At 42.6% G+C, this 72,089-nt stretch overlaps 1 protein-coding gene across 5 annotated transcripts; it reads right to left on the reverse strand.

Annotated features, from left to right (window-relative positions):
• Positions 1-9,146: 9,146 nt before the first annotated feature.
• On the reverse strand, positions 9,147-53,956 carry LOC139987005 (netrin receptor UNC5C). 5 transcript variants are annotated; one of them, XM_072002829.1, is made up of 12 exons: positions 53,444-53,956; positions 38,022-38,222; positions 22,841-23,251; positions 21,500-21,781; positions 20,859-21,026; positions 19,979-20,011; positions 19,321-19,485; positions 18,733-18,774; positions 13,804-13,941; positions 12,721-13,218; positions 11,287-12,244; positions 9,147-10,334 (listed from the first exon to the last, which is right to left on the reverse strand). In XM_072002829.1, exons 2-12 carry the CDS (start codon positions 38,101-38,103, stop codon positions 10,163-10,165), a joined length of 2,949 nt encoding a protein of 982 aa, XP_071858930.1. In that variant the 5' UTR covers positions 38,104-38,222; positions 53,444-53,956; the 3' UTR covers positions 9,147-10,162. The 5 variants fall into 5 exon arrangements, with proteins under 5 accessions (XP_071858930.1, XP_071858927.1, XP_071858928.1 ...); XM_072002826.1 differs by having other exon boundaries at positions 22,841-23,254; XM_072002827.1 differs by lacking the exon at positions 53,444-53,956 and adding an exon at positions 50,145-50,167 and having other exon boundaries at positions 22,841-23,254.
• Between the last annotated feature and the right edge of the window lie 18,133 nt (positions 53,957-72,089).

Below are 72,089 nucleotides of genomic sequence, written 5' to 3' on the forward strand. Positions count from 1 at the left end.
GTTGGAATGGTTGCTGGGGACTCGCGTAGGTGGTGGATGGTATGAAGTTTGGTTCCTTGGATCGTGTTTAAAGCGAACGGTGTTGGAATTAATGGCGTGTAAGTGGAGCAGATAGTGGATCTTGTATGTTATCCGGATCGAGATTTTCAAATGATTTAGATTCGTTCAGTGTTGCATTACGTTAACATATGATGATCGATGACGCGATACTAACGTCATATAAATGCTAACTATTAGTATAGAATACAAATATTTATCTATATATTTCTTTAATGATTTATTACGTCGGATTTTAATCTCTACAAATTGAGAGACTGTTTTGCAGTGTGTACAAGAACGTTAGTGAATATTTTGGAAATTTATTGACGCGAAATTTACTTTCGTAACTAGCCGATCGTAACGTTAACGTTAACGTGCTTATATAACAGGGAATCTGAAAAGATTTGTCAATGTACGCCGGGTCGTATTCACGTAGATATCGAGCTGCGTTTCCCAAGATGGTCTCGTTAATCATGGACGATCACGCTTCCCCACGGGAGAATTCTGGCCGACGATTAGGAGATTCTTGCCGGGCAGCGGCCGTTTGTCAAGAAAATGAACGGAACTAGAAAGCTTGACGTTCTGTTTACCCGGCTGTACGCTCTGTTGCGGCTACCAGTGGCCTGTCTCCGTCGTAATATACGAACGAACGGGAGAAGAAAATTGAAGAAACGCCGCGGGCTCTTGCACGAGTACCGCGTACGAGCAACGGATTGAACAAGAACGAAACGACGACGACGGAGTGGGTCGACAGCCCGTCTTTTGTTGGACGGTAGCGTACAGTCGTCGTGAAATCGATTTCATATACAATGGCTGTTCCATTCGTGATGTAATAAGACGCCGCGTGTACCCTCGTTCGATATCGTGCTCTTTCGATCCTCGACGATTGTAAATAGCGTTGTAGCGTGCCGGTGGATTCGAGGAAGAGCACGCACATGACGCTCGAAAGTATTACTCGGCAGCTCGTCAAGACGTTGGGTGTCTCTCCGGCTACTGGGAGTGGTAATCTCCTGTTCCTCGTATTTACACGTATCCTCCTGCCAGTCGGGGATTTACCGAATGCGACGCTTTCCGTGTACAGCTAAGCCGAAGATCGCGTCAAGCGTTTCTCATTCGGTTGGAGAGTGGTCGAGGGACTCGTTCGAACAGGGACCAGTCCCTGTAATACCGTGAAACGGTTCATGAAGCTGAGATTATGTTTCGTGAATAAGGTGTATGCAGTTGATTGGATGTCTGTATTGTTGCTGTTGATAGCGAAGATTTATTAAATTTGTCGATGTGTATCTTTATTGCGTCGTTCGAAGTACTTACGTGGTAGAATAAAGATGACGTGAGAGATCATTGTTAAGAACTTCGTACGATTCAAGCTGTTCAAATCCAATTTTAAGAACTACACGATTTAACGTACTTCTATGGCTTTAAATATAAACACCTTTTTTATCATACGAGAAATTAGAGTTAAACGTCTTTATCGCGTCCATATTTGGAGTACTAACCAGATAAACGTAGTATACGATAATGTTACTTTATATTTGATTCGTCCTTTTAATTTAACGACGAATGAGAAAGTAGCTATTCAAGAATTTTCTGAAATATAGCTCAAGACTAGATCAGCAACGAAAGAACATTCCAAGGAGCAATATATGTATGTACTATAGCAGAATCGAAGTCGAAGAATCGTTACTCGATCGAGACTGGTTCGAGTAGTTCACCCATAGATATCAAGTGGCAATCCGGAAGACCGGCGCCGAATAGGTTACGGTGCAGGAACTTACGATTTCAACCTGTAGTAACACCATGCCATCCAGCAGAAACGATGCAACTTAGAAATTGTACCAAGTGTCTCAAGTTCTATAAGACAGTTCTCTATACATACGAAATATACCTCCGGAAGGTTGGCGCCGCGTCGCACGGGTTACGGTACATTCGCTCGTAATGCCAACTTGTCGCATTTGCCGACCATCCAGCAGTCTTAACGGAATTCGTACGTTAATATTTCACACGATCAATTTTTCTTTTTAATCGAGCAAAGCTGACTCCGATGATAAAGGAGTTCTGCTTTTTAATCCTCTTATATTCCTCGGAACGATTAATCCGTCTGAGATATTTGAGATCAGACGTGCTATTTCTTGTTTTAAGCTGTTAATCAAAAACAGCTGCTGTATACATTTTTGTTATTATTACCCCCCCCTCTACTATCTGATTGTGGCTTTTTATGGCACATTTTCTACATTTTCAGGTCAACTTGTATTAAATAACTATAAAAATTAAAATTTTAAAATATAAGTATTTTTGGTAAGAATACTGAATCGTTTTTCTTTTTTCTTTTTTTTATTGACATAGATACTTGAAAATTTAAAAAAGTTTCTCTTTTTTTTATCAGGAAACTTTTTCCAATAGCAATAAAAATTTGAAAGCAAAGCTAGTCGACAACTCACTTTTAGGTTGGAGGGATGGAAACAAATTTTCCGCGAATAAAAGAACGATTCAGAAAAAACATAGCAATCGAACATCTCGTTCGGCGTTTACGCGTTGAAATCGCATTTGCCTGGTCACCTGGCGTTCGATCCCGATTTTCATCGGTGAAACGGAACAAAATCGGTCGAGACGGCGACGCGTTGCGAATCGCTGGAAAATAACGCTGCACGCTCACGCTTCGTTTTAGCTCACGGGTTTTCCGTTCTCTCTCTTCCTCTTTCTCTCTGTTTTCCTCTTTGTCGGAGGACGTTAACGGGCCACGAAGATTATAGGTTATCGGCATTGTTTGTCATGCGTTACGACAGCGGGCGGGCGGAATAGCCGCGGAGAACGACGCCGTTGGAATGTTGGCTCACTTTCATCGTCTCGGTGCGATTTTACACCTCCTTGAGCGGCTCGTGGTCTCGTCGTGTCTTGCCGCAAGCTGTGTTCGCGCACGCGGCGCCTTGAGAACGCGTGTAAACGCCGTCGACGAAGAAAGAAAGAGAAAAGAGACCAGCGCCTTGTTACCGCCGAGGGATCAATTAGAATGTGTTCAGCCGAACCCGATGCCTGCGCCCCACCAACAAATGCTTTCGCGGGTAATTCGACTCCCACGTTGTATTACCTAGAAGGATTCTTGCGTTTCTTGTTCTTGTTTCGAGATATACGAGACTCTCAATAGCCGAAACGATCGAACCCTATTTTTTACAACTTTTGCAATTTCATTACTTAAGTGTATGATTAACGTTGAATTTTCGAAAATCGAACGATTTGTTTCCATAAGTTGCTTCATCGTAAAACAATGGTATAAACAATAGATAATAAATTGTATGATAAATTACAAAATAGGAGGAAACGGATATCGTTTTCTTTAAAGTTGCAATTGAAATTTCGTTAGAGTTAAACAAGCTTAAAATTCTGCAGTTATTTCCAAGTTGATCTATCGTTCAATCTCACCAGAATAGCAAATGCAAAAAGGCCACGCGTTTGGAATACTAACATCCACGCTAATTGCATAACCAAACGCAGAGTACTAATTATCCTCTCGATCGATAGCTCTTCCGACCAATTATACCTATCGACGCATATCGTCGACTCCAACTTTGATATTTCCATTTGCCGGAACGATTTATCTGCCGATCGAAAGGAACGAAATAGGTCAAACGATAAAAGTCGAAGAGATACCTAAAGAAGTTTCGTAGAAAATTCCTGCGGTGTACCGAGGAAAACGTGGTTCGAGATTGGACAGACAGGATTGCAATCGTCCGTCATCCCGTATCGCCAGGGCTTTCTCGCGTTACCATGTCACGCGTGTCTACTCCAACGCCCAGAGACAAGAAAACCCGTGACAAGAACACGGAACGTGACCGCGCAACAAAAATTCACGACACCTTGTCGGCGAAAGAAATGAACTGGACCGGACGCGGCCCTTAATGACGATTCGACATGCCAATAAGCGGATGACGCGAAACAGCAAACGGAGACTCGCGAAAGCGTAACCTTCACGCCACGTTATTATAATTTACACCCGTGTCGTGTCCATGGGCAACGAGCGTTGCATCGGCAATTGCCAGCGAACGATGGAGAGATCGGGTCTTTAGATTGTTACGTGGAGACTGATTCGCGTGGTTCTTGGATCTAAACGGAATAAAAGTAGTGGAATTAACACGTTACGTATGCTTTATTGGCTGTGTTATTTTGTTAGGTAAGACTGAACGTGTAGTAACAAGACGAGGAATGCATTTAAAAGAGGATAAAAAAGATTTGATCTTAGAGGTAAATAAGATTTTATTTTAATTGGATCGTTTAATAGGATTTTAATTGGAATTGGCAAATATTGAGGTAAGAAAATGTGAATTTGGATAATATTTATTACTTTCGCTAGAAGTATAAAAAACGGAGGTAATTAATGAAATATAACGGGCTACCGTGTAATTTCCTAGTGCGCGTATAAATATGTTGTGAAACCTTTTAACATAAGACAGTTATTTATTGTATAACACACATATATGTACATATAACACGGTAATTAAAATTTACGGTAATAAAGTTTAATCTTGTTGAAAAATAGAGTTTATTATATACTTCTCACCAGGAAGCTAGTAAAAATTTTACGAGCTCTGCTTGTTAATTAAAACTTGAAATTACTTTCTTTCCAAACTCGACCAGTTTCCATTTACTTCTTGTCATGGACAATAAAATCGAATCGAAAGGAACGAATCATTGGATCCGTGATAAAGATTGAACGCGTGGCGGTCGATCCAGATATCGTGGCGAATTGTCGAGCCGTGTCTCAAGTAGTCACATAAAATTCGCTCTCGGAACGACTCTACTTTTCGTCGATTCGAAACCAGTCTGTGCAGCTGGTTGATCAACCATTCGGTGAACATTTAGTTTGAACCAGGTGAGCTCTCTTGACTGCCTCGGAGCGAAACGAACCTATTTTCGTACGATGATCGTTGGAAGATCCGCGTGATCCGCCTTGGCATGTAATGACGGGTATTTAGAAAATCTGACCGTCTAATGGCTGCACATTCTTGGTCAGCGGTTGCCAATGTTAAAATATGGTAGAAAAGAATCTATACAAGGTACAAGTTAGAAGATTTTCTAATTACAATTTTGAGAAAAGTTCTTTTCTTTGAAATTTATTATTAAAGTTTGTTTCTATTCGAGCCTAATCTTTTCGCTGTACTAAGCTTTCAAAAAATTTGACGATAGAATATTTCAATCAGCCTTTACCACATTATACGATTGTTCGTTAAGACAAATGTTTAAACTTCTTTCAGTAACGATGAAAATTGGAAGAAAAGAAATTAAAGAGTGAAATTTCGCTTAAATTCCATACGCAACTTTGATATATTCTTAACAAATATCGTACTACCTAAATGCATATGGAAAGAAATCCTTGAAAGGATGAAATCCTCTATTCCTAACTCAAACTCTTCCCTCTTCTATCAAACGTTCGTAACAAGGAGAAAAGCGAAGAAGAACGAAATTTACCAGAAGATAAAAACTACAGGATCGACAGCAAGGAGCAAGATCTGTTATCTAACGAGGAAGCATTGGGAACCTCTGATGGAAGGGCGTAATCGAGACACGTCTACCGGCAGACGCATATCAATGAGTGTTCGACATACCGAAGTGTCCAGTACGTTGCGATCGCGCGAATAGTAAAAGCGGCATTGGCGGTTCATCTCTCGGCGACGCGACGGTTCGCAAAAGAGTAGAGGGAGAAGTAACCGTTCCTCTGTCGAGCTATTTTTATGACACTTAGACTTTCCTCCGTGCGGCAACATGCTGGAGCACTTGAAGAACACTTGTGCGCATTCCGTTACGTTTACGCAACGTGTTCGGACAGCGCGCCGCTATGAGTAGAAGAGGATCGAGTCTCTACGTTCCGCGAACGGAGATCAAGTGGAGGGCTTTTTAATTTTCTAGTAGGCGCGGCTTTCCACTCCAGGGCCCGAGTCGGATCCCTTTTTTCGAAGGCCCTCCGTAATAGTTCTCCTCCAGAGATCCTTCAGACGAGGCCGACCGCCACGCCGTGAGAAACTCGCTTACGTTTTCGTGCCTCTTCTTCTTTTTTCCCCATCCTTCCCACTTCCTTTTACTTCCTTTCTCCGTCGCTCTTTTTTCCATGTTTTCTGTATGAAGCTACCTATGAGGCATGACCGGTGAGTCACACAGATGGACGCTCTTTTCCTCGCTGGAATTTAAATTAAATATCGCGCCACTCACTCGGAGGATTCCTACGATGGTCCAGGCATTTCGACGCTCTTTATAACGATACGCGTTTCGTACTAGGAAATGAGAGACCACTCCCTTTGACGTTTTCATTTTTAACCAATGTAAAGTTTTTATGCCAATATAAAGTTTGTACACCAATATAAAGCTTCCATCCTTTTGACAGATGAATATATTTTTGTATGATTCTTTTTTTGTTTTTTTTTTTTTTTTTTTTTTTTTGTTAAGTCGAGGATACTTCGCGGATCTTTCTGATACGTTCTGTGAGATGATACGAGCGGTTCGTCTAGCGGAACGTCGAGCTTCGATCGAGCTGTCATCGACAGATAGCTTTCACAGACGATTGTCTTATCTCTAGATGCTGGGTTATCGTACAGAGTTGTGCTTGGAAATCTACTGATTGTCTACAAATGACAGGTTCATCTTGTTGTCTGAGTAGAGTCGTTCATAAAAACGATAGTTTGTGGCCTATCGAAATTTGTTTCATTCATAGGAAGTGCTTTATTCTCTTGCTAGATAGATAAGGTTATCGGCGTTGACTCCGGCAATACAAGATTTCATAAACAACAGTCGTAAAACATCTCTGGTTATCAAGGAAAATAGTAAGCATTAGGAACATATTTTTTGCCCCTGCAATGTATGTAAAATGTCGTTAAAATTATATAATAGAATTTTAAGCTGTCAATATTTGCGATTAAAGCATTAACAAAAATTCAAAGGAAATTAATTATTACTTAGAAAGGAAGTCCTCTTTCTACAGAGTCATTGATGATTTTGACTCGCAATTAAATTAAATCTCGATTTTTCTATATCAGAAAATTGCAATGCTTTTTGAAAAATAACGAAACCAAAACAAATAAAATGTACAGTAACTTGATACAATATCCCAAAATGAATAGAAAGGATCGATTGAAAATTGTATCAGAACGTTTAAAAAAAAATTCCATGTGGCTAAACAACGACGTACCGATATTTATGAAGAAAAAAGTGCGTGTCCCATCGAGAAGACGAGGAAATGGCAGATTATAGGATGGAAAGGTAGGAGACAGCGCTCGTAGCTAGGCTGGCAAAAGCCGTGGAAAAGCTGTACGCGTGACTGGTATCGACATTTCAAAATTGCTACGTTCGACGTCCATTGTCGCGAGTTCTCTTTCCACGGCGTACGTACCAACACAGACAGAGAAATGATTGGATGGTGTGAAAAGTCGAGGAATATTCTTTGGTAGCGAGCGATTCTCGGGGCTCGTTCGACTAAGAACGTACAGCTCGAGGAGGACAAAACGTTTCGTCTTCGTCGAATCATAGGCTCGGAGACGAGGAAACACGGAATTGAAGTGAAGCGTCTGTGTCGTCGTTGTTGGAAGCAGTGGCTGGTCGGAGAATGGAAGAAAGAGAGAAAAAGAGTGTGAGAAAAAAAAAAGAGTGTTTCGCTGGAAATTATCGACGATACGTCGATAAAATGCATTTGCGGCAGCCATTGTGTCTTTCGTGAAAGACCGTGACAGACGGTGTTCCGTGTCCGATAGATCGCCTAGCTGAATCGCGTCTCGACGTCGTCTAGTTTGATTGAGCCGCGTTGCGTGCTCCTCTAACGGACATGAAACTGTATTTACTTAGATTTATGTGGCACGCGGCCGTGCAACAAATCGTGTTCCGTGAAACGATTACCGAAAGAAATGCAATTTTCTTTCAGCGTGCTTCGTTGAAATATGGAGTTCGCGCCTACGAATATTCTTTAGAAACGTCGATTCTCGAACGTGTTCATTGAAAGACTCGGTTATACATCTATTCGAAAGTCTACATTTATAAATATATATTTTCAGGGTAGGTTGATATTCTTTCATGAAAAATTTCATAAAATTGAAATATTATTTCACGTCAGAATTTAACGAGATATTTATTTACCTTGTTTTCGATAAATTTCATTAAATCGTGCAAAGTAATTCGTGGGATTTATTTTAGATTCGTCGAATCAGTGGAGTAGAAAATGGTAATTTTCAAGCGAATGGCAAAGTAGTGCACGAATGTTCCTTGGTTGGCCAGTTTGTTGCTTCATTTTCGAGGCGCTTTACGCGAGCACGTTCGTAATTCTGGGAACGATGGCATCGAGGTAAAAGGTTTGAAACTAATTCGCGGTCGTATTAAGTGCACGCATGGCGCGCTGGAAACGGTTATTCGATATCACGGAATCGAAACTTGGTAATGGAGGAACGTGATGGTCGCCGTTGAAACTTTGCAACGATTACTCGTCAGAAATGTGGGAGTCCGCGCGATCGATGCTGACTCACTGGACCAGTGAAAGCAGCATTCTTTCGGCGTCTCTTTGGGTATTAGATGTGTTCGTATCGTGTTACTCGTTTCACCTCGACAGGGTTTCTTATTTAGGAAAGTTTTTCGCGTGAATATTAACGGAACCTTCCCCTCGTAATTATGATCCTGTTACGCAGAAATTTAATACTAATTTGTTAGAGATACGTCAAGTCTATAGGGCTTCTATTTATGAGAGACGTTTATTAAATTAGGGACTTGAATATTTTACAAATCCCTCCACACGAGAATATTTCTATTTGTTCAGCTTTCAATTACTTACCTCAGGATGTAGCTATACCGAATTCATTTCTCGCGTTTGTAGACCTAATCCAGTCCAGCCTCTGTTTATTCTAACATACGGCACACCTAATCCACACTTACGTAGAGTCGAAATTAAATTTCTTTCTCCTTTAATCTTGGATTCGTGTTTTGACAATATCGAAAATTTCATTTATCTTAATTATTTCAACTTTCGTGAAAGTGACGAAAAATTGGAAACATTTGCTAGGAAACACGCTGAAATACTTTAAAACGATATTTTTTCACGAAGGTAGGAGGAGCGAAAGAGGGATGAAAAATGAATGAACAACCACTCGAGGTATACAAGAATATTTTATTCGTCGAAAGTAACAAATATACAATTCTTCCAAATAAACTTGCATCGATTTAAAAATTATCCGATTTTTACCGCGAATAGAGGTCGTTTTCTACGCGATCGAATTTCCGCCCCGTTCAGGTGTGCACGCGCGAGCGTGCATTATCCCTCGACGTGTTGTTCGAGGGTTGAACGGGCCACGGGGCAATGGTATTGTCGATGTGCACGAAAGAAACCACAGACGCATACTTTTTAACAAACATCTGAATACAAACTTCAACGGAAACGGGTTCGTGGGTTTCGAAACCGAGAGTGAGAATTTTGGCACGATCATCCTTCCAGGAAACCGGTGGCCACTCGCGTGTGTGCTCGTGCATCCGTATATAACAAATCGATAAAAACATCTTCCATTTTTCCCTCCTTACCTTATCTCGTTCGTTTCTTTTTTTTTCGTTTTACTTCTTTCACCGCGTTGGAACGATTTTTCTTTTCTTCGTTTTCGTAGTTCGTTCCATGCTCGATGTTTCTCTATCTATCTAACTATATATATTTTTTATATATATTTATTTATATATATATATAAACATCCGTCTAAATGGATATATCCATTTGCATTTGCTCGCCAGTCCTTAGCGCGATATGTACACATATATAACCATCTAAACGTACAGTCTAGTTTTTACTTCGTTTCACGATTATTACAATACGATCATCGTATAGATCCGACAATGTCGCCTCGAACAACGTTCATCTTACAAAAGAAACAAAATAGAAAATAAGGGAAAAGAAAGAGACGAAAATTTCTATGTACAAAAGGTGTAAGCGGGAGAGAGACAGTTTTGACCCGCGCAAAATTAAGGCAGTGTTTCGATGAGTCCGTCCCGGAGAACCGGCTTCTCCATTCCAAAACAATGTTCGGTTCACCACTTTTCGTTTCTTTTTTCGTTCACTCGGCTCGTTCATGGACTTTCACTCACCACAGGGAACGTCACGTGGCGTCGAGGTTCCGTTCGTTCAGAGCCACGGACCCAGTTGGGCCTCCAGGATCGTGGCCGCGTCGGTTCTGCCCATCACTCGAAGATGGTTCAGGAGGTCGGTCACCGCGGTTGGCTCGTGGTGTTTCGCTTCCCACAGGTCCAGGATATGCTCCGTGGGACTGGACTTGGTGGCGAAATAGTTGATGTACCTGCAAGTCAAGGGAATCCACACGTCTTTCGTTATCGAAGAAGAGCTATCGGTGATAGATGGAAAAGTAGCTGTTATTAGATGATTTGTACTGATCTTTCACGTGATCTCTGATTCACAGTCCTGTTTTCCTATGGTCAACAAATTAGTTTTTTTTTTTTCAGAAACAGAATCAGTCTTTGTGTTTGTCAAACGGAAATTGAAATGTAAAAATTCGTAGAGTAATATGATTAAGATAAATGTTGCACGATTTATCGATCAAGAAAATTCGATAAAAATCAGAAATTAGATAGATACTATTCTACACTTGATATGGATATTACAGTACTACTTCTCTCTTTGATCTTGAAATTCCATCATAAACTCTTTAAATATAGTAGACCTAATTATGAACAAGTCGATCCTAAGTTTCAAGTACACGCATAAGCTATAAAGCTGAGTTATTATTATCCAAAGTACGATTGAGGAAAACTCCAATTACATAAATATATCTTCTTATGATAAATCAAGTATAAAATTACTTGTTTACGTGCATAATAAATTACGTATGTAGCGTACAAGTTGAACATTCGACTTCGATTTTCTGAACGTTAGCTCTTACTATCAAAACTGATAAGAACGAGTGAAGAGGTTAACAAATAAACCTCGATAATCGAAACTATCAGTCTGCCGATATATCCAGATAAACATAATTCTACCGTAGTCTAAACCATTTGCAAATCCCTCGTATTGATTTCTACATCGAAAATGGCCATACGATCCTTACAAATCACCGGCTGTCAAGAACAATCAACTCCTGTGGGACGCGGAGCCTCGAAAGAGATACCCAGTAACGGTAGCATATAAAGAAACTATCAGTGTCCCCGGAGGATATATCCCGTCAGTCGATCGAATTACCAAAGTAACAGACAAGCATCTATCGAAGCAAATATGGAAATCTCAAGATTACCGACCTGTCGACTTGAAGCCTCTGCGCCAGCATCCTCCAGTCGTTGCCAAGAGCGTTCGGCGGGTCCAGGCATTGGCATAGCTGTTTCCTTAGGGACCTGGTAAACCGAAACGGTCTGAGGGTGGTGGAGTCGGTGGTCGCGTTATTAGCATGCCCGCTGCTGACCACAGTCACCTCTCTGAGCGGTCTGGTCACGCTTCCGGATGAGATCAATTGCTTCGCGCCGTCGTACACGATCCTGAACACCTGCCTGGTGTCAGAGTTCCCTTGCGAAACTTGGAGCTTGTAGCTTCTGCTGCTAGTAGGTCCGAACGCGGTGTCCAACCCGAAAGTTACGTGTTTCGTGTTCTCCTGGCAGTTCCACATGTCTCTGAACGAAATCTCCTGCCGTTCCGTGGGCGACTTGCTCTGCCACTCGTTGCCAACTTCTTCGAGGCTGACGCAGAGCGATTCACCGTTGTCTTGGAACAGCAGGGTTCTTGGCTTATCCAGCAAGTAACCTCTAATTTGAGATTCTCTATCGACGATCGCCTTCATGGCAGCCTTCGTGTCTTCCACGGCATACACTCGGACGCAACATTGTCCTGCTTGGCTGGCGAACAACGCTAGCCGCAGTCTCTTCGTGGCGATCACGTTTTCGCAACTTTGGCCAGCTAGAACGTAGCCTCTCAGTTGTTCCGTCACGATGAAGGCTTCCGCGTGGTCCAGCTGCGTGAACAGCGGTGTGTTGATCGTCTCATTGCCTAACGTTAACACTCTTGTCCACGTGATCGATTGATGATCCTTGGAAGAGGCGATCGCTGTACCGTCCTCGACGCTTAGACCATCGCTAGCCCAGACGCTCAACTCCCACGTTGCTGGGTGAAGCATCGCGCAGTGCTCGAACTGGAGGATTACTGGCTTGTTGAAAGTTGCCGACGAAGGGCCGCAGGTCACCACCGCGGATAGTTGCGTGATACCGTCTGGAGGAAACACAAAAATCTCTAGCTATTGTTTTCATGCGTGTCATAAGGGATAGAGGAGCAGAGAAGAGCAGAGTTATGAAAGTTTGAAAACGCGGAAATCTAAATATTCTCTTCGAGACAATCTTCTTTTTTTGATCGCGATCAAATTTTTAGTCAAACAATCGAACTTCTAGTCAGTCGCACCGAATATAGAATTGTCTGTTTGCGAATATCTGCAAGAAACCGAATCTAATCTCTTGAGAAACGCTCTCACGTCTTTCCACGAGGATACACATCTATTACACGCGCCACAATCTGCAATTAGACGGAGCAACATCAGAGCTGGAAGCGTTCTCGCCTCAAAGACACCCAGACCATTCCATCGAGACCGTCCGCGTCAATTGAATCGCAATCGAGTCGGATCGATGAGGTGTTCGTTCCGGCGAAACCGTCACGGACAGCGCTTGGCAATTAATAATGCACGCACCACTTACCGGGTAATCGAGGCCTAAAGCGATCCTCGTTCAGCACCGCCAAGTAGAGTTCCTCTCTGAGTGGCTTCGGCACGGCTCCCTCGGGCACCGACATCGATATACCCGCGTCCGGAAGCACCAAAAGCGCGCCACGCGTGTTTACCGCCGCTCCAGCAACGTTTCCGGTCTCAAGCTTCGGTAAACGAACGCTCTCCGAGGCGACGTTGTACGTCGAGTCGGATGATGGGTACGAGCTAGTGACGCTGTTCTCGCAATCGGAATGGATCTGTTTGTCGCTGCACGATTCCTGCGTCGACGTGCTTGGCGTTGGTGACATTGGCGACGGTTGTGGGGCGATCGATAGGTGGGGCACGTCGTAATGGTGCTCGGAGAGGGATCTCGACATCGACAGCTTCGGGTCGAAAGGATACTCGTAACAGGCCGGAACGCTCGTCGCTGTTACGTCCGGCTGTAGGCTCAGCTTCTTGTCCTGGTCCGGGAAGAACTCCGGCTGGAATTCTGAAACGCACACCGCCGAGCCACGGCTCGTGGGTATCTCTGCGCGCTGCGGACAGACGCCGCTGTGATACTATTCCGATTCCAGGGGCTAACCACGTCCGCCACTTTCATCAGATTTTTAGAATATTTGATGTTTACCTTGCGATGTGTTCTGGCTAGGCGAGTCGAGTGTGTACACAGGAATCTGAGAAGTTTTCTTAGTTTCACTGATAAATTTTTCTTACGATGCGTGACGTTTATTCTTCATCGCTGGATATCAAATCATCGAACAACGATGAAACATTCCATCCAAGAACTATGATTCTTTTATATTTAACTCACATAGTCAGAGCTATCGCCTCAAATTTTCTTGATACGTAGATGAAAGTAGCGAACACGTGGCGTCGATCACATTTCGAAATAGTATCATTTCGATCGAGCGTAGCGTGACGAAGGAACGAGAACGAGTTCAGCTTTCTTGAAAGACGACACAAACGCGAGATATAATTACATACAGCCGCGGAACGTCATGTTTCGCTCCTTCGTTCGCGAAGAGCCAACGCGGCTGGCTTTCTTTCTTTTTTCTTCCATTTGTGAAATGCTTACCGTTACGGGCCATGGAGTAAAGAGAATGGTCCCGACCTTTGCGCCTCAGAAGCTTCGCTAAGAAAAATGCCAGGCCGCCGATTACTGCACACGCGACAGTCAGGCCGCCGTACAGAGCCACGTCCATCTGCCGGTTCGCTGTGAACATCAAACGACGTGTCTTTCTTATTCCTGTCTCACGAACCGGTCACAGACACGTACGACATGGTAGTACAGGAATTGTAGAATGTTAATTACTTTATCATCGAAACTGATTTTTATTGTATTTTCTTCGCAACCTCTTGAGGGATACTAGCACATATGTGTACGTTTATATGTTGTATGTTCCTCTATAATTAAAATCTAGTTTTAGAAGGTGATTAATTGACAATATTATTGCAAATAAATATTCCTGAGTGCATGGAATATTTTCATGAATAACTTAACTATCCAATCTACGAAACTCACAGGTATCAAATCGTTCGTCTTCGTAATTATTAAAAAAATGTAGACACTTTCGACGAAGTTATCATTTGCGCGTAGTGTGTTAATGAATTCGCCCCTCAAGAGATTAAACACTGAAAATTTCCCACGTCGAAGACCCCATTATAGCATACTAGATTTTCTCTTTTTAAGCTAGTGAACATCCATCGGCACAACTAATTAGTGCCCAATTAAGTTCCACCACTTAACACTCGCGAATCGACTAGATCTCCAAGATAACGTATCTCTCGAGACTTTCTTTGAAACATGAGTCAACGCGAAATCATGCACGCGGCCGACTACTCACTGTCCAAACTCTGGCAGGTTTGTTTCCGGGGAACACGCTACAGAAGCGAGAAAGCATAGCCGCTAATTCGAGACTTTGTTACGGCATGGCGTTAAGCCGCGCGTCGAAAGATTATCGCCCGGTCGGAGATTACAGTAACCAGCGGGCGTTAATTCCTCGTTTTAAGGGGCCACTCCGCGATACGATCTCTTCGCCGCCGTTTAAGACGTAGCGTGCAAATGGCGCCGGTAATTCTCGCGTATCCGCGAAGTGTGCTCATCGTGGACGAGCAGAGCCGACCACCATTCATGAATAATTTACGCGGCAACTTTTATACGCTCTTCTTCTTTCTCCTCCTTCTTTCCCTCTTCTTTTTCCTTTTTTACGACGAAACGTGTTCGCGTGGACCAATGGTACGCACAGAGTTGACGACGAGAAGGAGACAGACAGACAGAAGAAGACGAAGACGAGTTTTTAAACGTTTCCCGCGTACCGCTAAATATTACGAGCATCGTCTAAGGAAAGTTTCAAGCTCGGTTCCTCTCCATTTACGCCATGGGGACACAACCTTCGCTCGTCTCCCTTCGTGTCTCCTGTTTTATCGTTTTACATCGTGGCACGTTTATTCCGCGCTTTCGACGATAAACATTCGGATCATTATTATCGTGGCCGTTAAACGGTCTGTAATAAAAACCACCACGGCAGGCGTGCAGAGAACTCGAACGGAATAATAATTTTAAGTGGTGTCGTGTCGCTCGACGGTCAGTGAACACAGGATGGCAACAAAGACGACGTGGGACGCGATTAAAACCGCGAAAAACGTAGTAGGAGGAGGTAAAGAGGACAGGAAAGAGAGATTACGTCATCGTACACTACGATATTCTTATCGTCCGTGTAAAATCGGGATTGAATTACGCTGTATGCAAAGTTTCACCGAGATTCGAATGGCGTTTTATGAATTATGTAACGCGGGAATTCATCGGTGCTTCTTGTCCCGGTGAGCCGCGAATGGATCGCTTGTGAACGCTTCATTCGACAGACGTCGTGCCGTCGTAAATCGCAAAAGTTCGCGGATATCAATTTACGAAACGAGAGGAGAGTAAAGCAATTACTCGTGCAACTTTTCTCCTAGCGAATGTTGTTGCTCAAAAGTCTCGAGACGGTTGTTATATTTGATTAAAAAATGAAGAAGCTTGACGTGATATTTTATGTAACAATTTTATGGACATATAAAGTACTGACATATTAATCGATTTACTGAAGACGAACGTGCAATCCGAAGTTCGTAATATAGCATAAATCATTGAAGTTTCGTTGGACATAAAGAAAGTACTGAAAAGTTAAAACGATATTTTCCCTCTGAAATAGATTATTATTTGTACTATAGAGATTCCTCGTAAAAATTTCTAACATGAAACCAAGTTCGGCCTTTAAATTCACAGAGTTCCGTATTACCATCGTTGAAAACAAGAGTAATCTTATTGCTTCATTACAAAAGTTCTTTATCAAAAATCTTGCAATATGAAACTTCGCTGAGAACTAGAACTAGCTTTAAGCGGTTGGCTCACAGTCTTTGGAAACTTTGAAATAAATTCTACAAACTATCATCTAATCGCCTATCAGCGAAGTTACTCGTTCTAAAACGTAAAAAAGAAAAAGGAGAAATAATTCTTTCCACGGTGTCTACCCTTCATCGTCTCATTGCCACGTTCAAGGTATCCGTGTCTGATTCAGGAGATTTTCGACAAATACCACCAGGTCTCCGGCGCGGCGAGAAAGCGGCGGCTGACGTTCCTAAGCTTCTTCCAATTTTAGAATGTCAAAGCCATTCCCGGTTGTAACCCCGGTACGTGACTCTCGGAGGAGAGCCGGCTTCTCGTTCGCAGGATCATGTGCGTCTGCTTGGCGCACGCTGGTCCCGGGACACGTGCTTCGAACATCAATATACGCCGCGACGAAAACGCATACGAAGATCCAGAAAATAAGAGGGAGAAAGGAGAAAGAGGATCTATTCCCTGAAACGCAATAGTTCCACGTCGTTAGTCGGGTTACGCAGGCTCTCTCCTCCATTCGCCTGGATCGTTCGCATGTTTCACCCTCCGCAAACTGAAAAGTGGAGCGAGTGCAGGGGGTCGCAGAGATTTATTTTCTTAACGGCAATTGATAACGCTTCATAACCTCGACCTAACGTATCTGAAGCCTATAATTCATTCGGAACCCCTTGAAAGAATTCTGGCTCTGATTGCCTTTTTCTTTTGTTATCTCACTTTCGTGAATCTTTCCTCGAAAGAGACGTAACTACTTTGAAACACCTTAATAAAATACTGTAGGAATTTTTATAAAATACACGTGTATTTTTATGAAAAAGAATTGGAAAAGATTCGCGAAAGAGAAAGAGAGAAAGAAAATTCGTATGTAGACTCAAAGTATAAGTGTATTCCACTTTATTTTAACTCTGGTACAACTATAGGATATTCTATATTCCTTTCACTAACATTTTATTTTCGGCTCCTCTTTTCTCGAGCATTCTATATTGTCGAAGTCTATGGAAAACTTCCAAATATCGAACCTGAAAATATACCTACACGCTGGTTGAATAACTTCAGAACCTTGGTTTTCTACCTAAGAGTTAACCATTTCAGCGAAAACTATCCTAAAACCTCTCACCAACCGCCAGGGTGTAATTCGCAACAGTTTTCGCGTCTTATCGTGGCTTTCGACGAAAATCGAAGTTCCAAAGGGTGGTGGTTGCTACCCTCCCTCTTCCCTCTGTTCGACCATCCATATACTCACGTTCAGAGCTTCGCCACGGGATAATGGCACTTTATTTGCATGCACGATCAATTTCCCCTGTTGGAAGGGGCGCGGGAGGCGTAACGGCTACCGATTACATAATTTTCTTCGATATTAAAGCGAACCCACCCCCGTCGACGCGAGGCGGAATGGGGAGAGAATACAGCCTACGTCGAACGGTATCGCGTGCAACTTTGATGTGGTTCGGTCGATAGAATCGTCCAGCTAACGGGGGTTGTGTCTGGATCTATACGGACCAGTGGGCCACCCTTGACTAGCAGCAGCCGCCACCTCATTGTTGCGACTGTTTGGACCGCGAATCGGCCCTTCGACGATCGTCCTGCGGAGCGTCAATAATTAACCGGTCGCGTAATTAAAAGTAAATACGCGGAGGGGCCGTGGACCTTCGTCATTGGCGTGGAAAACTTGCTGGGTAAATAGCGGAGGGATGACGAGGGAATGAGGAGGCATTTTTCCTCGGGTTGGAAAACGATTATTAAACCGATGGCAAGCGACTGAAGTTGTACAAGAGGTGGATGGTAAATTGGGTAAGAAGGAGAGAAGGTATTTGAGCGTGAGTTGCGAGAATCGAGGATCGCGATCCTCTTCTATAATAATTTATCGATTGTTATTCGTGAATTGACAGGTTGTAGATTACAGAATTGCGTTGTACAAAATAGCTTTTAGAATTTTATAATTTTAAACGAAGTAAAATTTGTTTTGTAAAATTTCACTAGTAATTTTAGTTTATTCGTTTGAGAATTAAATTCTTTGACCATTTTTTCCTCTTAGTATCAATCGTTTATTGGTTATTCTTCTTCATCGTTTCTGCATAAATATGGGTGTACTCATTCGCTATTGGAATTATTTTCCTCTACATCAATTGTTCGACGACGCGCAACCGTTTAAAGGCTCGTGACGCCTTCGACATTCGCATTAATATACCTGAATCGATGAATATCGTTCTTAGAGCGGCGCTCAGCGCACGATCGCTCTGTTCTATTTTCCCAACATGGGACGAACGATTTGAATGGTATCTGATCGCGAACCGAGCTCTACGGCGGATATAAACGGCGCTCACAAACCGTGAAGAATCCATCTAAGAATGTCGCGCGACGAGTTAGGCGCGTTTTCTTCGCGGCTGGTCATGCCTTACGCCTACTCGCCATATTTTATTTCGATTTTCGCACGTCGCCACCGCGGAACGGATCGGGGGTGGGTCTCGAACGCTTTGCGAATCGCTATTGTCCAATCGTGACGTCGAATTCTTTGTGCCACAGACATGGCACGTACAAACATAAAATTATAACATTTTCTCAAGATTATACCAGGTTTTATTAAGAGAATTAAGTATCAAGGAAAAAGTAAATTTTTAAGTTTGAACTTACCCTCCTCGGTTAAGTGTGCGCCGCCCATCTTCGTGTTACCATCTGGAAAAGAAACGGGAGACTGGTAGAATGGCACGATTATCAAAGCGTTTGCGGCGAATGGTGAGTAAAGATTAATTTATGATAAGTATATTCTCTATGCGAGGCAAGAAGCAGTAGTCATAAAGATAATTATAGTGTATAATTATTCAGGAATGATCGACTTCATAAAACAGAAAACATAAAACTACTTGAATATTCATTTTACTCGGTCGTTAATCAACTCTAATTACACACTGATCACCTTCAACTCACACTATAGAAAAATCCAGAACTCTGAATCCCCAAACAGACTTTCCAAACACCACAAAGTTTCACTTTACCGATATAATGGAGTCCAGTTAAACTCGAATCATCGAACATTTATTATTCCTTATCCGATCTACGTAAAAAGCTTCTACTATCTTTTGAGTCATTCAGCCTACCCTCGATCCACCTTAAGGGTGATTAGCCTGTGTATTCTCGCGAACAAGGTATCTTTTTCACGTGGATGAGCCGATGCGGCGCCGAAGAGAGTCGTGACAAGTGGGAAAGGATCTCGTGACTTACTGTTGCACATGCCGCCGGTGCAATTCGCCACGCTGATGTCCCTCCCTTGACAAGGTCGTCCACCGTGGCTGGGTGGTGGCTCGTCACAGGATCTTCTTCTTGTATGCGTACAGTCGGTGCCGCACACCGACCATGCCGACCATCTGGACCATCCTCCGTCCACCACTGTGTGTCCCCGGGAAAAGAAAAAAGAGACGAACGGTTCGAAGGATCGTCTTTCTTTCGTGAGGTCGTTAAGGGGAACTCGGATCGCCGTTAAAGCGATGGGTAAAAAGCTACGTGGAAACGGGACAGCGAGACTCGTAACTCGTCCGTATCCCCACGAGCCTTTTTCGAAAGCCATACTCGTCAATTCGGTCGCGAGGACTTCGCTTCCTTTCCGTTTAATTGACTCGTACCGGCCCCGTGGAAAAAAGCGGTCTCCGTTCCGTATGCGTTCGATCTTTGGCCATGATTCGAGTAGTTCCGACGCGATACTTACAAATGATTCTTTTCCTCGAGGGAAATCTTTTTCCCTTTTCTAGCGTTTGCTTTTGAATAGGAATATTATGTGGATATTATACGTGGACGTTTTCTGTCCTTCTTCCTTTTTTTCTTTTTTTTTTTTTTTTTAATTTAATGGTTTGCTTTTGAAGCGGATTTACGAGTATACACTTACCTAGAGCGTTGGTAAACTCCTCCAGAGTGCCGGCTATTCCGAAGCGAGCGTTAGACAGAAAGACGTATAGGTGCATTATCGAAAGCAGGACAGACAGTTAGTGAGAAACACGTGCGCACACATAAGCGACAGTCAATAGTATCAATAGACTTTCTAATTAACTCCCTGTCTCGCCATTCTCGCCTTTACCAAACAGAAAATACATATATGCATATCCATCTTCATTTTCCAATTACCTGCCATTTACATTCAAGAGATCGACTCTTGGTCGAGGATAACACTCAAAACGAGTAACCATATCAAAATTCTGCCAGTGCAGCGTGTCAGCGCAAACTACGAGACAAGGGGTTAATATTTCACTCGTCGATCCTCCGCGATTCCCCGCCACGTTTCCCGTGGACGTTGCCCCCGACGATTTTCAATAGCACTCGGCGCATGGCCGATCGTGCGTGCAGGTTTCTCCTTCGGGATGTCGCGAAGCGTTTTCGAAAGGTGAATACAATTTAAGAGAGCTGAGAACCGCCTCCTGTTGAGACATCGGCGACATTCGAAGAGGGAAAGAGGGAAGCTCGTAAATCAAACGAGAGAGCCTCTCCTCTCCCTTGGCATCGGTAATATCGGTTTGTCGTGGTAGAACCTGCTTGCCCGACCGTCGCGTCGTTCCCGCGCAACACGACTCACAATCGAACGAAGAGAAGACGATGATCTCTTGCTCGCTCGTTCGCCACCGGATAGAAATAGACGCGTGGTAGGGACAACGTCGGCAAGAAATCTCTGTTCAGTCGCGGAACCGAACGGCGTATCGACGTTAACGAACCGTGATGCTTCCTTGAAAATTTCATTCTGTCCCGGCTGGATAATGAATTCACGGGACACTTACCGGGACAGGCGATGTTGCAGTCCATCTTCTGTTGAGACGGACCCATGCAAGGCTGACCCCCGTTCATGGGGGCGGGGTTCGTGCACGTTCGAGTTCGTTTCTGGCCACCTTTCGCGCATCTCGAGTGACATTCGGACCATGCGGACCACGAGGACCATCCACCCTTCACTGTAACCAAATTTTTATGGATATTTTAATTTTGATTTCGTTTAGTATCTTGGAAAGAGTAGAAAAAGCATAGAGTTGAATTATAGCATTCTTGATCCATTGGGTTGAAACTGCGATTTTTGTATCTATTATATATTATAGTATTATAGTAAAAATAGCTATTCTACTTTGTTACTTCAGCAGACGAACAAGATCGTCGACAATCTGTGTTTCATCGTCAAATTTCTTCGAAAAGAATTTTTATTTCTACAAAGAAATTATTATAAAAATAAATATTCAGGAAACATTTTTCAAAAATCAAGAATACTAAAATGTTTTATCCACTGAAAATTGAAAAATATATTTCGCCTATGGAGAGTTAATGAAGTTCAAAGTCATTTACGTCTAATTACATCACGTATTCCTTTGAAATGGAATATGGAAACAAATCACGAGAAGTAACGTGCAATTATATGCCATCAAAGCAAACTTACCATAAACTGTCAGGCTGACAGGCTCGCTAAGCCTCTTGGCCGCGATATTCTCCGCGACACAAGTATAATTCGCCTGATGGCTTAGCTTCGCTTGGCCAACCAGAAGGTGTCCCTCGCTAGACACTAAAAGCGTGTCCGACTCCGTGTCGACGGGGACGTTATTTCTTAGCCAGTACACCCTCGGTGGTGGCACTCCCACAGGAGGAAGACACCTGAGTTCGGTGCTCTGGCCTGCTTCCACCGATACCGAGTACGGCGGAGATTCGAATTGCTTCTTCAGGTCTGAGAAAATGGGATTTATGGCTGTTAGTAACACGATACAAACGGAGGTTCTTTGAGAAAAAGTAATAGTAGATATTGGTGGATTCGACACATGGAAATAGAAAGAAAAATTATTACATTAAAGGCGATAAAGTACATGACGATAAAGAGATCTTGGGAATTAAAGAAAATATATATACAATTTGTTGAAGAAAAAGCTATGAAATTCGATGCTATGAAATTTGAAAGTGACTAGAAGTGGAAAGAAAAGTTACCATAAAGATTATAATGATAAAAAAATGTTGTAGGTCAAAGGAAACTTTTGTGCAATTCGTTGAATGTTCCGACGAATTCGAAAGATAAAAATAGCAAAGAAGATTAAATTAACGATAAAGAAATAATGCGAATTTAAAGAAAATTTCCGTACAACGTTTTATCTACAAGACACGAGTATTGATAAATGTGTGCAATTGTCCTTAATCACGTTGATAACAAGACTAGTGGGTCGAAGAGGAGTTCTAGTAATTTATCTACGGCATTTTCGCGGAGCAAAAGTTTTTGTCCGAACGACAGTTACGTAAGCGCAAAGTACCGAACAAACGGTCCTTTCCTAAATTGATTCTCTTAGAAACTTCATGGTTGCCGGTCATTGTGTTGCCTCGCATTAAGGGTCGGAATTAAATAATGACCTCGCTTAGGAGAATCAAGATAATTACGAGGGGCCAGAAGTAAGACGAAAGTCGTGGCTGTCCCGACAGCGGAGCAAACAACTGTCCACAGCCGAATATTTATCGGTGAAGTTCTTGGAAGAATTGAGATGTCTCGCGTTACATTAAACCTTCTGTACAACTCAGACTAACTAGTCCACGCTCGACTAATTTTATAATTCATCGGTATATTAAATAACCAGAATGCCAGAAATTGTTTTAAATTGCCGAGAAAGCTGTCTTTCCTTTCGTAACTTACAGAAAATTGGTTCTCAATCTTACGAGACATTTAAAAAATTAATATTATTCCAATTAATATTAAACTAATATTCATTTTGACAATACAATCGGACAATATTATTTTCGCACTTACAAGCAACATCGACAGTAGCAGGCTGACTTTTAATCTGTCCGGAACCAGACCATGCGATACATTCGCATTTGAACTTGTCTCTGCCAAAATATTCCTCGATGTGGTCTCTGGTTACGTTCAATTCACAGTCGACTATCCTAGTGCCGGTGTGAGGGTCTACGAAATCCTGTTGCTGCGAATCTTCCGCCCTCGCGTCGTTGCACCGGAAGTAGATCTGCAACGCGTGTGCGGCCTTACAATGTAACGTGGCCGGTTTGTTCTTCACCACAAACGAATCGACTGGTTCGGTGAGAAAGACGGGCAAATGGCCCCCTGCCTCGGAGATTAGTTCCGTGTCGGTGGCTATTGTCGCTGAAGGTACGTCGTCCTCTTCCAGGAGATAGGAATCTTCGTCTTCCGCGGCGTCCTCGCCTTCTGGAACAAAATCAAACTTGTATTAAATAATCTTTGCATTTTTTGTTTGGCAAATATTACATTAGACAAAGTTTTATGATATATGTATGTGACAAAAATAATTTTCGACTATTGCTTATAATTTTACGTATATTTAATGTTTCTGTATTGTACTTTATAATACGAATTTCATCGAAGTCATCTTTCTTTCGAAAGAAGAAATTATCGAACAATCGATGAACCTTAACATCGTTTCGGCATATGACTCTGAAAATCAAACTTCCTCTTCGTAATACCGCTTTTGCTCATATTACTGAAGCAATAAGCGTCTATCGCAATGCGATAATAAATATAATATGCACATATATAGTGCAATCTTCACATGATTTCACATCAAATTAAAACCAGCCGGACGATAATCTCGAATCTGGTGGACAAATCAAAACGAACGTCGCTGGTTATTATCAGTTCCTGATAAATTCATAGAATTGGATTATCGTCATTAACATGTGGCAGAAATCGAAGCGCGGATGGGGGTACCGGCAATCAGGCAGGATCAGGCTGGGAGCGCAGTCAGTCATTTGAATTCTAAATACACGAACCCATCCCTTCTCTACCCTCCGTAATCGTAATTTACGATCGAGTTATTAATTCGCGCGGACGTTATTCACCGCCCCCGGGGATTGTTCCATCGGAATCGTGAAAATTCTATATTTGCTTGTCAACAATAGCCAACGCTGGTTACCATCCCCTTGTAAATCCTGACGCCGGCCCATTACTGCCAGGCGTCTCGCTCGCCGGAACGTCCTGCTCGCGAACAATCGGCCCGTTTTGCACGCTCGCTCGCTCGCGAGAGGCTGCAGTAATGAATTTTCGGATTTACGCGGCGCACCGGTGCACAAGTCCGATGCATTTCCCGCCAACCAGCGGTCAGACCTTTATCCCCGTGCGACATTTGGCCGAGGGCCACAATTTTCATCGCGATAATCGTCCTCGTTCTCGTATATCGACTTCTCCGTCTCGCACCGCTTCCCAAAAGAAGGGGAAACGGAAAAATGAAATTGCCACTCGTGCAGTGGGATTATGATGGAAAGCGATATTGCGAAAACTTGTGTGCCTTTCTTCGGAGAAGAGCTTTATATCTGGCGTATTTTGTTTTATTAAGGAAATGTTCTGAAAGTGTAAAAGTGCGTCGAATACGCTTAGGACACACAGTTAATAAAATATTCAAGAGTAGCTGTACTACTTATTATGATTTTTATTAGGTGAAAGGAACTTTCATTTTCCATTTCTTGAGTTGATAAAAATATAAATTTGCATAAACATTCACTATTTAGAAAAGTAGATCTTGAAATGTCCAGGAAGTTCTCACGAGTCATAAAAATGTTATTACTCAGATGTACAATATAATTTTCTTTGGGCTATATATTTTCAAAGAATAAAATATTTTCATATCTCTAAAAATGACGGTGGTAATCAAAGCGGTCAGAGTTATCAACTCACTTTCTTTTATCTTATTTACGCTGTCCATAACGATTCGTATTATCTTCCCGTGAATTCTACAAGTATATCCCCGCCAATCATGCGAAACTTGAATATCAGCGACAAGATCCGCGTGCACATCGGATGGACATCGTGATCGACAGACGTTACAATCGGACGTCGCAGCTTTTTATCGTTGTCCTTGCTCGTTATTTTTCACGCGTTTTATGGAAAGCAGCCGGTCATCCGAATGAATCGGAAAAATACGAGGAAACAAAAATTCGCTTCTCACGCCGAAAAAAATTGTCAGAATTTATATTCGATGGCGAGCAGATACCTTCGATATCCGGCCCGCGGAGATGGGAATCGCGCAACGGGCAAATGAGAAGCGTCGGCGGACGAATGAACGAACGAACTAAAAGAAGAAAAAAGACACGCTGACGCGTATATGTATATATCGGCGAGAGAACGAGAAAGTGTGGAGGAGGGGCAAGCAAAAATTTTCGGCGACGTGACGTACCGTGGCGAATCGAAGCGCAACCAAAAGAGAATTTTCATCGGTTTTCGATAATGGATCTCGATCGATTGGCCGATAGGATAGAATCGTAGTACGGCCAGTTTTCCCCGAATCAGTTCGTACAAGAGTCGTCGTTAGCCACTTTGGACCACCGCGACCGTGCCATATCGACACCACGTTGGCAACGTCGATTTTCTGTTGGTTTAGGTCGATTAAAACGAATATCCTGCACCATGGGATTCGTCCATCCACGATGTTTTCTTTTCACGCCTGTGCTTCCTTTTCTATTGTCCCCTTTTTCGTCTTTTACCAGGTTGTCGAACGTGGACATTGTGTCCATAAAAGTACGGATCGAGAATTTCCTAATCACAAAGTATCACGGATCATCATGAGAAAATTGAACATCTATGATTTTTTTATATCATTTGTGATTGTTCGTACTATAATAGAAAATCACGTTCAGATAAATAGATTCATTCGGTATTTAATCAGACACTAATTGAGGCTTCGTTCGAATAAGTGGACTTCATTTAAATGGAATTTTTTATTCGAATTATGAAAGACGTAAAAGTTTACTTCGTCTACCTGAATTGTTATAATTCATATGTGTTTTCGTGTAATGCTATTTCCTATAACGCTAGACGTATTATACGAGCATCCATTGTATTGCATTCGCTAAAAAATGCGCTTCACTTCGTTCTCTTCCTTTCATTATTACAGTACTCTGATGAAGCGGCCATTTCCACGGAGTCGATTAAAACAAACGACCATCTACACGACTATCCATCAATCCGCGGTGTTTTCTTTTCGCGCCTTCGGCTTCCTCTCTCTTTTCAGTTAGCTCAGTCAAAGCCCCGTTCTCTTTGTGTGCACACGTTCGCAAACACGCGATCCGTGGAATCGAGTGTAGTACGAACGAGAAAAAGAGAAAGAAAGAGGAACACGGAGGGAAAAGAAGACCCAGAGGACTCAATCGAGCGAGGCCAAGAGGAGACACGAACAGTCGGCGAAAGAGGATTTCCATCGATTTCCGATAATTCCGCTGATCGGTTGGCCGATAAAGTTCCGCGGAATCGTTTCCCCGTCTAATTCCTCGGGACGAGTTCGTATAAATTCCGACTGGCCATTTTCGCGCACAACCAGATCTCTTTTCCCTCTTCAATGTGTCTTTGATTGCTCGTACACGCTCACCCAGTACCACGCTAATTCACGCGCGCCACCCCTCCCCTCTTTTCGCTGCAACCCCCGCGGCTGATTTTTTTTCTCCTCGACATCGCGAGAGGCTACGAGAGAGGAAAAAATAGAGTAACCGGATGAACGCTTAATCGAGCGATATAACGCGCGCACGAGCTCGAGAAAAAGAGAAACTGGGCTCGATCGAGGGACCGAACGGGGTGAAACAGAGCTGTTTTGCGCGTTTTGCTTCGTTTGCGTGGATTATTCCTACGGTTCCCCTTGGTTATTTAGCCGCGGATAGTAATTCTTTGATAGATGAGGTTTTAAGCTTCCGACGTGGATTCAAAGGAGAGTCCAGGGTAAGCTTCTGCAGTTTATATTACCGATCTAGACGTGAAACTCTTTTCGCGTGTACGATTCATAGGCTGTTCCTGCTAGAAAGTTAACGAAGCCTCGTGTTTCGGAGACTGTAATGAATTTTCCGAATGTGGGACGATATCTCTTCTATAATTGTCCACATTAAGTTGCTATATGTGTGCGTTATCTAATTTCATCGCTAGGGCACTGAGATTACTGGAAGACGTTTAGAAGATGCTTGTAATTATTCACAGCAGATAATATTCAACGCGCGTTTGATTTTCTTTTATCAATTTCCTAAATCTTTCTTCGTCGACGAACATTTCTTAAAGATGAGAATTCTCTGTTCCATAAATGACTTTGATTCTTTAACCTATCCTTTTTAAGGACCTAAGGTTTCATATATTGCAACCTAATATCTCGATCGTCTCTGCGATACGCATAAACGTTAACGTAACCCGACACACACCAACCCAAAAACGTTATCCCGTAGGATCTACAGCAAGGAGAACAAGGTTTCGAACACCTACCCCGAAACCTCCAACATCGATCCTGCCTCCACCACCGAGGCTGGAACCTGGCTTAATCTCCGATCTATCACCGAATCAGCCGCACCTCCCGAACAAGCCGACCTCCGTCGAAATCTCTTTCCATCGCGCCACGGTAATTGCTTGTGGCAAATACCCCCTAAACAACCCACCCCCGCATCTACGAGGGAACAACGGGGACGAAAAAGGAGCAAGAGTTCCGGGGTTGCGAACTTAATTGAGCAACGTCACGCGACACGCGAGCCGTGCGTTCTACGGAAAAACCGAGCTCATCGGTTTCCGATAATTCGGAACGGAACGGTGTAATCCGGTCCCGCCATCGAATAGCCACCACGAGATCTGCACGAGGCCCCCTCGTTAGCCAGTGTAGCTGAATAGTTAGTCGTGTCCCTTGCCTGGATACAAGAGCTCCCTCTGTGCTTACAGGGTGATTCTAAAATTGCGATACACACAGCTGAAAACGATGTGATCCGTCACGTAGAAATACGCAATAAATATGATTTATTAATATAACGATACATATATATAATGGATTTAGTGTGATATAATAAGGTATAATGCGTTTACTTCACATAAAATTTAATGGAACTTTAACTGTATTAAATGATATAGATTTAATAATAATTTAACGATATGAAATAATATAAACATTTAATAATGACATAATAAAATATCGTATAATTTGCTTACTTTATATAACGTTTTTAATATTGGCTGCATTTCAACATTCACGATATATTGACGCATTTCAACAAAAGTTTGTCCATTCAATGGTTCGTTTTCGAAAAAGTAGAATTTGAACATATTTAGTTCACCCGTGTATTTGAGAAATTTTTAAACATCCAAATGAGACGAACACGAAACTTACAAACGAATTTCTACCAACATCCTACACGACACATTTCAAAACCCAATTTTCCTGCAAACGAAGCGTCGTACGAATACATTTTATCCGATATCTTTTTCAATCTATTGGGTTGGCAACTAAATGATTGCGGATTTTGTCAGTACCACCTAATGACAGTTGGCAATCAAATACTTTTACGTAAAAAATCACATCCTTCACATTTTCACGTACCACGATTTCAAAATCACCCTGTATGTGTGTTTCTGTGTGTATGCATCTACACATGCATATATATAGGGGAAGTCTCGCGTGGTCACTATATGGGTTGACCACGTATTACGCCGGGCAGATACACGAACGCGAGCGTGTACAGTTTCAACGTGTACCTACGGTTGAGGGGCCACACATGACGCCTCTTAATTAACAAAGGTACCTGCAACACGGTTGGCTCTTGCCGGCTATGCGAGTCAATGGAACATACGCGCTATTGGGGGAGAGGCGGACGATGTAGATTAGAGAACGTGCTTCGCCAGAGATGGGGAAGATTCGAAGGAAGTGGAGACCGATGGGGAGAGATTCTGGATGGGACGCGATACGGCGCGGGAGATTTCGAGATGTGTATTTTTGTTTCAACTACGGATATGGAGAATAGATTTGTGGTTAGGTGAGGCGAGAGGTATATGCAGGGTGTTAGGACTAGGTTATTTATGGCGGTGAAAGTGGCGAACAATGAGGACTTGAACGACGACGACTCTATTTCGAGGCGGCGGCTGGTCAATGTCTTCCGTCCTTGGAAACGAGTTCCATTCATATGGCGCTTTTCTAGACTTTCAGACAGTTCATTAATTGTTAATATATCCTCTTATGCTCGAGTTCAAGCCGTTGAAGAATGGAGACATACAACAGAGAAACGGGGCTGAGAAACTTCTTAAAAGAGTGGGCTGGTGTAAGGATATTGATTTATGAGTATGGATTATATGACTGTCATGACGGTTACTAAACAGCGACATTAAATTTTACAATGACGGCTATAAAAGCGATCGGTGACCAATGATGCCAGGATTAAAGAATTTCAATTACGTAGACAAATAATACCGGTCACGCTACCAGTATCTTTAACGTCAATGTACTAAATGCACTAAAATGTACTAAATGCAATGTACAAAACGCGCCTGAACAACTTTACTTTTTAATACGTTGTACGTTATATATACTTTACTAATGCATCAGTACTTCAACACACTGAATTTAGTAAACTTCTAAAACCAGAGTTTTATTTGCTTATAAGATAAGAACATGATTCATAATTTTCTGTAACCCGAAGATATATAGGCATGTGACTTCCAATTTACATGACTTAAGAAGAGTCAACAAGAACGTGAACATCTTGAGAAGATTCGGTAAGATCTTCCTTAATCTCCTACGCGGCACCAGAATACACAAATCGAATGGGAAGATGAAATAGGTGAGAGGGGAAAGATTGGAAGAGAAGCAAAATGGAAGGAACGAAGGCCAGTCGAAGCGAGAACAGAAGAAAGACGGACGAAGGAAGAGACAAGAGCTTCCTTGTTTTCTCGCGTCACGTGCCTTGTTATTTTAGCAGGCCGAACGTCGGCCAAAGAGTAACGTTTCGTGCTCCGGGCTTCATTGACCCCGCCGCTTGACTCTTCCGCCTCTTCCGTGGCTACGCGTATACACAGCATATCTCCCGTGAGCCGCGCATCTAACGATGCCTCGAAATCAAGGTGCTCGCCCTGGCGACCCTCGTTGACACCTTGACACCGCGTCACCGCTGAAGGGTGCTAATTTGCGGGGAAAAAGGGCCGAGGGAGAGAATTGAATTTCCAGGAAGTCCGATTCCGTAGAAGTATCCGATCCTCGCGTGATCGGCGTTATTACACGTTGAATGTAACTGGCTAGACTCCTTGTTATTTCGTTTTTCTTTTTTCAACAGTGAGAGAAAGGGGAAATTGTCGCGATGAATTTTGTAATGTGGACGATAACCGTAACGCTGTTGATTTTACGTGATTGTTGTTTTACGTTGTATACGTTGAATACGTTATGATTTTAGGTTTTACTTATTTAAGTCTGGAATTATTAATCTGTCTGCTATATAATTTTGTTTAAAATAATATAATGAATAGGCATGAATGGTAGCGGACGTGTAAATAGGGAAACGCTCATTCATAAATTCAATTTAGTGTATTTCTTTACGTATAATATAGGATTCAAAAATACATAATATTCCACCAGAAACACGATACAACATGGATACAGTTACAATAAATGCGATATTAATAAAATATGAAAAAATCATGCAGTGAGTGAATCGCGTAGATGTGCTATGCCCTGGCAATACGAAAAAGTATTACAAAACAACACAAGTCATACTGTTCAACTCCATGTAAGTGAATGTTCTTGTACTTCGATATCCCGATACGTCAGAAGAATTTCATTCATGAACAGACAGTATCTCGACGTCTCACGTTATAGAAATTAATGGATTAATACGAACTTTCATATTCTCGAAAAACATTCAGATAAACAAAATGCTGCTCTTTCAACAAGTGAATGTTTTCATAAGTCGCGCTAGGGTGGACGATTGAAAAGGGAAGCTTTTTCAAGAGCGACTTCTATTCCCGGATTATCCGAAACGACACTTATTCCAGTCTAGAGAAGTCAACGCCAGGTGCGAGGCAAATATTTTGAGCGACTTTCGGCGAAAGGTGGCGAAAGGTAGTCGTTGAAGAATTAACGTTTCCCATGAATCGGTCCCTTAGAGAAAAAAGGACTACTTCCGGCCTGGAGGGTGTACTGAAATATACAATAAGACGGCGCCTGACCGCCTCGAGTTGCCATTGTGTTCCAGGCCATTCACGGTTCACGACCTTCGGGCCCAAATAATGCCAGTCAAGTCTCTACGGGTCGGGTTCCCTGCTCCCAGGGAACTTTATTCTATCGTCATTCCGGTTAACGAGAGATATACATACGTCAACCACGAGTGGTCCTCTCGTCTGTTTCGTATCTTGATCGATCTTTATCGTAACAGACAAGCTGGTACGTAGATCGATACCAGGCCAAATGGAAGACAGAGAAACAAACGAAGGAGGAACCGATGGAGAGGAGGAGGATCTTTCTCTTTGATCGTTGGAGAACGATCGACACCGAGATGAAATCAGGTTGAACCTTCCTCGATTCGTTCCATTTGGACAGCCGCGCATTATCTTTGAACGGTGCGCGACAACAGCCCCGCATTGTATTCGGAATCAGAAGTCAGAGGTCGGAGTTAAAGGGCGGTCAGTGTACCCGGAGGATAGAGACTTCTCAGGTGGCTGGACGATCCAGAGCGACGACAGTGTCTTTCCGACTGTTGCGAAAGACGTTTTACATAGAAATGGAGATTAGGAAATCTTAGCTAACACGTATTTTATAATACCTGAAATTTATTAATTATAAGTTTCACAAATGGCGATTTAGGAATTACATTCCACAGACACGTGATACGTCAAATTTCGTTTTCTATTATCGTACAATTTACATCTTGATTCTGCACATAATCCTGGTTATAAAATTTTAACTACGATTTACAAACTAAATTCCACACCAACGTAATATATAAAATTTTGTTTCTTATTACAGTTTATATCTTATAGTATATATAATTATATCGCGTGGTTCAGTAAACAAAATTAACTATCTCTAAAATATAGGCTAAGGATTACAAGTGTAATATACAAAATTTAATTCCCCGTTACAATTTATCCCCCTGGTCCAGTGAACATTACCCACAGTTCGATCCCACGCTGTAACAAACCTACATCCTGCGAATCAACCTATCAACGATGCGCGTGATCGCTTAACTCAATCCGTTATCGAGTTTCATCCATCACGCGTATACCGATTGTTTTAAGCGGCACGAAACTTGTCCTCGCGGATCGGCCTACTCGCGAACGATAGAAAATTAAACGAATGGAACGGGTCGAAAAACGCGCGAATGCTGACGAAAGGGTGAATATTAAACGGAGGCCTCCGGAAGAGGCGGCGAATCGTAAAAAGCGTAGGGCGATGATGCGCATTACACGAGTCGATTGCAGCCACGGCAGCAAGGCCCACGTTAAGGCGTGTAATTAACCGAGTAACAGAATCAGATACGACTGCTTGGTTGCGTGAACGCCTCCCGCGGTGCCTTCTTTCCTCCTGCTATCGATAACCACCTCCCTCAAAACGACGTCACGTCGATTCTCGCCCGTTGCCCATTGTATTTCATCCGTGATACCCGTCGAACTGGAACAAAATTTCACGTCCCGCGCTTTTTGCGGATTCATCGTTCCATTTGCCAGACACAATGGAGCTCGTGTACCGATTTGCATTGAAATTGCGAGCCACGAAGATTCGAATCTCTGACGAGGCGGGACCGAACGCAGGAAAACTCGCGCGCGCCGTGCCTCCCCTCGATATCGTTCGATTGTGGTTGGCGACTCTTCGTACCTTGTTTCAAAAATTCGTTGCGTTTGATTTATCTTTCTTCTTTTTCCGCTGGATGGTAATCGCAACGAGTTACTTTAGATTGGATCGTGATTAAAATGAGATTGGAAATATGGAAGAATTTTTAAGTTAATAAATAGGCATGATTGGCATATTCAAGGATCTAGTACGATGACTCGTAATTGGATTATATAGAATTGTATTTTGAGACGAAGATGTCCGAAAGAACAAGTATGGCAAATTGATATGATTAAAGTTATCGGGAATTTGGTGGACGAAGATAATGACGACTTTGGCAACTTTGGTATGAAAATTCATTACATAATTTGACCTTATGGCATATACATATAGTTTGCTCTTTGCGAATCTATTATTAGAATTATATAATGCAATCAGAGATACAATTAAGAAGAGTTAAATGAAAGTACGTATGAAATTTTAGAACTGAAGCGACTAGAAACATCAGCAATCAATAATATGAACTTCCCAAGAAAGCGGATTATTAAGAAAGCGGATTTACAGTTCGAAGCTCCAGAAGTATATTTCACACACAAAAAAAAAAAAAAGAAAAAGAAAGAAAAACGCCTGTAGGCCAGAGTGTCGAAAGATGCAATTAAGAAACAACGAACATATCCGGTTTTCGAACCGATGTGTCCGAGAGCATCGAGAAATTTCGCAACGTGACTGCCGGACCAACACTCGACTAACCACCTTCGAAGATATCGAGAGTTCACGGGACGAGGGAACGCGCGAAAATATCGTCGTGTTGTAATTCGATCGGTCGATATTTCACGATCTGCCGGTCCGTGGCTTGCGTTTTACCCAGGCCACTCTTTTACCCGGCGGTTCTCCGCGATTTCAACAATAATCGCGGCGCTCGCGCTTGCACAACTGCCGGGGCCTCCTCTCGGCGCACCACTCTCTCGTTTGATTTACGATAATTAAAGCTGACCCGACCTTTCGTCGCTGCGAGTAAAAGAATGACAGAAACGGAGAAAGGCATACACCGCGAGCGCAAGAAAGACCGCGATATACACTCGGTCGGGCAGTGTGCCGATGAGAGACCACGAGAGATTAAAGAGTTTTTCTCCCTTCTCTCTCGCCTAACTAACTTCACCGTGTATTTTTTTATTCTCTTTCGCATTCGACTCTACCACTTTTCCCCTTCCCCTTCATCTTCCTCCTCCGCGGCTGCGAGGCCGAGAACGGGCCCCATTCCGACGTGGAACCAACCGGGTAATTGCTCGGTCGAGCCAACCCGCCAACCAGCATTCGCGTTGGCTTTTGCATTTTTGCTCCGGGCGATTTCGCGAGATCCACACGACCTCCCACTATCTTCAAACAGTTTACAGTTTCCTCTCTTTATCTTTCCTCCTCTCGTTCCCCATCTATCCATCTCTGTTTTTGTGGTCAGCTACGTGATCGAAGGTCGTATCGCGGGACCTGATCGCGATTTACTTATGATACTTATCGCTCGGAAACGGGCCCACGCCAGCACGAGGATGAGTAATAGGTTCTCACGAAGGGCGAAATCCCGCGGATGGTACTGTTACCCAGAGGTGAACCCGTGTTAGATAGAATGGGGTCGAAGAATCCGAAATCAGCAGCGTGACGTGACCTTTACGAGAGCACAGAAGGAGCATCGGCGTATGGAGAATTTATTAGTCGTAAATCTGAAGATTCGTCGACACGATCCGCTCTCGCCTTCCGCTTTCTCGCGCACCGGAATAAACATTTTTCCAAGGCAGGGAGGGAAGCTTCGTATTTTCTCCGCTCGTAATTCTTCTCTCGCTACCGGATACGAGCGAAACCTGGCTGGCTTCGCGAGCTCGAAAACCAGACACGTTCGATAGCTTTTATCGGGGTCTCGGTGGATATCTATCTTCTGGAAAACGGTACTCGTTATTTTGATGCATGTTATTTGCAGGCTGGACGACAAGCTTGGTGAACTTGTTACAGGGATAATGCAGTGGAAACGATCGATTTTTTTAATTTATTCTCTTCGTACGAACTGATTATTATTACAAACGTCAATCTGTAGGAAATAATTATTTTTCCAAATGTTTTTTAGTAACAATTGATCAATTAGCTGTTCTTTTTTCTGTAAATTTTGAAGCTCGTTTTGTTGATACGAGCGATATCATTTATTAAAACCGTTTTTAAATATTTTCTAAATATTCACTTACTAGTATTCATTTCGTGTTACCAGTATACGCTAGTATCATCTTCGTCTTCTTTTCTTCTCTTTTGATTCTTCAATTGCTTTTTCCCAGGTTTCTTCTAATATTTATACCGCTAATTTCCATCACAGTACAACTCCTTCGTGTTATGCTAACGAAGCTCATTTATTCTATTCCACGTCGTTAAGTAGAATTTTAACCCACTAATTACCAGCTTACTTCCCCTGAACTTTTTTCGTTTCTCTAAGCAAACTTCTAGTCCTCATCGTGCCATTTCATATTGCAAAGAATACAAAATATCTACACTGTATCGACAAATTCAGTCCTACTGACTGACTTACTTCCTGTGTTTTGTTATTCCTTCAAGCAAATTTCCAACATTCATCACACCAATTTGTACCACAGACGGTATAAATTTTCTACGATTTATGAAAGCTCATTTACTCAATTCTACTGTGTTAGACTAATCATATGACTCATCTAGAACCAAGAAACTTCCCGCCTTATTGTCGACTATTCGAACCATTTAAAATTCTCAAAGTTTGCAGGAGACTGAAAAATTGAAGACGCCACGGAATAGACGCGACACGAAGTTACAAAGTGATTTGCGGTCTTAAACGTGAGAACGACGCGCGGCGTCGACCTGCCCGCGGCCCGTTAATTATTAACGCGGCTAATATTTTCCTCGGCGCGCCGGAACGTCGGCCAGCCGAGTCGTTGGAATTATGACACGATATCACATCGCGATAAATCGTCGGAGCTATTATTCACACGCGGGTTTCTACGCACGTAAGAGCCTCTCTCTTTCTCCCTCTTTCTTTATCGACTGAACAGTTAACAGTTCACCTGGCAACGTAAGAACAGAGAACGATTTTCTTAGGCGCCGTTTCCTCTCCACGGTGTCGCCGACGATGCGCTGGCTTCGCGGGAAAGTCGCACGCGTGCACACACAATCGAAGTCGTTAAATGTCGACGCGTGCAATTTGCATGGCGGTGCCTCTCCCGCGGCTTGGGGAAAAAATGAACGACCGTGCCAGCTGTCGGAAAGCGTAATTACTCCGAGCGTTAGAAAAGTCTGGCTGGTGTTGTTTGCGTCGGTGAAGCGTGGCTGTGGCTTTGCCTATTGATGAGTTTGTGTTGTTGGAAGAGTTTGCCGGTATCCGCGAATGAGTCACTGCGAGCGAGGTGGAAACGGTGAAATTCAATCGTTAAACGATTTTGTAGATTCCACTGGTATGTTCGTTAACGCATTAATAATTGAGTCGCGTGAACTTGATTAAAGTATTGTTTTTAAAAACTTTAAATGTCAGTCAGACTCTGTAGTGTTGAAATCGGAAAATTAGTGGGGGCTAGAATTGATTAGTTTAACGTGTCGAAAAGTTAAAACGATGGGTCTCACAGAAACACAATTGCACATATCTGTACATTTCTATCTCCTCACTCTAATTCCAATTATCCATATATTGTAGTTAAACGGGTCTCTATTTTCTCACACACGATAACCGCTATCTCTTTTCAACCAATTCTATAACACAATAACGTTAAGCAGATACGATGACCTTTCTCATAAACCGCATGTTATTCATAACCCCATTTACAATTCTTTTTATCAGAAATTGTTGAGGCATAACGCGTACTATTGCCAATGTGTTAATTTGAAATACGACATACGAAACACCGACGCAATTTCCTCGAAAGAAGGTTTAAAGAACGCAATAATTCTTCTACTGCATACTCGAAGGAATAAATTTTCGATTTCGTGATTCTCGCTTCGAGATGCGCGCAGTTAAGGCGTATAAATCCGTGAACTTTCTATCGTTATGTGTAACGATTCTTTCATTTTTTTTTTCTGTTTATTTTTTTGCTCGCCGTGTGCCATTCATCATCCCTATGTGCCGCGATGACGAGGCCGGTGGATGTCGGGGACGCTAATTAGTCGGCCACGTGGTCTCGCGAGTGCGCGAAGAAACCCAGAAAGACCAAAAGCCCCCCTCTTCGCGTAAAGTCGCTTTAAAACTAGCTCCAGGGGATCGTAATCCATCATCGAAAACGGCTGGTGTAACGTAACCGGCCGGTTATGCCCACCACTAATCAACGACGCTGACTTGCCGTATAATTAGATCTGCCTGGGCCCCTCTCCGTTCACCCTTTCCCTTTCCCAAGCCAAAGACCGTGCTCGTGACTAGCCCCGTGCACATAGAACACGACCAGGTTCTTTCTCGGCTAGGGAATCGCAAAAAGCATGTCCGTGTTCGGCTTCCTCCCTCGTGAGCGTCGAACCTTGATTACTGACGTACCCTTGGATCAGGATCGGGGAACAATAAAGCTTCGCTGTGGGGATTGGAAATCGAATCTTGAGCGATCGTAGGAAAATGATGGATTATTGGAAGTTTTTTTTTTGGAGGCTTGTTCAAGGAATTTAGGGGATTAACACACATTAGTTGTTGGACACGGTCGTTTTATTCGATTATTATGCTCTTGCATGTTAGCTTTTCTGTTTTCAAGCTATTTTAAAATACAGTGCTTTATCATCGGAGAAAGAAACGAATCAGTGGACGATACGTTGGAACAAATATTATAAACCTAAAATAATGATATTGCCTACGTTGTAACATTTTTATTAAATTAAATGTTGGTACGAAAGGATAAAAAGAAGCGACTGAAAGTAAAAGAAATGGCATGACATACATTGCCGACTACAATTCGACTACGAAGAGCTAAGATCAAGAATGGAAATAAACAATCTCAGAACCTAAACAAACGATATCAATAATACAAATAAACAAATCAGAATCTCTAAAGTAAATTTCTGGAAAATTGAAATATCAAGTGCATTGTATGATTTTAAAGGTCCGAGGAGTTTATGCAGAATTTTACGATGGACATTAGTAACTCTTTATCTCCGAATTAATTGCCCCCGTGAAATGAACAGAAAATAACAAAATGGCGGCTGTTTCTCAGAACAAGTCCGCCCGTTTCCCAGCTTATCGAACGATCTACGGGGCCGTGAGCATTCGTTTCCCGTTTCCGTGGTGAAAGAACTCGTACGAAGTGCACTCGATCACTTCAGTCATCGACTGTCGCAGTCGGGTTCTTGAATCGATAGACAGCGAGATTCTAACTGGAGAGTCTCTGTTCCCTCTCTGACGACTATATTTTGTCGTCATGAGAGACTGTGGGATGGAAGTTTGCTCACCTTCGCCGGATGTGAAGGGGCGCACCAGTCCCGGCAACAGCACGCAGAACAACAGGAACAGGGAACACGATTTCGGCCTCATCGCGTACGTCACCGTCGTTCGTCGGTCATTCGTTCATCTTACGTCGAATTAAATTGAATTAAAGGAAATGGTGGCGATGCACTTTCACCGTGAAACCTCTTGGTGGTTGTGGACTGCACCTGAAATCGAAAAATGAGTAATCCGATTAAAATTAAAAGCTGTAGGATTTTCAAACGTCGAAGATGATAATATAGTTGAAGTTCGCTTACTCGAACTCATTGATGGGCAAATTGTTCATGGATATAACTAGGATTCATTGATTCTTTCCACGAGTTACGATTCTTTGTTCTTACGAAAGAAAACTTTGAATCAGAAGTAGTAAATATATAAGATGCTAAATTATAGGTTGCAGCGTAAAGATTTCTCTTTCTATAATTTTAAAATCATATTGAATTATAGGAAGATATCCATTAAAATTTTATTCCAAGAAATGCAATTCAAATATAAATGACTCTACTATAGTTCTATCTTTATCACAGATTGAAACTGGTAAGTGAACGTATGCGTTGTAATATGGCGTGTCTAAGGTTGAATATGTACGAAGAGTATTCTTTGTAGTTAACAGAGAAACAGCATCGTGATATATCTACTTGACGAGACTAATGCAATTGTTTCCAAGTGAATGAATAAAGCAGCGTGCAGCTATTATCCGTTTCTACGGAATGTTTTAGAAGCGTGCACCGGCGTATACGAGGGAATAGATTAACGTTGCATGAACTAGCCTGGGTATACATCGTAGTTCGTCAGTCATGATTAATTAAGATAAATGAACCAGTAAGTTTTTCAGAGATACATATGTATATACGAAGAATGTATAGAAAGCGACTTCTGGGGTCTCGTGCACGCTCTTCAACTTACATTTACACAAATTCACCGTAAAATCGACTAAAGACTTGTTATTTTGAGTAGCCAGCGGAAACTTGTATGTTTCCAGATAATCAGATATACTTTGAATACGACTTCTTTATATACTGTCAATTGGTACTATACATATATATATATATTTCTTTTCCATATTATTCTTCAATAATGTCGTTCAGAGACTTGAAAATGCAGTGAAAAATCCAGATTAAATTCCACATTAAAAGATATTTCATTTCTAGAGGTAAAAGTGAACTCTTGATCCCTCTCGACTCGAAATCCATCGATATAACGTTCCTCCAACCGCGTCCTCGTATATTCAACCTTATATTTTCAAGTATCTTAAAATACATATCCACTCTTGAAATGTGAAAACAAAAAATAGAAAGAAAATAGAAAAAGGTTTCAGAAAAAAGTTAACAGTTTCTATAGGAACCCCGTTCGACCTATGGTTGCCGCTTGGAAGGGTGCATTTTCATCGAAAATATAAGCCAGCAGCGGCCTTTTTTCAAAAAAAGAAAAAAAATGGAAACTTCTTGGTGGCACGCGATGGAGGGCGGAAGCGACATCGACGCTGGGACGCGGATTGAACGTTTCTCTTGGGTTCGCTTGCTCGTTCCGTTGTTTCCACCGGAAAACGTAAAAGACGGTTAGGAGTGGTGAGAGTGCCACTTAGGTGCCGGCTGGCAACCCTTGCCATTTAAATATTCCACCGGTACCGCGCACTTTCCCGCACGCGAAATTTCCTCGTGGTGCCTTCGTTCGAACCTAGAGAGGCAGAGAAAGAGAGAAAGAGAGAGAGAGAGGTAGACTGGTAATTCCACCCCCTTTCTCGCTCCCTTCGTTTCGTTTCCCTCGAATCAACCTCGCGCCGGTTCTTCGTGGCCAATCCAGTCCGATAACCGGGGATCGTTAATTATTAACGGCGATCCGTCTAGTGGAAATGGATCGCCAGACGCGAAAAATTCGTTTCGTCCTGAGGATAATTGGAAGCTCGAAGAGGGTAGCTCGCTTCTCTGGATTAATAAGATTCTTCGATTACTTGATAAATATAGAAAACAGTTATAGAAAAAATTAATCAACCGTGTAAATATAAGCGGAGGAATTTTATTTTTCAGGTAATCAAGCTTTTCCTCTGTCGCATGATAGAAGAATGAAAAAAGAAAGGAATTCCTAGAGGAAGGCAGAGAATCAAGATTCGATTGCTCCGGTTATACAGGCTCATTCTATGCAAAATATCGGCGTCTGACTAGTATCGAGAGAGGTTCCCGGGTTTAATTAAAGTCCAGATGAAACTTTACGAGCAGCGATAAAGCGCTACACACACGACGAACGTATTTGCTTGGAACAGTTCGGTGTGTACTCGCGGGGAACTAGTTTCGCGAGCTCGTATTTCGTTGGACAAGACTCGAAGGAAATTCATGGGAACAAACGCGCGCTAGAGAAAGAGAGAGAAAAAGAAAGAGAGAGAGAGGGAGAGGGAGAAACAGAAAACGCTGGTAGACTTGTAAGAGCTCCTATCGGCGGATTGAAACGCGACAGGAGGATCGTTTGTCAATGTCGTCCTTCGTGGGTCCTTTGTTAGCCTCGCGAACTCGCGCTTGTAGGCGGCGCAAACTATTTCCTTCGAGATCGAAAGTGGTTTCGTGTGCACGTGCTCTGTCAGCGCTCGAAGTAATTATCTTTGATGAATTTCACCATCCTTTAAGAAATTCCTTGCAGCCTCCGACAGGGTAAAATTAGATCAAAGATCGGTTGAATCGCGGTTTAAGGGAGTGAAATGATAATTCCACGACGACACCGCAGAACCAGTCTCTGACACATCAAAATTCCGTGTCGACGCGTGGTACGATATCTCTCTAATTGAAACGCAAGCGGAGTTAACAGGGACGAGCGTGGATCACGATGATGAAATCACTTCGAATCGATAGTCAGGCCGTTATCCAGTGGAAAGTCGATGAAACCACGCGAGGAACACAGGAGCTACAGGGACGAGACCGCGTGTTAGGGAAGGTAGACACGGGGGGAGGATGGTCTCGAAGATTCATGACGCGGAATAATCCACAGGACGAGTAGAGAGGCCGTGGAACGCGCATTATGCGAGCGTATCGGACGTCCCTACACAGATTTCCCATCGACGAGAATAGAAAGAGAGAGAAAGAGAGAGAGAGATGTCGGGGTCTAATCCTCCAGGACGAGGACTCAATTTATAAACGTGCCCGGTATTACCACTCAAAGGCTTAAAACACTCGACACCGAGCAGACGTCGTGGTGCCGCGCGCGGATGAACACATGGCATTTCACACTGCAATTGCCACGAATGCCTGGCTCTCTCACCCTGGCGCGCGCTAGTCGGGGATAAACGCGAGAAACTCGAGTGCTATTCACCCGCTTCGCTGCTCTACGAAAGGTCTTTTCTTTTCATGAGACCTGTTTTCCAGGGGTCTTCCTCGCCACTTTACAAGCGGCACAATCTGTCCGTCTGTTTCGAAACCGACGCATCGTGCGCGCTTCTCGTGTTGTCCATTTCCTCTTCATCTTCCTCTTCTTTTGCTTTTTCGCTTTCTCTTTCCCCATTGTCCCTTTTCTTCTTCTTCTTCTTGGTTTCTCTCGCTCTGGATCAGCGAGGTTCAGAGAGATGTTATACGCTGAGAGATGAGAGACCGCGACTGAAAAGCGGTTTAAAGCTTCGAAGGGCAACCTGAGTATCGCGTGACAACAGGTAGGGGGGAATCAACGGGGCTGGATTCCCCGGAGTATTCAGCGGCTACCGGTTTGCGAAGCCGCCTCCCTTCGATGTTTCTATTCCACCTCGGCTACGGAACAGAAGCGGGCCCCCGAGGAACGAGAAACGATCCACGCGTGCTTACGCGCTCACCAATATACCGGGGAATCCTTTATGCACGAGGCACGAAGAAATAGCTGGATGTTTTTTCGCGAGAGACTTCCAATCGAGAATTCGTTATTGATTGTTCGCGTCTCGCGAGAGCGCGCGAAATTTCGCTGGTCCTCTGGGGAGGACGGATTCTATTAGGGTTGCTAGCTCGATGGCAGCGAAAGTAGTTGGGAAATGTGGTTTTCTTGTACCGTTGGGGAGAAAAGTGATATATGGGATGTATTGTTGGGTTGGATGTATGTGATACTGAAAATATGTGAAGTTATCGATGTTGTTAGATTTATATAACAGGCTATTTTCATTTTGGTGAAAGAATAATTCATTCTTTCCGAGTAAATTGACACGATCAGAGCAAAATTCTATTATCTTCGTGTTTAAAAATCAATGTTTATCTTTGGTATAGGCAGTTCGGAAGTTTTCCAATTTTCTTAAAAGCTTACAACAGCCAAAAACTGGCTCGGATATGGAATACCCTACCTATAGAATTAATTATCTTCTGGCATAAAATCATTGACGTTGGAACAAGTCATACGTATAAATAAAATGTTTAATAAATGTTAATGTTTAAAATGTTTAATGATAGAATATGACAGTGCTTATAGCTTTCATCCAGCAAACGTGAAATCAATATCTATACATATTTGCTCCGGCGAACTTTCCTATTCTTCTACAAAGAAGGATCTTCTACAAATCAATGTCGATGCTTTCTGATATTTCGACGATACTTCCATTGTATTCCGTTATTCGTCAGCATCGTAGCTGTATGTTTGCGTGTCAGGGTCGACACGGATCGATAGACGCTCTTGAAAGAAGCTACAACCCCCTCGAAGATCGCAGGGGTTTCGTGAAACAGCAGGCAATTACGACATTGTCTCTCCTCCTGCTTCTCTCTTTCTTTCGACTTATCGTGAAAACCGTGCATCGTGTTATTTAGAAACTTCCCGGCCGATCTCGTCTTCTCTCCGCCGTGTAATCTCGAAGCGTTCTATAGCTCGCCGTAACATTTCTAATACCCAGGGATATTACGCATTTTATCTTACAGCGTTGTAAATTGCGACGCACGCATGCGCCTCTGGTTGTAATAAATTTGCATGCATTTACGTAACGTGTCACGAATTTTGCGTTTCGCAGCTACGAACTTGATCGTGTTCTCCAGGCTTTCCCCCGCAAGGGATTGAGTATACACTGGGTGGTTGGAGAAATTAGCCTGCGATATATCTATATTGTATGGAGTATTCCGTGAATGAAGACGGAGAAACCCAAAAGATTGAGTCGAATGGCTTAATCAAAGGTGGCTTCTTGTAATCTGCGTTCCTTTCTGGCAAAGAACACCGTTACATTGATCATGAAATGATATTAATTTTTTCTTTATGTAGTTCAAGAAGCTAGATTACACAAAAATATTTTTAAAATATCCGCCTAAACTAATTAGCCACATTTATTTTTCTGAAGAGTTCCATCCATTAAATGACATTTTGATTTAGATACATATGTATATTGTGAGATACGATATACAGATAGTTGTACCTTTTCCAAAACAAGTGTTTGTCAAGCAAAATGATTTACGAGGAATTTAAAAAAAATGACAACAATAAAATAGTAAGTATAAAAAATGATAATTTATGGAGGATTCTTTTTGAAGAATAAAGAAGAGTATGTATTAAGATGATAAAGTTCCTGCTACAGACTAAACGTACACAAAGATCGATCTACCGTACTTTTCATCCTGGTATCTTCCCGGCGAATCTCAAAGCGCCATAAAAAAGACATTTCTCACTAAATCATCCCTTGACCAATTTTCTTGCCCACGTGTATCCATCTCTAGATCATTCTGCGCTCACAACACGCGATCCTGGGGAGTCGTAAATTTCACACGGAACAGCTTCTTTCCTGTGTAAACATGCAAGCGCATTTCCACTATTATCTCTCATTGTGGTGTTTGGAACTAATCCGTAATAGTCGTTGAAGAAAAGGAAATTATTCGGTACACGACTCGGATGTGTTGCAAATCTGAGTTTATTCCCATTCTATCTACATACAATTGATTACTTAATTATTTAATCCCCACAGACAAATGACGGGGTCATTCAAAAGCTACCAAAACCAAATTCGTTTCATTCAATTTTTATTTTTATTTCAGAAAAGTTTTGGAAGCCTGCAACAGGAAAAAATGTATTATTACATAATAATAAATAGAACTAATTTATCCACGAAGATTGAAATCCAATAAAAATTAATTGTGCAACAAATAAATTGTTCATTTTTCTCAAAATATTCCGCAACTTATTACATTCGATTATACATATACATATACATTATACTTATACATTCTTCGACAAATTAATTTGCTGCTATTGAATCGATAAAATTATGACATCTTCCCGATTCAACTATAGCATCAGTGAATCTTGTTCTACGTAGAGGTAGCACAGTGTGCGTAACACGAACGTACCACGAGTCGATTGGAGTCACTGCGTTTAAGGGCCCGTTTTGTGTACAGGATTTCAAGAGGCCTCTTCTCGAGAGGCACACGTGTGACGCCAGGTATGCGCATCGTGCCTCCGCCCCTGGCTATCCTTTTTTCCTCGGTTCCCTTTCTTTTTATTCTCCACCCTCTCTTCGACAAACGTCTCTCTTTCCCGCCCCTCTTCGCCCTGTTCCGTGGCCAAAACGTAATCCGAGAAGATTACGAAGCGAAATAAACATGTCAACCCCCCTGCAGAGGAAGGGATGTGGGTTTGCGGAGCATCTTTATACAGCGCGCCTAGAATATTTCCTCTCTATGCTCCTCGATCTCGTTCACTTCTGCTCATCTTCCACGTAGATAGTCTTCGAATGAAGATCCTTGGAGATATAGTTCTTCTGACTAGCTGTGGGTCCGTTAGTTAAAGACTCGTTTAGACTTACAGACAGTTGTTCATATATACTTGTCCGGGGACAGTTACAGACACTATTTCTTCTGTTTCATTTCAGTGAAGCACCGATGATTATTCAATAGTCGGACAAGTACCTATAAGTACATTATTTTCTAAAAATATCATTCTCCAAAAGTAGGTAATATTTGTAATTTATATTCAAAGGACTTTATTATAAATGTCCTAAGCTTCGTGAATTCGTACAAATTTGTCTACTAAAGTTTAATTGTATTAAAGTTTCCCAAACTAAGTTTCATGCATAGAAGAAGTTTAATACATCACACAGATTTCTCAAACTTCTCAAAAATTTGATCTCAAGATTTTTTCATTTATACCAATTTTCCTCTTCTTTATACGAACTACCTTTAGATTTCTACTGTATGCCACATTATCTATAGACTTTCTGCGTACTGTCTACGTGTCTGCGAACAATTGTCCGTAAGTGTAGACGATCCTCAAGCCAGATGCGTGCCTACACGCGGTAAATTTGCACGCGTAACCACAATACGACCGCGTGTCCTATCTTCCTAAGATCTGAACCGATCTCGAAGATACAAGCTTTCATACGACCAAGGTTATGTCCTCTTTTGTCATTCCTCCTTCGTGTCTTTGAAAGGTACAGGAAGTTTTTGTGGTATACAGGGTGGCTAACGGAGGATGACGACGAAACCTCGACGCAATGTGTACAAATTTGCGGCTACCTACGAGAACGAGGATTCAATTCGTTGGGACGTGGCCTGCGCGGTCGATTTATGGGTATTCAGTGCTTCGTGGCCACCGCTGCGAGCTTGTAACGTCGTCCATTACGATCCTTGATCTATCCATTTTCCGTAGCGTCGAAAGGAAGCCTGGAACCCTCGTACGAGTGTTTGTTCCTTTCCTACGGTGACACGGCGGTGAAAGGAACGAGGTTGAAACAGCCACGTCAAAGTGGCACGAAGAGGGTTTAACCCGTGACTTTGAGCCTTTTAAAATTGTCAAGGGAAAACGACGAAATTTCACGGGAGCTCGAGAAAACCCGGCTTCAACCGTGACTTCTCTGGTGAAATTGTAACACGAAAGATGACTTGTAGGATTTCCGTGAAAAATCAAGAGAATCTTTTTGTTCGCGGAAAACCTGTACTTTCCTATGATTTTGTATACAATAGTGCTCGGTTAAATTCCACCAAATTGGTGGTTTATGTTGTAATTCTCGTGAAACAGGTAGCGATTTTATTGATGAAATCCAATTTTACCGCAAGGAGAAAGATTTGATGAGATTTGACGAGAATAAACGATAATACTCTCATCGCATCTGTTCATTGCCTTTTGCAATTGGTATTACGAGCTCAGAACACTAAATAGCAAAGGACCAAATCTGAATCATCTGAATTTAAGTATTGCTGAAATCCAAAAAAAAAAATCGATATCGTCGGTAATACAAGCTATTAAGTAGACCATTCTAGTTTCTCTATTTTCAAAGTCTAAATTCGATGCACACCTTGGTAACTTCTTTGATCGCTTCGTTAAAGCGGCGCCGCTGCGTTGCGCGAATAAGAGCGACTGGATGCCGCGTGTCGCTGAAAATACATCGAGTGAGCCACGTGTGCGTTAGTCAACGACGCCATCGAGTTGAGCGTCCAGAGGATCAAACGTTCGTCTTCTATGCCATGATTCGAGTCGCGGAATTATTTGACGTTTTTCCATGAATACACGAAACACAATATACAGTGCCAGACTAGGGAAAATTCAGGATGCAGACTGGCTTTTTTCCTTCGAGCACGTTTTCCCCGACTAGTCGTATCTGTCGCGCGATCTTGACGTGGTGGACCTAGCGCCAGAAGAAACTCGTTTCCACGATACGCTTTCCCTCTAATCTCGCGTGTCGATCGTTCGCCGCCATGCATACCAAGCGTACACACGGCACGTATACACACATGTACTTTTGGGACGTTTCGTGATGAATGTCTCGCAGCGTTTGTCTCTTTTTCTATCTCTTGTTCGCCTCGTTCTACTATCCTGCCTGACACCCGCCCAATTTGCTTTCCTTTATCTTGTTTCGCTAGATTTCGACATCGATAGACTCGTTTGTTTGTTCAGAGGTTTGTTTAAGCATCGTTTAAATTGAATATTTTGAAGTTTCGTAATATACGAACAACGTTATATTAACAAGAAAAAAAAAGTTTCTATCTCAAAGTTTATTTCTATATGAAATTTCTATCTTACAGTAACCGACATCAAAGAATTGATGTACACAAACCAAGACATAGAATGTCTCATAAACGATGCATCTGTAATTACGAATCAAAAATTTACACTGCATCTATCGTTATACCATAAAAATAAAATCATAATCGAAGCGACGAAAAAACCCAAGAGAATACGATTTAACAAATCCACCCTCCGTTCTTACCTCTCTCCCATTCACCAAACCATCCCTCCCCATAATCGTGTCTTCCCATATCTCTTTATCGACGCGTTAGCTTTTCCAGGCGTCGGGTTTCCGCATTATTAGCCACAAATTCGACCCTCGCGGCCTCCCTTATCTAACCTTGTATCTCCTTATCCTGCGAATCTCTGTTCGATTCGATTTGTATCCATTATGTTCGACGTCCCTCAGACCTCAGGAAGTCTCTATAACCTAACAAGAAAATTCCCGGGGTCCTTCATCTTCATCGGTCGTTCGTAACCCACCAACCCAGAATCACTGTAGAAATTCGTCGAAGCGTGAACATGGTGTTTGCCGCGCACGCACGCGTGCACGCCGAGGTTTCGAACAGGAGGCAGGTAGAAAAGAAGGACGAAGCCCGTGAGAACGCAGATGGAGGGGCAACGCGTGCCAGGTGGGCTCCGGTTCAGCCTCCTGCAAGGCGCAACGTTGTTTCCTGCGAGCCGATCGAGACCGTGATACCGAAAATCGATCCGTCGACCGAGATAACAGGCCGCATCGGCGAGTTTTTAATGGCCTCGCGACGGAAAACGGGCTAGGGGAACGAAACGCGCCTTCGACCGGCTTTACGCACTCCCATCACGTGCCTCTCGTTTCCTGCCTCCTGTCCATAGTAACCACCGATGTTTTTCTTCGACGTTTCTTGCCTTGGGAGGATTCTTTCGGTTTCAGTTTGTTAAAGTACCAGAGGAATAATGATTATTAATGACAGGTATCGCGTTATATCGCGAGAAAGCTGCGAGTTTATCGATGGATCTTTGGGATCTAGAGGATTCTTATGTGTCTACTAAAAACGTAGAAGCATAGAGTTATCGAGAATATGCATGATAATGTATAAGTATAAAATGTTTAAAATAAGGCGGTCATTATAATATTCGATAGATGAAACAAGTCTCTGTTTAGATTCCATATGTTTAATTGGACTATAAAAGTATGATTGTGCAGAAATATCTGTAATATACTCATCAGCGTGAGACGTCTGATTCGATTGCATATGGTATTCGCATAGAGAGATATTCTATCAGTGTGCAAAACGCTTGTAGATATAATGATACATCGAAGAAGCGTATTTTTAAATGATGCTCAACTGACGCATTCGCATCAGGTTCAGCTGTCTGACACTTGTAGGAAATAGCTCCTTTAAGAAGGGAATGGAGATTAAGGCGAAGATTCAATCGCGATTTAGAGATACAAAAGACATTGTTAAGAGATTTATACGCTATCAATACTATTGTTAATGTGGACAAGTACAGAAAATTTAGATACACATTATCATCAATGTTATCGATTATGTGCGCACTCCGTTGCGGTACAAGTTTCCCGCGAGTCGAATACGGTATATGCATATAATTTACAGCGGAGTTGCGTCGACTTACCTCGACGATTCTCGATTACCCGCGGGTAATCATGGAAATCTCTACCGATATCCATGCAAAAACGGCACCGTTCGATAATTACGGGATACTCACGAAGCTCGTGCGCAGATCGAACACGCGAGCTCATAACATGGATGCAAAAAACGTTCGTTGAAGATTAACGATCCTTAGCACGAAAAAGCGGCGCGAGAATCGGGACTATCGACTCTAGATTATTCGCCGACAATCTACGATCTTTCACTTGCGTCTAGGCTCTGTGGCTTATCGCGTTACGACTTACTCAACCCTTTTCTTATCGAGCCGACGTCAAACGGAATTTTCAATATCAAAGAAACTTTCCGTATGAAAACGTCAATTGGCGATTGGATAACGCGGAACGTTCGAGCGCCACATGAACTCATTCCGCCAGATAATAAACGTCCTGCGAGAGGGGAGAGAAAAATTGAAAAAACCTCGATTACCCGGAGCATGAGATTACGCGGAGCATGAGATTACGCTGACTAAACGCCACGAATCGGTAGGAATGGGACCTGTTATTTGACTTTGACAGACATTATTAACGACCAACCGTTCTGCGCGAAGCTCCTGCCCGCGTAATGATCTCCGGCGAAGCGTGGCTGGATAAAGAAAGACTCTGCTGAAACTCTCTCTTCCTTCTCTTTTTCAGCCTGTCCGACCGGAAAATAAAGAAAGTCGAGCGGGGACCCGCGAGCGGTGCCAATGGATCCTCTTATTTCTGCTGCGTCGTCTCGTTCCCGTGAACGCGACACGCGCCCCTTTGAATGTTCCCGTCAACGCTTTTCAGTTTTCTCGTGCTGTTCGCTTTCGTCTCGCCGCTTCCGCCGACTTCTTTCATCGTCGACGAGTCGCGTCGATGGAATTCGCGAGTCGAGCGCGCGATATCGCCGCGATTTCGAGCTGTTTTGCTCGTTGCGAGAGCAGTTTCACGTCGCAGGAGAATTTTAGAGAGTTAAAGAGCGGCGGGAGGTGAAGTTACTCGCGTGGGCGGCGGCCATTTTCGAGCATTAGGCTCAGACCTGCTTGTGAGAACCGTTACTTGATGGTTCAATTTGGAAAAAAGTAAAACGTAGTCTTTTTCTATTTGACGTGTTTTATATTTGGGTTATAGTTCAGGAAGTGTTGGAGGGTTGAAGGTGGAGGTGTTTGTACGGTCGATACGACGCGAGATAAGAATTGAGGGAAATATCGAAAAAGATCCATTTTCCGTTTGTTTGTTGATAAGTAGAATCTAGAAGTCTAGGAATCGGGGATTTCAAGGGAATGTAGAAAAAAGTTTTCCCGCAGGTATTATTGATAACCAAGAACTGTAAGAAAACGTAGAAGTTGTTAGAAATTTAACTCTGCTGTTCTCCTCGCTTTCTCTTCGTATTTGTATCTCATTAGATACCTTTCTTTTTTGGAAGACGTTGTTCATAAAATATGTAAAATGTAAAAAACCCTGTAACTAAAATCAAATATTCTAAACCTATATTTTAATATGATCCCAAGAAATATGGTTTTAATATGGTCCCAAAGAAAGCTTTAGTTGATCGTAACATTCTTACAAAATCCCATTGACAAAGACGGCAACCACTCGATCCACTGACACAGAACACACGAACGTTCCATTACCAACGAACATTCATTCAATGCAGAATCTTGTTAAAGAAATGCCTCCCAGAAAGCGAACTTTTTCCGTGCAAAACAAGTCAGGGACTCGGGGGAATCATTTCCGCGGACATCGTTCTCGTGAAAAGAGACAAAGGCGTAATTATTGCAGCGGTATCGCGGCGACGATTAATGCCCGCTATCAATGGCGGCCCGACGAGAGAGATACGCGGCTTATTAATTAATTGCATTCACAGTGCACGCATGAGCGAACGATGGGAGAGAGGGAGACAGAGTGTGCAAAATCGAAGGCCGATTATTGTAGTCGCGTCTCTCGCGATAGATCCTCGTTAGCGGCGTCTATGATCGGGCGTCAGTTCGATCGGAAGGTTAACAGGCCGTCGCAAACAACGCCGTCGAACGTTCCGCAATTTCAAGCGTTTATCGATCCGAGGTCGTGGAAATCGCAGCAATTCCGTCGTCCCTCTACTCCCAACGAGGAACTCGACTAGACAAAATACGAAAGGGATCGCACGCGGTTGACAGTCGTGCCACTATTCACGAATAGATAGAACAGGTCGATTTGCCTGTGACCGTGAATTATCGATCATTCTTCGTCTACGACCGCGAAATGGGCAATAGCAGCAGATTCTTGGGCTTTCGTGATATTCTGTTGGAGATTCTCGCTGTTTATGGGTGCTGCGCATGGAGGATAGTTTATGGAGGTGGTGGGAAGCAGTTGGGTGGAAAAGATAAACATGTTAGGGATGATGGAATGCATTTGGTCACTACACAACTTTGCGTGTTTAATCTTTTAGGGTAGGCGAGAGCCGGAATTTTTATCTTGCTATTACAATTTTGTGAAGTTTAAAATGGTACGTTATATTCTAGAATTTGTATAACATGTCATTTAACAGATAAGATCATTCTCTAATTAAAGAGTACGTCTATGGTACTAGCAAAATTACAAACGTGTATAGTTAAAGGTTAATCGTTCAAGGATAAAATTTCTACTAAAAGTACTATGTACATTTCTATGAAAAGCTCTACTAAAAAGGTTTCTACAATTTTCTACTAAAAGTTGCATTTTTTAAAAAAATTTCTACTGATAATTGGAAGGTTTAATCCAAAAATTGAAGTCGTTTAATCTAAATGGACAAATAAACGAACCAAAATTTTTATCAATTAAAAAATGTATATCACAGAGGATTACAGAAATAACCTTGTTTCGAGCTGCACTTTTATTCATCCGCATTCATTATTTTCTTTTCTGCACGTGAATGAATGGCTCCAATATTATATGTTTTATTTACGAAGATAATTCCATGAATTAACCTCTGTCTCTCAACGGTGATCAATGAACTCGAACACCCTCGCGTTTTAACCAAACACATTCTCAACCTTACCCTATCTACAAGTCGAAAAGCCTGAACACGACCGTTTTAAGGAGGAAAGCTAAGAAACTGCTGAGACCCTCTGCATATTTCGTGTATTTACGAGGAAACTCGTTTCCCTCTTTGCACGCGTTTCGCGTAAATCCGTGAAAACATACTGCTCCCGGTTTCTATAGCGAACGACGCCGATTCGGGCCACGTAATTCTGGTAAGTGGAGCCGAATGTTTGTGAATCTTGGTTCGATGCCGCATATGGACAGCCACTTTACGATTATGCTATCCGCCGGAGGTCGAGAGTCGTTCGTTCGCGACCACCGGCGAGTACCCGCTTCCTTTCGGGTATTTTTCCAAACCGAAGCATCCTCCGTACACGCTTGTTCCCCGGGGAGCTGGCAGCTTTATTCGACATGCGTATTTCGTAAACTTAGCGGTTCCCCATTTCATAGAATTTATGGAGTCCGCCGGTCGAACGTTAAGATTCAGACGTTATGTGTCTGGGATCGCGTGCTGCGATGACAGAAACTGCTTACGCACGGCGTTTTTAGCGAAACTTTAAAGGTTGTTGGTTCATTTTGGATCGTTCGGTAGATTTACGATTGAGTAATTGTATGGTGGTGAAAATGCGAATTTTGGAGATTGTTTTTAGGTTTTGACGTTTATATCAGCCGTAAGCGTCAAAGAACGGTTTCCTGAAATGCAATTGTCTTGAAACGTATGAAATCTTAAATCGAATGATAATTTGTTAATTATTTGATCAATAGTTGGGTGAAAAATTTGCCATGCGATAGAAATAGAGTAAAATTCCGTTTATCGGACTACGATGTAGCACAAAATATTAGTTTCAATCGCGAATACATCTAATTAAGCAAAATAATTGTATTACATAAATCTTTATAATACAGTGATTCAATAAATAAAGTAGCAACTAATCGAAGAAACTAGAATAAATAGGAAAAACACGATCGTTTGTAATTAAAAAATGAATTTTTGTCGATTGACGAATCCTTATCTGACTCGAAATTCCCGTTATATGAACGAAAAAATCATAGTCAGTGGAAAGTATCAATGAGGAAATCAATGAATCCTACTACATAAACTATTCATCCATTCAATAACTACAAAAATGATTTCTATTCTAACAAATACTCAAAACCACTGCAACAAGTCTCCATTTGTTTCCAACACGATTTGGAATCTACACTTGTCAAGCCATACGCCGCCTTCGATTCGAGCAATTTTTCCAATCACGAGTTCGCGGACGATAAAACTTGCTGCAAGCAACAAGTAAATCGTTCGTGTGGCCCGAGCACTTTCGCGGAATTTTTCCAATTCCGAATACCGAGAACGCTCAACTCGGATAAACAGGCACATGGGAATCGTTTTATTCGCGGGCCACGGTGACTTAATTTGAATAGCAATAACCAGAGACTGCTGCGAGGCAAGCGAAGCGTAAGAGCAGGGAAAACACAGTTTCACTGGATGCCGCGGCTTTTTAAATAGTTTTTCCAGGGGACCTTTAAGCCGTGGCCCAGCGGGAGTTCGCCTTGCCAGATAAGCGACCGCCTCCTAATTTCGTAGGAGCTTTTCGAGACGCTCGCTCGACCGTGACTACATTTCAATATATTAAAAGAAATACCCGTTTAGAAAAAGAGAAAAAGAAAAAAGAAACCAGAAATATATAAAAGTTCTTGTCGATCAAATAGAAAATATCGAAAGAAGCGGAAGGGTACTCGAACCGGCAAGTCGCTCGTTAAAATTCTTCGACGACCTCCTCGAGGATACTCGTCCAATTTCCACGTACCTCGTTCAATTTTAATTAAACCCCACCTAGATACGTTCTACGTAATCTAAAAGAAACTCACTTGTAACTGTTGGAATCCCAGAATTAACAGCTTTCTCTAAGGAAATCCACCTTGCACCCCAACGAGCAACACACGGTTCAATGTTTCCGAAAACCACTCTTTCTCGTTTATCCACACTCGAGAAGCCCACTGCACTGACACTGGTTCAGGTTCACCTGAAGCTGACCCGGCGTTTACGTAAAACTCGGTCCTTCACCCTTCTCACGATTCAATCTCTTTTACACTATTTCGATTTTTTTTTTTTTTTTTTTTACCCTTGATTCGATTCTTTTTACAATTCGAGAAACTATCTGCCGCCGTCACTTTCGACGAACGTGTTTTCAAACGTGTTATTCGATTGGAATGGATCGCGAGTCGCGTAGTTTTGCTGATCCGCGGACATCTCACGGGACAGTGGTGCACGCCACCGGTCGCGTTGCCACCCTTAACGAGCGAACAAACACCGAGAGCCCCAACGCGCGCGGCTCATGTCGGCCAACTGACTCCGAGCGCAGAAACCTCGGGGCCCTTCGGCTCTTGAGCGCCGCTGCTGCTCGGTCGCCGTGTGGTGGTGGAGACGCCGTCGACCCTGGTGGTGGTGGAGACGTGTCTGGTGGTGGTGGCAGTAGCGGCGGAGACGAGCTGAACTCGCTGTGTTCGAGCTGCCACGCTGGTGGGAGCACGGATGCTGGAGCTCTCGATGGTTAGCTCGTGAACACCGCTTCAGAGTGCCGCGCGAGCTGTCGAGAGAAACGCATCGACGCCGCTGCTACGAGTAACTTTGTTGTCTCGTATGAGGTTTATGGAAACATTGGAAGGGACGAAGAGGTTTTTGGAAGGTTTTTGGGAAGGGTATTTGAGAAGAGAAGGACTTGCCTGGGAAGTCTGTGGTTTACGATTTTTGGGCGGAGTCGTTATGGTGGGGTTAATGTGTTGAATGGATCGATGTATCGATATATCGGATGATCGTTGTACCGTGGCTTCGAAAGATATTCGTATATGTAATCGTATTTGTTGTAACATTTATATATATATATATATACTAATGAAACCAGTATTAAAACATGCTGATTCGATAGAATCGTTTTATGGTTACAAAATTGCTAGTACGTATCTTGATCAATTTTAAGATTGTTTAAAGTATTTTTAATACACACGAAGTTGGAAAAATAGAACACTTATGTAATGAAATGAAGAAATGAATAAAAAGTGAAATCGATTAGTTTGGCTTCGGAGAGTCTCGTATAACGGCAGGATAAAAACACGGTTAGATTCTTGTATTAAAAAGAACATACATACGAAGCCATTGATTTTTATGATACAACTCTGATTCTTCTCATCAGTATACGCAAAGCTACCAAAACGTCTGCGCCAAATTGCATTACATTTACATAATCCCAATCCCACGTTACGCGAACCTTAATGCAAACCGATAAAGAAAGAAAGAAAGCAAAACTAACGGAAAAAATGCCCAACAAACAGCCTGCGGAGTTTCATCGGATCCCATTAAAAGGCAACCCTTAAAAGGTGAACACTCGGCGTTCGTTTCCTGTTGGACGTCGTGGGGTCACCGGTTCACAGTCAACGTGGAACCTTAATAAAAAAGGGTTCAGGAAATCAGAGACGTTCTTCCTGCTTCTTACCATCGCCGCGTTTTTTCAACCGGTGCATAAATTTGTTTTTTCCCCCGAATAAATACGCCGGCCATTTATTTACGATCTTGCTGTTTTACGTGACCCGCAAACTCCGACCACCCCGCCCTCCCCGCTGCCGCAGGTCGTGGCCTATCCTCTTCGATCTCCGGTCTTTTCTCGTTCCCTCTGTTGGACACCGAACTGGCCAGGACTTGTCGCAACGCTAACATTCGCCCGGATAAATAAATATTGACCGTCGGGGCAGGCACCGCAAACAAATCCATTAATAACAGGAATTTAACCCCGTTGCGGAGGTGAACTGGCGCTCGCGTATTTAACCGCGGCTCGTGGTTCCCGAATCGCGTGTCCTGTTGCCGGCGAAATCGGCATTGTCAGTGTCAATTTATATCTGCGGGTAGATCTACTGTTACGCTAGAATAATTTAATAACGTTCCGGCAGGGGTGAGTTCTCTGTCTTTATCAGCTAACCCGGGCGCATCATTCCTACGCACGACAGAGACGTTCCTGTCGCGCTTGCTCTTTGTCCAGCTTTGTCACGTTTGAACCTAAAACCAACTGGAGGGAGCATAGTGGGCGATTGATCGTCCGATAGGGGTGAGAAAGAGAGAAGACGAGGGAGAAGAGAACAATGAACGGCGACGCGCAATTAGCAAGACTGTAATCAAATATAGCTTGATTGTTAATATCGACGGACATGGTTCCGAGACAGAGCTTCCTGTCTCGTTAGTATCGTGGCAAACACACGCTGTAACCTTTCCTTCCCTCTCGTGAGCAACGATGGGAATCGGGGAGGGGGTTGATTGATTGGCTGATGGAGGCGCGAGAGGTTAACTTTACATATGGCTTTTTTTGGCCTCGTTTTAACCCTTTCATAGGGTGTTTGCATAGGGAACGATTTATAGAATATGCACCTTTTTATTATGCAAATTTGATTTGTTATAAATCATCAATTTTATATCATACGAAGAGCAGTATATCAAATCTATGGATTTAAGCTACACGTCTGACTAAATGAAAATATATAGTTCCATTTAAGAAAGCGAAGATCGACAACTTTACTCTCAAAACGTGTACCTCCATTACAAAATCTCCTTTTTCAAACAGAAAAAGCTTTGTTTCCATTTTATATTGTTTACATATTTCTCCATACAAAAGATACTCTAGACAAATTCCATAGAAACTAAATTGAAAAGTAAATACCACGTACAAAATACATCATTTACATTGGCAAATAATTAATGACCATAGTATGAAGTTCAAAGAACGTATCATACTTAATATCTCGTCAAAGAACTTTTCACAATACAAAGGATTTCAACGTCGCACGTTTTCCCCGTCAAACAAACAACAAAAAGACCAAGAAAGAACTTCAAATAATCTATCGTATTCCTAAACAGGTAAACCGGATATATTACCGAACCGCGTGTCTAGCCTCTAGACGCATTCAACAATGGCGTATCACACGCGACAGCGCACAAATTGATCAGCGTATAAATACAAACGTAGCAGCGATCTCGTACCCAAGACGACGGCACGTCTCCCTATCACATATCTATTAGCCGCGACTGCTCGACGTGGCGCAGACAATGGAGAAGAGGAACCGGCTCGACGAAAATTCTACCCTTCCTGCCTCTCCTCGACCTCGACCCCTTCCATCCTGGAAACTCGTCCCGTGGAAGATGATCGTCTCGTAATCCTATATAAACACGGTTATTTTTATCCCATTATAGGGCGGTTCCGTAACGGCCTGTAGAACACGGGGCCTGCATAATGCCACGCTGTGCGTGTACACGGCCGCTTCTAAGGGCCGCCGACGAGCAGGGATGACCGCAGGATCCCGAGGGGTGCACCGGTGCCACACCCCCTTCTCTGCTCGCAACAGAGCACCCAGCAGGGGGGCATCCAGTGCATGATACAGCCCTTCGAGGTCTTGTCCTGAGGCCTGCACCGGTTGCATTCCTCGGGGGACCGCATTTTCCTTCGTTCACTGGTGAAAGGAACGAGTTAGGACTACGTGGTCCAGCTAGCAGGTCGAACTTTGATCGACTTTATTTTAGGGATTTTATGTATATTATACACAAGGTGTCTGAGAGAGTTGATGTTAAATTTCAGAAGCATGTAGTAAGCATTAAAGCATACAAAAAGGCCGTAATAAACGCGTGTCCAACCATCAGATTGAGATATAAGATACACCCGTGAAAAAGATATAAGATGTATTCTCCAAAAGGCTGGTACCAATTTTCTGAAACGCCCTATGTACATGTACGTATGTAGAGGTCTTTTCGTAGTGAAATTGCCTGAGAGTATAACTAGTAGTGATGGGATATATTTTGTTGTGGAAGGTTATTTATGTATGGAGAAAATGTAGTGTAAAGAAAATATGATATGGTGTATCGTTCCAGGGATATTTATTGGTTAGAGGTTGTTTCCGCTTGGATGAGAATTTTCTTTATTCAATGATACTTTGGATAAGGAGTTGCTCCGAATTTATCAGCGTTATTGAGGTTGGGGAGTGACGCGGTCCTTTATTAACAGTTTCACTTCGTGATATTGCTATACAACTTTATACAATACAAGATATTCTTGAAATATTTTCGAGGAAAAATGGATTCTTTGCTGTCATGTGCTAGTACCAATATTTTAGTGCATTTAACAACGTATTCGTTCTGGTTCGCATGGAGAATACCGAACGCAGCCGGCGCTCTATTTTTGTTTACCCGTAGCATGGTGATTCCGCATCGGTTTATTTTCGTGTAGTCCGCTAAATTTCCTAGTTGTTTCCCCGTGCATCAATGAGGGTTTCTTTGATGTTCTCCAAGCCGACCTTTTCAAGTGTCTGTGGATCTTGGAACGATGCGGGTCCAACAGTGAACAGCGAGCTTCGGTCAGCTCGTCGAACACGTGTCGCACAGTCGTCCACGAAATTCTATGGAGCACGTGACGCCATCGCTTTGGAACAGAAGCTCGTTTTCCAATTTCCGTGATGCTAACGACATGCCTCGTCACGTTGTACTACGAGGAGACAAAGATTTCATGAAATCTGTCCGAAAAAAAAAGAAATCTGTGCGCCAGACATCGTTTGAAATTGTACGAAACGAGAACAGCTTCGTTCGTGTCTAATATTTGAAGGTTTGGATCAAGTGCACCTCTGTGAAATTGTTCGAGGCACGTTTTTCCACGGGAAGGTTCCCAAAGTGCTCGTTTTTATAGGTTGCTTTCCTTAAGAGGGAAATCTTGTAAGGCTGTTCCGTTTCGCCAGGACACCGATGGAACTCGAGTACGCAACCCTCCTGGTTGTCCCTCGTCCTTGAGAAACGAACTTCTGCGGTCGAATTCCAACTGGGGTGATTTTTTATAAGAAGGAAGACAATGGGAAATCGGGAATCGACAAATTAAATTAAAGCTGTTGGAGATGAAAGTAGAATGTTTAAAAGAACGAAAAGATGATTTCAAATTGCAAGCAATAAATGTAGCTTAGTTGAGTCCTTTTCTTGACGCTTGGTGAAAGGACAAATAGATTTCCTATTTTCTACGAAATCAGAAATTATTAATTTAACTTAAATTAATGTTGTAAATTACAAAAGGGAAGAAAAGACGATCGTCTCAAATATTTAAAAATAAATATTTGCTTCTTCTCGGTGGAAACTATCGATGTATTTCTTCTTCCTCTTCTACGAAAACCGCGTCGTACCACAATTAGGACGATCCGCATTAAGAAAATGACAAGTAGTTCTAAAAGCATAAAAGGAGGGACTCTGCCAACTATGAAAAAAAGGAAAAGATGAATCATCGGGAATCTAGGAAAACGAATGTTTGTGGAACAGGTAGCTCGAGTATCCCCGCGTGGCTCGAAGAAACCTAAAACGCAAACACTCGACCAGATAGTCTTTTCCAATTTTCTTCTAAAGGACAGACTTATCCCAGATCGATTACTCTTCGAACCATCCATCCCTTTTTCCACGTTCTTCCCTCGAATGCGCCAGAATCTGGCATCACTCTACTTGGAGATCAAAGTGTCCGATTTTCTGCGGAGAGATAGTCCTAATTGACCGACCGCGTTAGCGATAACCTTCGTAGCCTTCTTCGAAATTCCATTGCCGAAAAATCGAGAGAAACTCCACCACTGACCATCTTTTAGAGATTCGAAGTCCATGGAACCGGTCGACGAAAACGTGGTTTCGCGTAACAGGAGACAAACGATCGATCACGCGGCGTTTGGAAGAGAAGAAACGAAGCGCCGAGCCACGAAGTGGAGTTCGACGGTGGGAAGGAAAAAGCGTGATGCGAGTCACCGACGAAATTGCGAGGTCGCATCGAGGAAATCGATGTATACGACGAACGGTCGTATTTTTTTACGCAGCTTGTCAGCGGCACCATTAATTTTCCCGGGGAAAATAGACGCTGCCTGTCTAGAGTTACGACGCGAGTCTCCTCGAGAGTCCACCGGTGAAATCTGAGCCTGTCCCATTTCTCGTAAGAAAAAGGAGGAGAGGCAACGCGCGGGCGGATTAAAAGAGGAAGAAAAGAAAGAAAGGAAGAAAAGTGGAGGGGAAAAATGGAAAAAAAGGACTCTGAACGTGGAGGAGCTCGGGTGAGGAGGCTGTCTCGAGGGCTTCCTCGAGATATCAAACGGAAAGGGAAAGATGAATACTACTTGGAAAATGTTGAAAAGGAAGAAAATGTTACGCATTTTATTATTCAAAGTGTATTAGACCTCGGTTATGAAACGTGAATTGTTGAGTTTGGCTAATTTGCTGTGATATTTGTGACTAAGGTTGCGGTTAAAATGAATGCGATCTACAGACCAAAAGCGAGTTCTAACAAGCATTTCAGAATAACGAAATGTCTAAGTCACAAGACAAACTGATCTCCACTTATTGTCTCTATCTTCGCTTATTATCTTCAGCTTCACTTATTATTTCTATCTCTATCTATTATCTAAATGTAATAAAAAAGAATGAGAAGAAATAGAATTTGGTATAATAATTAAAACGACTAACTGGTCAAATTATAAAGTTAAACATTGCATCATCGAGAAGATGTTCAACGAAAACGTATTATGCGCATATTTCGTCTCTGATGAACGTCCATTATCTTCCAAACGATAAGTCGAATGAAATCGTATAAGATGAAAGAGCAGAGTCATCTTTCATGGAAAACAAATTCGAAATATTCGAAGATAGATCCTGAAGGCCTTCGAATCGACTCCTTTATCTCAACGCCCGAATCTCCGTCGTCCTCGTCGTTCCTAAAACAAATGAATCCACTCGAGGCGAACCGGACGAACAGGTAAGCGATGTCGAGAGCCTGTCGACCGCTCGAGGTCCGCTTCTCGATGCCAAGTTGCTTCGGCTTGCTAATAGTGCTTAATGGAATCGATAAGTTGTAGGACAAATCTGTGGCATAAAAGTCGCTCTGGTCGTAAATTCGAAAGGAGACGCAGGTTCGTCTCGAATCTTGTCCTTTAGAATCCTTGCATTATGTAAGGGCGGAAGAGATAGCGTCCTCCGCCTAGAGTAGACACCCTTCTTGTTTTCTTCGTCGTTTTCCCATTTTCTTTTTTTTTTTTTTTTTTATTTTTACGGCTACCGTCTCGTTCTTTACGATCGCTTCAAACGTTGTTTTTATGGGTAATAAGATTATTTTCGTTCGAACGGGACCGTTTTTCGACACTAAAAGCACGAAAACGCGTTACGACATTGCCTCGTTTCGATTTGTGGTCGTTAAGCGTCGCTGTGATTTCTACTTGTCCCGCTCGAGTAATCGAATGAAATATTCCTGTTTAGTTTCACTTTCGAGGAATATCTTAAGTAACTAATTTTTTATAGTCCTACATCCATATTACCTCTCAATTTGAAACTTTTGGAAACTTTCTTCCTTCTCTGAACTTTACCCACAAACGAACAATTTCCTCGAAACTACTCAAAATCAAATCGATTCTCTAAAATTGAAAAATTAAACGTAGAACTTTCGAAATAAACGCTTGATTGGTAATTAAGGATGTGTGACAGTATTTGCTGTAGCCATTGTACGTAATTCGAGACAATCGAGTTGATCGTGCACACACGGAATAAAAATCCCATGAATCTCGCGAGATATGTTGGTTTCTTCTCAAATTCGGGTAGTTCGGTCGTGATTCCATTAGGGGTAGGTATCTTTGGTTGATCCGCCGGCATCCTGTCGGTTCGTGGCGATTCCCCTCCCGCACAAGATTCGCCAAACTCGGGAGCACTCTTTTAAGCGCCTCGTATTTCCCGTGGGAACTCGACAGGCTACGACAAAGGCATGAAAAACGTTTAATAAATAAATTGATCGGGTTTCTCTTTTCTGTCTTTCTTTTATTCGTGTTCTTTCGCTGCTTCGTCCCCTTTGCTTTCGTAACCGCGTTCCCCGGGCTTCCGTCCGAAAGGTAGTCGTCCCCTCCCGTCTTCCGGAAACGCGACACCAGAGGCTACGCTCCAACTCACGTTTCATTAGCTCGCTAATACCCTGGCGACGTTTCTGCCTCCGGGAAATTATTTTTATTATATTGTTGTCGTATTGCACACAATGGAAAGCTGCCGTTGGTGGCTCGATTTACCCATATGGCTCGTTTCGAATGCCTGCAGCGCGTTGAATTTTCGAGTACCACCGTTTCAACTGCCCGTTACTCGCTGCTGATTGTACTTCGGTTTTCGGGCACAGGATCTGGGTCGAGTCCCGGTCGAGATTCGCCATTTCGACCAGCGTGGCGATCGAAATCCGCATTGCGCGTGCAGGATTTTCTAAGCTGACCTGAAAACGAAGAATTGCATATTCGTGTGGAATAAGAGGAGATCTACTAAGGAAGATTGCGGTTGAAGTCGAATGGACGAAATATTCGTTTGTATTGTGGAAGAAAATCCATTAAAACGTTAGTTCTAAAGATAGAACATTTCTACGGTAAATTGTATCAGAATTTAGAAATGCATAGTACTCGTAGTCATTGGATTTTCCTCAAAATCAACCTAACCAAATCGGTCCGTTTATACCATTAAACATTTTCCTTAGAAATTGTAGGAAAATTCGCTTTAATCGATTCCACATTATACCATTCTGGATAAAGACAAACGCATCGATAGTCAGCGGGTAGGACTCGTTATTCCTGTTCGGTGGAATCGCGTTGAATAGCCGCGCGGGCAAAGCCTTCGGCCTATTGAAATGCGGAGGAACGTGTTCGCGGGGTTGCGGCGCATTCACGATTGCATAAGTGGCGCAACGGGCGCATAAAGCCTGTTGCACGGCCGCGTATCCCGCAGCGGGAGAGAGCGGAGATCGCAGAGTGCCTACTCGAGTTACTCGCCACTCGTTCACAATTGTGTCACCCCGCTGCCAGCTCTGTGTCGCGAGCAACGATTCGCAAACGGCCGTGTAATGAACGCGGCGACCGGCTATTTTTCTCTCTTTTTCTTCCTCAATCTTTTTTTTCTTTTCTTCGAAATCGACCGGCTGTACGGTACACCCTAATTTTCCCCGGCAGTTATTGTGCTCGATACGATTCGACTCTGTCGATCGCCGCGGGGAAACCGTGTGTACCCGGCAATGGTTTAGAATTTTTCAGCGCGTCGAGTGGAGCGAGCATATGGCGTGTCGCTGTTGGAGAGGAGAATCGAATCGGTTAGTTTGCGAACTGGTCGCTGTGGTTTGTGAAACGCGACAGTCTGGAAGGTGCTTTGGTATACTGAGAGGCTGCTGAGAGCGTCTGTTCCATTCTTTTAATCCTCTCGATATGGAACCATTGAAAAGATCTTTGATATGTCAATTCAAATTGATTTTATTGACATGGAAAACATATGCGGAACAATATTTATATATTTCGTGCAATTAATTTATGACGTGATTCGTATGAATGCAAATGGAAATAATTCTGTGTTATAGAGAACATATGTACTATACATGTAGAAACACACTACTAGAAAATGACGACTCGATGTTTGATATCTATTGTACTGTGTATGTATATGAGTAGAAATTGTAGAAGGTTCCTTGGAATAAATTATTGTCCATCGTAGGTAATCTTCAGTAACTTTAAACGACTTTTATTCATAGATCATTTAAAAATAAGGACAGATAAAAGAATCATTCCACTTAAGAAAAAACGTTCACCTTCGTGTCTCTTCTGTACCTCTACTTCTAAGAAAACCAGATCTTAAAATCCCACGAAACCAGAGTACGTCACAGCCTCGAAGCTAAGGAAGAGATATGGTCTCTTAGATAGGAGTTGCATTTAAAACCACTAGAAGATTAGTAATAATATTTGACTCGTTGCTTGAATGTCTCTCGTGTTTAATATAAAACCTCATTCTCTATTTATAACAATCTTAAGATATTCATCCCTTTGCGCTTCGACATCCACCGATATATTTTTTTCACTCTACTATGTATCCTTGGAAACACGAGATCCTAAGTGAGGATGAAAAAAGAGACGGTTCAGAGCCTAGAAAGAGACTAGTCGATTCTTCTGCTCCGAGGAGACAGCGGTTCGCCATTAGCGCAATCTAATCGGCAGGGTCCCTTAATAACAGGTTGCTTCTCGACGTTCTGGCCGGGGGAAGAAAGAAAATGAGGAACGCGGTCGTGAAAGAGAGAGCTTGCTTCGGGGGTGAAAGAAAGAAGGGAATAGGCGGGGACACACCGCGGGCAGAAATTCATTCGGTTTCTCGGATATATACCATCTTTGTAGACGAAGGATTCTTTCTCTGTAATCTCACGGGCCGGGCTCAATTAATGCCTAACGACAAAACCGCGGATAGGAGAAGATGGGAAAGACCTTGAGGGGTTGCCGCGTGGGACCCAGGTCCGTAGCAAGAATGCGCTGCGCGCCATTCGGTAGATACCGCTAATTGTGAAGGCGTCCTCCAGCCGCAAAATTGCCGGGCACGCGCTCCGAGAATGCGCGTCGAATCGCCGCCACGACGTTTCCTTCCTTCCTTTCTTTTCTTCGTTCTGACTTGCGGCTGCTTGCCGCCAACTGTTCACTTTCCTGGCAGAGCCAGTCTTTCTTCTGGGAAGTCGAAAGCAACTCTTTTTCCTTCTCTTGACTCTTTCGACAGGAAAGAAAGGATTTCTTTTTTATTGCGGGGGGAGAGATGGATTGAAGTTTTCAGTAGTCAGGGGACTCTGGTGTTCCTTTTCCTCGTTCAGGCGGAGTGTCTTCATCATCTTGGCTGTGATATCTGGATAGAGAAGAGGCTAGATATACGAGTTGTTCAGCAGCCACATTGATCAACTCTGTGGATTGAAAGGCAGAAAGAAGCGATGATGTTGCAAATACTATTTGTGAAATTTGTTGTTATTCTTCTTTTTGTAATAAAAATAAACGTGACAAAATTGGAGTTGACGAATGAAATTGACAAAAAACCGGAGTTGATCAGTTTGTCATCCTGATAGGTATAAAATCGCACGTATTTCATCCTTCGATCGATCGTCGCAATAAACGTAATCTGTTTCTCGTTCCCGGAAACCCACGAAACTCTGTCATTATTCCGATAGTCGGAAGGACCTCCCTGCCAAACGAAGACACCAATAACCACGGTGGAAAACGAGGAAGAGAGAAACGTCTGGTTTCGGAATTGCAAGCGCCGCAAAAGTGGCAGTGGGAAAAGGTGGAGTTCTAACTGTTCGTTCCTTCGAATACCGTATACAGATTATGAGGAGATAGAAAGAGAAAGAACGAGAAGGATAATTCGCCTTCTAGGCGGGATGCAATCTGGCAGATTGTGGGGCACCAAAATTGCCGGGTTAGAGCAGTGCCTAGGTGGACTCGTCGCCTGCTTTCAGAAAACCAACGTGCCATTAGAGGTCGAAGAAGAGCGGCATGTTCTCCCTTCGCATCAATACTCGTCTCGGCTGGATATAATATCGAGTCACCGGCGAATAATGCAGCGGCACACATCGCCAGGGTGTGCCCTCGTGAGACAAAGGGAAGGATACTGCCTCCTTTTGTTTCTACGGCCACTATGGAACGCGAACGCCATCATACTTCCTTGATCTTTGCCCGTACCCTCCTTTTCTCCTCTTCGTGTGTCACACAGGGACAACCTGTGTACGCTTTGAGGGATTAAAAGCGCGGTGAATGACGACGTCGCTTTGAGAGATTTAGTTGACCGATCTTGAGAACATCTGGAGGATACTAATATTCCGAAAATAACCATTGGTTATAATAGAAACACGTATAATGTATTATGTTTGCGTTGACTAGAACTGTTTACGAAAAATTCGCGAGTTACCCTCGTACCTATTCTGAATTTTACGAATAACTATGAATATTTGATTTCATTCTAATTTTTTGTTTTGATCTTCGATTGATCTTCATTCTAATGTGTGAAACCTTGAGGCTTAACTTTGTGGCATCGTCTGTGGCTTGAAATATTACCAACATAGATATATACGATACAATTGTGTGATCTCGATCGATCTGTGTAATGAATAATGGAAATACAAGCGAATTGTTAACATTATGTCAAGTTATTCCACGATAGTATAAACCGATCAAATCTGAATCGATCATTCCCTCAGCTAGCTTTCTTTACCACTGCTTCATAAGCGAATAGTATTCGCCATTCGTTAACAATTTCATTGCTCATTACTTGGAAAAGTATCCGCACGGTCTAAGAATACCTCGTGACCAGTTTGTGATTTGTTTAAAAACGCCAATGTGAACGCAGCATTACGATCTTCGACGAAATTCGCGATTTCTTCATTTCCTCAATAAAATACTTAACATTCTCTCGCGAGCCTGCGTTAACTGCCGCGCGTGTTGCGAAGACACGCATAAACACCTTTCGAGACAGCTACGTATGTTCTTACCGTGGCTGTTATAACCCGGACTCATCCCAAGAAATTTCCGAGCATAAAGTGTGTCGAGGCGGCGATTGAATCGGTTTGGGGGCGCAAAATAAGAGGACACCCAGGTATGCGTCGTGTAGCACGCGTGTTCCACGTCCTGGCGACGCGTTATCTGCTCGTGAAGGGGCTGCAGTCGTAACTAACGAAACTCATTTAGCACGTTCCGCTCGTCGAACGGTCTCATCGGCCTGGTAATTAACATAATTAATATTCCGGCGACGAGTGGCTCCCATGGTCGAAAACAAGTCGCGTAACCTTTCGACGGCGCAGCGTGTGGCTCTACCTGAAAAATACCTGCACGAACTGTACCATGGAAAGAACGATGTTGAACGTGTCGTGGATACCCTCCCACTGCGAACAGTCGTGATCGATAACGGCTACAAAAGATCTGATTAATAGACAGATGGGGTTGCTTTCTCCATTTCGTTCTCGGCAAGATGCTTCCAGGAGAGCGAAGAGAGGAAGAAAGGATAGAAAAGCTGACGATGACTGTTCAACTTTCTTGGCTTGTAAGCTTTCCGACATGACGCCCGTTGTTCCAATTTGGTAGGGTTTGGAAGAGATAGCAAGACCCGAAAGCGTAGAAAGATTGAACGATTCTCTTGATCTTAGTGTGTTCTAAGTACCGAATGGCTCGAATCTTTTCTTAGATAGCATGGTTTTAATTATAATCTCGAGGATGAAAGAAAAGAAAGAAGAATTTTTATATCGTTTACGATTACGAAAATAAAGTCTTAATCTTCTACACCTTCTCAATTTTGAAGTGCGTATACCACGAAATAATTGGAAGATGTAAAAGACTAAAATGATACGAGTAATTTTTACTTCGTTCGAGTATCATAGAAACGAGGAATAAAAATCTGCCAATGTAAAGATCCATCGGATTAAGTTAAATTATACGCGTGTCGATGAAAGTTGATGAAACAATTCAAATTTCAGATGCATCCAATTTGCAACAAACGATACCGATAAACGAAAAAAACGAAGCAATATATAGAAGTTACATCGTTCAAACAATTTCATAATTTAAGACTACATATTCAAGATTGCATATAAATATCTTTGTTATATGATATTTTAAGCTTTTCAATATCCAATGCCATCCTACATAAACTTGGGAGCCATTCACAAATCCATAGGTAGCGATGGACCGATACAACGGAGGGTTTCAGGAGACGCCCATCGATACTGGATGTCCCTACGGCTCACCCACGGTTACAAGGGACGTGGCTGGACCTGTGTGTTCGTTCCACAGGTGCGGATTTCGTCGATTTCGCGCATCGGCGAAGACCGCTCTATCAGGCAGCTGCAGGCCACCGGACTCCCATGTTTCACCCTCTTCCTTTCTTCCACGAACGTTTCTGTCCCTCGTTCCTTGTCCTGTCCACCTTGACATCTTCCACGATCCACACGGTCCAAAGTAACGAACGATTCCGTGGCAGTGGTTTTTTACTTCTGTCCACTTCTTTCTTCCTGACTGGAGAGGGTCAGGGACTTGCTCTCTTGACAGCCTCGTGGTTTCTCGTGTATTAGAACGTAGGGCTATTGCACAATGCGTTCAACAACACCGGGCCCTTTGTGCAATACCGACGATAGCTTCCCTTTTTTTCTTTCTCCTCTTTTTCTTCAAAGACGTGTCCGTCTTCTCTTTCGCGCTTGTTTCCTTGCTCTCGTTTCGCAAGAGTGGAAAGATCTATCCGACCTTAATTCGTTCGCCAGTTAACAATGGCCGTCCGTTTTCCAGCTCGTCGGAGACGATGGAAAGCGTTGCTTTACGCCCGGATTTTCTTCTCGTCCGCCTTCTGTCATCGACCTTTTGTCTCTACTTTTCTTTTCTTCTCGAACCTTGTGCCATCGGTTTGCTTCTTGTTTGCGTGTCCCGTTTCTCGATTTACATTCGCAGTGGATTAGGTCTTTCTGCTTGGACTTTGAAATCTGATACTAACAGTGAGCTATTTCGGTTGTATCTTGCTTCTACATCTATCAAAGAGTCTTTAATGTATCTATTAGGCAAAAATGATACATCTGGAGAAATTGTGAATTAGAATAACAAATGCCGGCTCCCTTAGATGTAATTACGTCGAGAACCAAATGTATTTTGAAGGGGCATTTTAGGATATAGAGATAATTAAACGAATTTAGAACCAACAAATTCATAAATAAGTTATTTACTGGCCAGGTAATACTGTCAATCCTTAACTGCAAATTGAATCGGAGTTTTTATTTCAATACGATAATCTAGTAGACAATTTTAACAGCTTCGACGTTATAATAAATCTTATGAAACAAATGATAATTTCTCTCAGTTTCATTTGCATGAAACATCGTATATTAAACAGAATAGTTACATTAAACTAATTCTTAAAACACAGTGATTAGCGAAACTACACGTCTGTGGCAATATTAAGGATACGAACATCTGTAGTTAAGGGTTAATGCTCGTTATCTCGGTACTAAATCCTGAATCATCATTAGAACTTGTCTTCTTCGATTTCAATTTGTCAGTGGTAAAAACTGTAAAGGAATCGAGAAACACGCATAGATACACTGTTAATCACTGGATTCCTACCTGACCGGTCGGAAGACATGGTGTTTGCGTTCGCCATCGGGCCATCCATCGCGGACGCCGAGATTCATGTAGCAAGAGAAGATTCCGCAAACACGGGGCAATTAATATCCAGCCGGAGGATCTTCTTGTTGCGGCTCATCTTTCATCGTGCGGCATGTACGAGAGACGGGTCACGATCAACCAGCACTTTTTCATCCATCAATTCTAATTGATGCCGCTCGATTTACCTCTCGACGAAGCGGTTTTTGCGCGCGGATGATCCTACGATATTCCCCATAATTCACCTTGCATCATCCCCCTTGCTAGTTGAAAATCTTGGCAATCATCGTAATGGATCCTCGCGCACGAGAAAAATCGAACGACATCTCACGAATCCGCCGTTTCTACTTAATTTGCCATCGAGTCTCGTCTATCTTCCTTCCATGAGTTGCTGATGAAACTCTATCTCAGTAAAATCCCGTTTCTCAGTGAAATATTAATTTCAATTCGTTCGGTATTCGTGGAACGTTGAATTGGAAACGTGATCGATTAAGTTTTGATATGTGTGTAAGCGTTGAATGTTTAAGCATTGAAACAGTGATCACACGGTTTAATTTGCTCATGATTATTATGAATCGGCAAGGATAATTACGATAAAGAATTTTATTTTGTAACTTTGGGTAGCATTGTTCGTATTCGATATCATTCTGTTATTTGGTTGCTTGAGATAATAAATAAAGTAATAAATTAGTAACACGGAAACTTGATCGATACATTTTATATGGCACAACTTGATTGACTCGTTTTTGTTGGAATACAACGATATTACACGCATAGGCATTTATACACAGGCATTTGAACAGGACACTTATACAGATCATACTCATTACTGTATAGAGAGTGGGGTTCAAAATATTTAAGGGATCATAGGTCACTACCTACGTCTAGTCTGAGAGTAACTGGCCACCTGTCAACAATCTGCATACGTTGTTAATTATACCATATCACTCGCTTATATACATTTGGTTCTGTAGTTCTGTTTAATAAATATCACTGAATATTATTTTAACATAAACATCGTGTCTTCCACAGATTATTAATCTTAACTTTAAGATTAAATTCTAACAGTTTTCGGTAGTCATTTTCAACTCACGTAGGAAATAAAATGATTAAGTTTAGAAACGCCACTGTGAAATAAGTTAAGATAGATAGATATAATGCATATTATGCTTTATATTACATTATCGTTATACGAAATTGGGAACATTTGAGCTATAATATTGAAAAATATGACTGTTCGATTATCAAAATCGTACTGTCATCGAAACAGAAATTTTTGCGAATATCTCGGAAAATAAAGCCAAGTGAAGGTAATATGTATCGGAAAAGATTGTTCGGATGTTGATCTTGACGACATGTTTGAAGGTCTTTGAAATCGGTGAGGTCGTCCGCTTTGTAAATAATTACCAATTTGTTTTATTAGCAAACTTGTTCTTGTCACAGAGAATTTATTTGCACTAGTAACTTACAACTTGCGATTTGTAATATTTATTCAGTAACATTAATTCAATTCTGCAAGAAGCCCTGATAGAAAGTTGATACAACCGGTAATAATTCTCGAATATACTAAGATAAAGTACGATATCAATTTTGAGAGAAAAAGTGTAGGAAACGACCCTCGTGATGCGGTGGAAGATGCGGCGTCGCGTGAAGACGTCGCGGGAAATTGAATCGAGCAAGCGTGATCCATGATAGTCATTATCGATCGTAGCCGCGGTCTCGGTCCTGATGAATGGAAACTGGTCACGTTAACGTTAACCGTAATTTCGCGATTGATGGCGGCTGCAGTTTCTGTTATATCGCGCAATGGAAGCCAATGATTCTCTCCAACTTTTTCGTTGTTAATGATCCCAACGATGAGTCTACGTTATATACAACAAACACACGTACACACAGCAAAACACCAACACAATCAACCATAATGAAATTACTAAAATAACGAAGGAGATTGCACATTAATTACCATGCAGACATTACGTGCTGCGTTCGTTAATTCTCGCAAGTTACAATGTAACGTTCTAAGAGAAACTTTCTCGAATAAATCAACGAGAATAAATCGAAGATCCCGCTCGTGACACGACGATGAAAGAATAAAGAGAAAAACTCGACGCGATCATCGATAATTCGGTAACATCGATCGTCGCCAGATTTTACCTTATCCATGGTATATTGGACCAAAGACCAGCGGAGATACGCGGAATTAATGGAAGCCCGCCTGTGGAAAATTAATGATTTAATGGAATTTAATTGAACGTCCGGCTTTTCGTCGGGCGACACCCGGCTACGTTGATTTATTCGAAAGCGTGACGGTGTCGATCGTGACGTAATCGCTTATCTTAATCCGCGCCCGCGAGAGGATGCTTCTGCTGCGAAGGTAAATGACGTTTCTCCTTAATGACCGGGGAAACGATAATCGAGTCAGCCGCTCGACTTAACGTCGATCACTCTCTTCCTGCTATCCTTTCTTTCTTTCTCTCCGCGTACAATGGCTCACGAAAGTATTCGAACGCTTATACGAAACTTCTATGCATATATGTTATATTACGAATAAATTGTATCTTTAGCTTCTACAGGCAAGCAGTTTTCAAATTCGAAATCAGTGCAATTTAAACAAAATTCTCTTTTTATTTGATATTGGGACTAAACATAAGTTTGTCCCGTCTCTTTCGATACTTCACAGATATCGATCGTAATACTTAACATAATAGGTAAGTTATTTTATTTACGCACTTGATTTTTCGCGAAACATCGTGAATTAAGTACGAAATGTTTCAATTTACGGAGAAAGTCAGCATGATACTTGGCTCGTATACATTTCCGAATCGGTTTCAAATTTTACCGACGTAATCCCGATATAGCTTTAATAAAATTGTAAAAAGTTTCCTTAGACACACACGATTTATTCATAGAAATTTTCTACGGTAAATACTTTCATGCGCTACTGTACACATCTTCCCTGTCCAATTTATCCATCTCTATCCCATATTCCGGCTCATTCAGCACCGATCTTGCTTTCTCGACACGCTTTTATTTTGAGAACGCTCTCAACTATAAATCAGATCATTTTTCTTTTTTTACTCCATAGTGGGGATTTTTTTTTTCCAATGAAACGAGCGTGATCTCAGTCGCGCGCGCGCGCGCGCGCTAGCACACGTAGCCTGATTAAAACGGGTTATTAATTACGGCCTGGCGTCGACGTGAATGAATGCGATGCCATCGATAGCCACGAACATGGTGGATAGAGGTGGGATGAGGGGGTGGCTCTTTTATTTTCGTGAAAATTTCGCATCGGTACGTCGCTGAAATATGCATCGAACACTCGCGTGCCTCGGAATCGCGGAAGGCTCCGTTGGATATCGACGAAATTTGTGGCGTTTGAGCACTGTGTATTTAATTATCCAACGCCAACGTGTGTAATTAATATCGGCTTCTTCTTTTAAGCCGATCAATTTTAATTATAAGCACATAAAGAGCCAACGAGAGAGAGAGAGCAAGAGAGAGTGAGAGAGAGAGAGGGAGAGAGAGACTGCCGAGAACG

Source organism: Bombus fervidus, chromosome 4 (genome assembly GCF_041682495.2).
Source record: "Bombus fervidus isolate BK054 chromosome 4, iyBomFerv1, whole genome shotgun sequence".
NCBI classification, from domain to species: domain Eukaryota; kingdom Metazoa; phylum Arthropoda; class Insecta; order Hymenoptera; family Apidae; genus Bombus; species Bombus fervidus.

Excerpts from the sequence above, each read along its gene's own strand:
- LOC139987005 (XM_072002826.1), bottom strand. The coding sequence starts at position 38,103 with ATGAGGCCGAAATCGTGTTCCCTGTTCCTGTTGTTCTGCGTGCTGTTG. Across the intron at positions 23,255-38,021 it reads CCCCTTCACATCCGGCGAAG|AAGGCGAGGACGCCGCGGAA; the intron begins GTGAGCAAACTT and ends ATTTTGTTCCAG. Across the intron at positions 13,219-13,803 it reads TTACTCCATGGCCCGTAACG|AATTCCAGCCGGAGTTCTTC; the intron begins GTAAGCATTTCA and ends TGTGCGTTTCAG.